Raw genomic sequence first — 68270 nt, 5'->3', positions numbered from 1 at the left:
CTGTTACATACCTTCTGGGAAAGGGTTAGGCTGTACAGACTCCAGGAAACTATGGGCAAATTTATACAAGGGTCTAAGGCCTTGGTCTGACATCTCGACTTGCGGAGTTGTAGTTTCAGTGAAGCTGAGGAAAGGTTGAGCTCCATCGTCTGTGCTGAGGCAGCGCTCGGAGTAGACTTGGATCGGCAGCAGAAATACTATGAGCACCCACAACCGTCCACGGTGCAGGACACCCATGGTTTAACAAGTCCAGTAACTAATAATACCAAAGACAAACTGCAATGAAGGTAACAGCGATGACAATAATAACAATAATTACAAATCACATTGGCATCCCCAGTTTTTATATGGCTATTTCTCCCAAATATAGTAGGCCAAATGTAAATATTTGAATTCCTCAAGGCATTAACTAACCTTTGTTTCAAGAGTTAGCCTACCTGTAAATCATAAGAGTAGTTCTTCCACAGACGTCAGACGAGTTTGAGCTGAGACATTCTGCTGTAGCCTTACCTTCATACTTCAGCATATTTGAATGACATGTTGTGAACCAGTTATGCAAGCTTTTATATAATGCAACCAACAAAGAGCTTACATTGTTGAGATTCACAACATTAAGTGGAAAAACACATCAACCTTTGCAAATATGTTTTACTGTGAAAGTGATTTTTTTTTTTTTTTTTACGCGGACCATTATTGTCACAGACCCAGTGGCGTAACTATCGGGAATGCAGGGAGTGTAGCTGCACTAGGGCCCGTGGCGAAAGGGGGCCCGTCCTCGATCTCATCGTAAAAGTGAGACAACCTGACCGGGCCCCTTGAGGCAACCTGATCGGGCCCCTTGCTCCGCTGTAAAAGCCAAACTTCTGCGTTTTTACGGACACGCACACAGGGAACTCCCTCTCCGTCAAGAAACTCCCTCTCCGTGTCCTCTCCGAACCCCGAGAGCTCTACGTGCACCTCCGGATTTTCCTGACTATCCGCCCGTCAGTCCGTCATTTTACGGATACCCCTTGGCTGTGATTGGTCCGTATTAAGAACCGCTTGCGTCAGGGGCGGGAGCGGGGTTGTGACCAACAAGAGAACAAAATCATTTGACCGCCATTGTTGTAAGTTTTTACAATTCATATTTCAGCTAAACAGTACATGTAAATGAGCATCTGAATTAAAATGTGACGAGAAATGGGCAGTGTAGTTGCTGAGAATGTGCTTATTTTATTGATGAAACGGCTAATTTGTAAATTTGCTCTGACTTTTCGATAACCTAGCAAGCATTGCAGTGCAACGCCATGTACTGTTCTGGTGGTTAATTGCTTTCAGCACGCAGAGCCGTCGGAGTAGTATAAATTCAACCAATCCGTCCGACTCCGTGCATGCGTCTATCCATAACGGAGTCAGAGAAGTATAAATCGGCCTTTTGTGTTGTAGGCCTATTGCAAGCATATCTAGATCCAGAGACTCGCGAGTCAGAGGTGTTCACTTTTTAAACCGTCATTTATCTTCTCATAGAAGGAGCAGTCGTTACCCTTAATTGTACATCATAAGGAGCCTAAATTTCCCTTCGCAACGCTAAACTCAACACTCAATAAGCCTACTCAATAATTTCGCCTGACGATAAGTCGGTAAGGGGTACGTTGGTGAGATCCCGCCAAGTCATTGTTACGCTGCTGCACAGACCCCAAAAAACAACAGGCTAACACAGCTACACATAATTCGGATAATCTGGGATTTCTTTGCATGCATTTTCTCATCGGAGCTTCCTGATTGACTACTGAACCCTCGCACGTGTCTCTTAGATTGCATTTAAAAATATATTTTCTGTCGCAACAGAGAACTTTACATTTATTATAGGCTACTTATTTGAGTACTTCTCAATGTACATTGTATGATGCTACATGAAGGCAAAGACACTAATGTGAACATGCAGCAAACTATTCTGCATCTGAGTTTTACACCGGTGTTAGGACCCTGCAATCAGCGACACAGAATGCTAAATACCAATAGGAGGTCTTAGAAATTAACTGGGCTTGTCTCCAAATTGAGGCGAGGAAGCTCTTGTCTCTGGCCCACTACCTGTTAGGGGGACTGACGAGATCTACAGCAGACTTGTCTCTCTTAACCGCTGGTTGGCTCGCTGTATTAGCCAAGGTAGTCAATGATCTATTATTAGCCTCTGACGCTCTTTGTCTTGGTAGTCAATGATCTATTATTAGCCTCTTTGTCCTGGTTCTTCTCGACCAGGGGTAGGCAACCCTGGTTCTAGAGAGCCACTGTCCTGCATGTTTTAGATGTTTCCCTGCTCCAGCACACCTGATTCAAAGGAATTGGTCGTTATCAAGCTCTGTGGAAGCCGGGTAATGACCATTCATTTGAATCAGGTGTGCTGGTGCAGGGAAACATCTAAAACATGCAGGACAGCGGCTCTCTAGGACCAGGGTTGCCTACCCCTGTTCTAGACCTAAGTGCAGATTTTGACACTGTGGATCATGAGATTCTCCTGGAACATATGGAAAACTATGTTGGGATTTCTGGTACTTCACTTCAGTGGTTTAGATCGTATCTATCTGATAGATAACAATATGTCCACTATGCTGGCTGCTCATCCAGGAGCTCCACTGTAAAACCACCACAGGGTTCAGTTCTAGGCCCTCTATTATTTTCACTCTGTTGCCTTGAGGAAACATAATTAGAAGCTCTGGGGCACATTTTCACTGTTAGATGATATTCAGCTATATATGTCTATAAAGCCTGGAGATTGTCCACATGCTATGGAAAATGTGTTTCTGGGTTGAGAACTTGGTTGACAGCAAATTTCCTTCTTAATTTGGATAAAACCGAGGTTCAAATTTTCGGTCCTAAAAAATACAGAAATAATTGATCCAATCTGGCCTTAGACGTACACTGCGTCAAAGTCTTGCAAAACCAGCTGGTAAAAAATCTAGGAATTACAATGGACCCAGACCTTTCGTTTGAGTACCGTATTAAGCAAATTACTAGAACTGCGTTTTTCCATCTACGTAATATTGCCAAAATACGAAAATTCCTCTCAAAGGATAATGCTGAAAAACAAATACATGCATTTGTTACGTCCCGATTGGACTACGGCAATGTCTTGTTCTGTGGCCTCCCAATTACCTACCAAAAAAATTTACAGCGGGTGCAAAATGCTGCTGCTAGACTATTGACTAGAAAAAGAAAGTTTGATCATATAACCTCTACTCTTATCTCTTTACACTGGCTCCCTATCCAAGCCAGAGCTGATTTCAAAATTCTACTACTAACTGACAAATCTCTGCATGGATTTGCACCACTGTACCTCTCCAGTCTCCTCACCCTATTGCCCCGCAAGGACGCTAAGATCTGAAGATGCCGGCTATCTGGTGGTTCCCAAAATTAAGAAAAAATAGCTGGAGGTCGGGCGTTCTCATATAGAGCACCTCTTCTCTGGAACAAATTACCTGTCTCAATTAAGGAGGCTGATACTGTTTCGACATTTAAAATTAGGTTAAAAAGTTTTTTTTCAATTCTACGATTGTTAAAGGTAAGTATGTGTGTATGTACTTTATTTGTAAACCTTGGGTGCGTGTTTGCCTATGTGTGTATCACATGTAATTTTTTTGTTACATCTAGATGTTACAAATAAAGTAAACCTGTTACTGTATATTGTTACTGTTATAGTTTCTGTAGTTGTATATTGTTACTGTTATAGTAGTCCCCTATTATAGTCCTTATTCATATAAGTCTAACTTATTTTAGAGTTCTTTCCCCTGGAACAGATTTCATGTTCCAACCGAGGGAGGCTGTCGCTGTCTTGGTGTGTGGGGCTGCATCAAATACCCCTTTTTGCTCTGTTAAATTGCTGCACTAGTCCACACTTGACCTGTGGGGATCTCATTCTATTATGACTGTAACTGTTAGCTGCTCTTGGCATTCTCTAATCCCTGCTCTCCTCTCTCTGTCCCCCCCACACATCCCCTGTGGTGTGGGGGGGTTTGAGCTGTCAACATCTGCCTGGTCGTCGGTCTGCCAACGCTGGACCTGGTTGTCAACCGTCTCCATGACGGCCAACAGCGAGTCTTCTGGTCCTGTCCTACATCTATAAAGTTCAACAATGAATTTTGGTGTTTTTCAAAACCCATTGTCACTATGACTATGTTTAGCCTGTGTTCTGCTCCTCTCTCCCACCAACCGTCTCTGGAGGAGGGGATCCCTCTCTGAATTGCTCCTCCCAAGGTTTCTTCAATTTTTGCTCCTGTTGGGAGTTACTCTGGGAGTTTTTCCTTGTCTTCCTTGAGGGTTTAGGTTGGTTGAGGGGTAGTTCTATGGGAGTATGTGAAGCCCTCTGTGACATGCTTGCGTGTAAAAAGGGCTATACAAATACATTTGATTTGTTTGTAGAAAAGAAATTCACAAGGCCCTCCATTTCTGTGCCTATTCTTCTGCCCAATCAAAAAGGTAGTGTCAAATTTAGGTTACCTATGCCTAAGCATACAATGTTTACTTAAATTAAGTAAAGGCTAAATTGTGTATTGTATCATATATTCAGTGTTGCCTGTCCAATCCTTACATGTTTTTTCACCTTATAGATCCATGTGAGGGGCAGGAGCAGGGAGAACAAACTCCCATAAAACAACTATTTCTCAAATTACTTGTGCCTTAGTTTAACTCTTGTTGGTACTACACTTTCCATAGGCAAATATATATTTGCTTATATTTACTACTTGATTGAACTACAAGGTTAAAAACCATGCATATAAATGGTATCAAACATGGCATGTCCCTGCTAGCAGCATACACAATTCATTGTACAAATACAAGCATCTCAATCCAACATATTTATTTATTTGTCGTATTTTCTGCCAACAGCTTTCCAACACCATGTTGGCAATCTCATAATTCTCACATATTGGTCACAAATAATATTGTGACAAATGACAAAAACATAAGTGATGAATACCCCATGTCTTCAACATGGAATCATTGTTTCTGACATGAATAATCAACTCTACTTTAATTGATGGTTGATCAATTATACTCCTTATGAGTGTAAGATATGTCAGGTGACATCATGATATCATGATGCTCCTGAACCACATAGAAGCAGACCTGCAGAGGCTAACAAGGAGGTCCTTTGCACTGACCCCTGCAACCCTATTGACAGTGTTAAGGCTCTATGCCACTGGCAGTTTTCTGGAGGATCTTGGAGATGGACATGGGCTCTCCAAGGCCTCAGTTTCAAGATCTGTGCAGGCTGTCACAACTGCATTACTGCCACATCCCAGACCACATCCAATTCCCTAAAACCAGAGGGGACAAGTCTGCGGTGCAGGACTTAAGCTATCTTCAATGGCTTTTATGATTTTTGTATTAGTAGTAGTTTTCACTCCCTCCTGGCCAGGGACGTGCACAGGAATTTTGAAGGGCAGTTGCTCTACCCCCCTCCCCCTTGTGACTTCCACTCTCGTTGCCCATAGGCGTATCGATTAGAAGTAAATAAGGCTACTTTCTGAAATGTTTCGGGTGGCGATTTTTTAAATCTAGGTCTACATGAAATGCTGTTTAAATTCACTATTATTTATTTATTTTCCTCTGAGGGGCACTTTGACTTGAGGAGGGCAAACGGGCAGTTGCCCGGGCAACCTTAGCCATAGCCTGTGCACGTCCCTGCTCCTGGCCACTTCACCCTGTGTGACTTCCCAGTCAACCCTGTAGAGTCTTTCCATTTCCTTGGCGCCACCATCTCCTAACATCAGGCTCGGCTCTACCACCAGCCTCTTTATCCACCGGGCTTGACGTGCTACTAGCCCTATTATTTTAATAAACATCTTCAATGTTCAATTGTTATTGTGTTGTTGTACTTGTAAAAGCGTTATGTTAATGCATTTTTAGTTACTATTGCACATTTCAACAGCCATATTTCAATTTTATAGTATTTGGAATAAGACTGACATTTTTAAATACCTTCATTGCATGCGCCAAACCCACCAAATCAAATTATTTTGTGTAACCTAAATTTACTTGAGAATATACCGGATTCTTTTTGGGGGATATTTCTTAGTGAACTTGTATGGTTCACAAAGAAATATTCAAGTTCCAGCTTAAGTGGCGTAAAAAGAGGACCAATATAACCTTATTTTCCATCTGAAGTAACTTTCAGCATTAGTCTAATGTAGATTTCATGGTCGGCCTACGTGTGTCTCCACTGAATCTCTGTGCTACGATGCACTTAGCGATCTAAGACCTGTCTGGAGCTCTCATTAATCTACAAGGATTTCCAAGTGCCTCTTTAGCTACAATGGCTTCGGGAAACGGCCTGTACAACTAAGATCCATCGTACGATGGACTCTACACAGGGGCGTTTCTACATGGGGGCCTACAGGGGCCAGTGCCCCTGTAAAAATGTCCCTGGACGCTGTGGCCCCCCTGTGCTGACTGAAGAAAACTTTTTACCCGTTTTTCTTCTTCTAGTAGTCATCATGAACCGAGGAAGGGACATTGCAGACTTTTTTGCCCCATTAAATAACAAAGTTAGAGAAACATATCAAGGTATTGAGAGAGTTGAGGAGCTGGAAGAGGGAGACCCAGAGCATTTTGTATGATTTTAATGTAAAGCAAAATTAAAGTATTTAATGTTTAAATATCCTTTGTTACCATTTTTTTATGTGGCCCTCTTATTAAACACTGGCCCCCCCTTGGCCCCCCCAGTAAAATTAGTCTAGAACCGCCACTCTCTTGCACTCGCTATGATCAATTTTAGGCTTACGATGCTTTCGGGAAACACACCTATTGCATGCTTAGGCTGTAAGGTAACCTATATTTGACATTACCTTGTTCGATGGGCAGAAGAATAGGCACAGAAGAGCCTTGAGAACTTCATCTCTTCAAACAAGAGCTTCCTCTCGTCAATTTGGAGACGAGCCCACTTAATTTCCAAGACTTCCTCTTGGTATCTAGCATCCTGTGTCGCTGATTGCAGGGTCCTGACACCGGTGTAAAACTCATATGCAGCACAGTTTGCACGTTCACCTTATTGTCTTTGCTTCTTTTTGCTTTCTTTCATGTAGCGTCATACAATGTACAATGAAAAGTACTAAAAATAAGTAGCCTATAATACATGTAAAACGTTTTCTGTGGCGACAGAATTTTTTTTTTTGTAGGCCTACCGTAATTTCTCAATTATTTTGGTTAACGTTTTAATTTTAAAGTCTTAAAGTTTCGTCAGAAGAACCACATGTCAGTACAATGTACGGAGTCTTGTTAAGTGGAACTTCAGACACGTACGATGGTTCTCCTTACAAGCATGTTCGGGAAACGCACGTAAGAAATAACACTGGATTGTTATTTTGATTGTAGAGAACCCTCGTAACAGCTACGATCCATTGTCATCGGGAAATGCAGCCCTGGAGTCCCACATTACTGAGTCTCAAATTCTGTCTCAAAGTCTCAAACCTATGGAATGCCGTGTTAGTCAAAATTAAATAAATAGATAAATACACAAATAAATACATGAATATGGTTATGAAATAAACCCTGAAATTAAAAAAATGCCAATAAATATATATAGCATCATATAATTATGTAGCTGAATCCATTTACCTACATCAATAAATAAATACATTTACTTATTTCAAAATGATGTTTTTGTAAAGACAACATTTATTTATTTAATGGGACTTTTATTTCCTTATGCCACATATATATCTCAACGCCGCATTTATTTCTGTGCTATAATCCAACATGCAAGCAAGAGGGGCGTGGTTATCTTCAGACCAAAGCAGCTGCACAAGATTGAAGGCAGACAGGGACACCTTCAAGAGATGATGGAAGACATAAGTAGTGTTAAAGATGGCAGTAGTAGTACGAAATTGATCAGCATGGCTTGTCAGAGGATATCATTTTGGCATCCTTAAAGATTTTGTAGAGGTACTTGGGCGGATTACTGCTCTACAGAACATAGACATTGATCACAAAGTCTTAAATAGTTTGGGACTTATCGAGCACCACCGTGTGCGTGTGCAAGATGTACAGGTAGTATGTTGGATTGGAACTAAATATAGCACAGAAATAAATGTGGTGTTCGGAAATATATGTGGCGTTAGGAAATAAAAGTCTCAAAAAATACATTAATGTGTTATTAGGAAATAAAAGTCCCATTAAATACATTTCAAAAATGTCATTTTGAAATAAGTAAATGCATTTATTTATTGATGTAAGTAAATGGATTCAGCTATGTAATTATATCATGCTATATTTGTATTGTATGTATATATATATATATATATATATATATGTATTGCCATAGTTGTGCTATTTCAAGGTTTATTTCAAAACCATATTTATTTCTGTATTTCTATATTTTTATTTTTATTTTTGACTAACACAGCCTTGCATACAAACCTAAGTGTTCGCCAAAAACACGTTTTCCCTTCCTTTATCATCCATTTGTACTTTTCTTCGTATAGGATATCTACCTAAGAAAGCCAAGCCATGACTGATATTATTTTAAATGATAGGTACCTAAACAGGTCCAGTAGCTATGAAGTTTTGTATAGTTAGTCAAATTATATTTTAATTAATCTGCCTTGGAACAAAAACTTTTCATTGGTCGGTTTGGGCTTCAGTCGCTCTGACCCAGCTTTGACTGGCTGGGTGATGTAGTATTTAGTAAGAACGTAATCTATCGATGCAACGCTAGTATTCCCACAAATAAACTACAAGTACAGTGCTAACGCATGAGTGGCTAGCAAAACTGTGTGGGGCCTGAACGAAAGGGTAGTTTTAAAGGGAAATCAAGGTTGTTGAGGTTCGTGAGGCTGGTGCATCAGGATTAGGGGTACGTAAAAAAGTGATGAAAGTCTTACTTGTTTCAAATAGGTTTCATATAAACGTTTAACTGGCATGTGATGTATCCACAGCTGTCATGCGGCTGGGTGTCAAAGCCAGACAGATGGGTAGCCTTTCCATCTCTTTTGTTCGTTTGCATCAATTGGCTAGCTAACATTAGCTTGTTGAAAGGGGAGACTAACTAGCCTAGCTCTTAACTAGTTAAAACCATTAACGTAGCCCGCCTGTAGCCATACTAAGTATAAACAACTGGTATGCCTAGTTTAGCGTTAGTTAGCTAATAACACATTTACTGCAGCAGTTAAGATGGTCAACAGAGCTAGCTACAGTACCCACGTTGAATGTAGTTCAGCTAGCTAGCTGGATTGCTAGATGCATATGGCTGCGTTTTCATACGGTTTATGATGATCTAACTGGACAAAAGCGTTATCATTACTTTCAGCTAACGTTAGTTAGCTAGAGCTAGCTAAATACCTAACAAGCCAGCGGAACCAACACGGCAGCTGTGTAAACAAGGCTCAGTTTGTGACAGACTGGATTTCAATTTGAATGGAGTCAGTCAGCTAGTCCCCACGACCACTGCTGTTAGCCTAGTCTAGTGTATGCTGTTAAGGGAAAAACGCTAATTAGTAATGTTCATCTGAGTGTTGACTCGGCCGTCTAGGTAGGGAATGACACAAACTAATAGATTGTAGGCTAACTACTGTGGCGTAAAGGCAGTTTGGTTTATGGATCATTACAGTATGTCTAGTTTGTTTAGACTTTACTTTAAATCTATTGAAACCCAATCAGTCAATCAATATTGTGACAGGTATTTAAGTAATGTTTTCCACATTGAAACGTGAAACATTTACATCAAGGGTAGTTTAGCGGTGTATTAAGTGTGACTGAGTTATTTCCACAAAATCACGGTCACTTCTCTATTTCTCACGTTTTCCAGGGAAATAGTCACAACACTTACAAAAGGGGAACATATCCCTGCAATGTTCCCTGGCTAGTTAAACTAGGTAAGCCTTTTGGTTATTTGTCAATTGGCTTTTATAATAATTTCAATTATGTGTGAAACGTTCCTCCAGGACCATGGAGCTATATAAAACAACACAGAACTACATGAGACTACACAGAACTAAATAAGACCCTCACATTTCACATATTTTTTACATAAAGTGCACATGCAAACATGTGCAACAGGACAATAAGCCTCACTGGACAATAACAGCACCTTTTAATTGGAGCTTACTGTGTTCTTTTCATGAAATGGTCAGTCTCTGTTCACTGTAATCCCTTTGACTGAAGGTCAAATGTAACTGCACACTTTGTTAAATGATATGCCTCATGTCGCCTCAGTGCTATTGTGGCATGAAAAGTATCTCAGCCCACATATAGCCTACAGACTGTCAATACTTCGGAACACAACATACTAATGACTTTCTCTCTTTTTCTGTCTCGTGTCCTGTCTCCACCTCACCTCTCCGCCCGGGTTTTCCTCTCTACCCAAGCAGCCAGTTTGCGGTGCTTGCTGCAGCTGAAGCCTTGCGCCACCCTCCCCGTCCTCCTCTCATGCCCCCCCCTTGTGTGTGTCCCTGCCTGGTAGTGTCCCCCACCTAGCCCCCCTGTTGTCTTGCTTCTCCCGCCTGGAGCCCTCCTCTCCCTCATGCTTTGGATAACGCCAGCACACTGCCAGCCCAATGACTGCCTGGATTGTCCTGCCTGTCAGCCTCTCTGCCTTCTCCATCACTGGAATATGGATAGTGTGAGTATGCAAACTGTCATCTAAACAGCATGTCCATTGAGATACTGGGAAAGGATTTCAGGACCTTACAGACTGTTCTGCAGTGGGGTGTTGAGGGACAGAGAATTGACTTGTTCTTTTGAACTTGACAGCTATGCCATGGCTGTTATGAACCATCATGTTTGTCCTGTTGAGAACTGGTAAGGGCTGTCAGATAAAACATTTCATGAGAAATATTCATTGAGTATTTAGTTTGCCGGAAACCAACCACCTATAAATCAACTGGGTTTTTCTGGTATTTCGATTTTTTAGGTGCAAAGTTGATGTATTTTCTGTGTTGTGTGCAGGTCTTACAATGTGACATGCACAGAGGAGATACCTCGACCAGGCTTCCCAAAGACATGCTGCACAATACAGGATATCCCCCTTATCAGGTCACCTTCCACTCCACCTCCCTGTCTCTCTACCTCTGTCTTCACAAACGTCTGTCTACTCATCTGCAACACAGGGAGTGATTGTGCCACAGTGAATTAGCATTTGATGTTGCAGAGCCACTGGAATCGTTAACCCACATGCGGCATGAACTGCTAATGTTAAAATCTGCAAGGGTGGGGGGGTCAAAATGCTATTGTGTGTTACTGTATGCATTGTAAGATGCGACAGCATCTATCATTCATACAATGAGTAGGTGTCTTGACAAATAGTGCAGTTTTAGAAATGCGTCAAGAGATTCTGAGAGCATTAAAAAAACATCGGCATTGTGTTTTTAATGTCATTAACAGGATATCTCTGCCAATGTCAAAACCTGTCGTTGTATTGACTGAAATGCCTGTGGTTTCTTGTTACATTTACATTTAGTCATTTAGCAGACGCTTATCCAGAGCGACTTACAGTAAGTACAGGGACATCCCCCCCGAGGCAAGTAGGGTGAAGTCGGCGGGCAATCGATCCGGCAACCTTCTGATTACTAGCCCTACTCCCTCACCGCTCAGCCATCTGACTCCCATCTGTTGTTTCATTCCTTGATCCTGTGTCTCTCTCTCTCTCTCGTGTTGCCCTGCAGTAAGTGTGGCTCCTTCCCACCAGAGAGCTGCCTGTTCAGCTTGATTGGGAACGTCGGAGCCTTCATGGGTAAGGCCTTCATCATTCCTCACACCGCCCCTCAGTGACGACACTGAGGCGTGGCCTGACAGGGTTTTCCACTGGCTCGTTTGTTCGACAATGAACCGAGACCTTGTGTCGAGTGATTGAGAAAGTTCAGGTGGTGGTGGCACAACCGGTATAGTACGTTTTGGCTTTTCCTTGAGATGTTCCTGTTGGGTCTTCTCATTTCCTGGATTCCAGAGAATCTTAAATTCTGTTTGTATGTAGGATACTGTTATGAAGTAGTGGCGCTTAGCTAGCCACTGGCCAGCAGACAAGGTCCACGAGTGGTAAAGTACCACGAGGGCTTTAAATAGCCTGGGCTTCGGTTTCTTATCAATAATGAATGTGGCCTTTCCTCCACTCCCTTCCTCCTACGACCTTCCTCCTTTTCTGTCTGTCTTATTCATCCCCACATCTTCACCCCTTTTCTCCTATGGTCGTGTTCATTCCATCTCTCTTCTCCCATCCTGTCTCTCTCCCTCCCATTCTCCATCCCCCCTTCCCTCCCTTTCTCCCTATCCTTGTATCTCTCTCTCTCTCTATAGTGGTGATGGTGTGCCTTCTGCGCTATGCCCAGGTGATAGAGCACAGCCACGGCAGCTGGGTCAACACTAGTGCCCTAGTGTCTGGCTGCACCAACGCTGTGGGACTGGTAATGGTGGGAAACTTCCAGGTAACTTTTTGCTTCTTCGGACACCTACTCCTGTATGTGGGTCAGGCCCAAACATGCCCTGAAGCTATGCGTACCCCTGTACAGTAATCGCTACAACTCGCATACTTCTCAAATTCACCCTGGTATTCCCGTCTCCTGTGCCAGCTCCTCCTGAAGCTGTATGTACCGTTTTGCGTGTCTGTCTTCCTGGGCAGGTGGACCATGCCAAGTCCCTCCACTACGTGGGAGCGGGCGTGGCCTTCCCCGCGGGGCTTCTCTTTGTGTGCCTGCAGTGCGTGCTCACCTACCGCGTGGCCGTCACCGCCCTCGACTACTGGATGGCCCACGTGCGTGTGGCGCTGGCCGCCGGGGCGCTGGTCTCCCTCGTCCTCAGTATCCTCACCACGACGACCTGAGGGGGGTTCATGAGAGGGAGACAGGGACAGCCCCCCCTCCCTGAGGTCAAAGTCACTAGGTTATTGTGGCTTCAGTTGTTCTGGAAAGGGGACTGATGTGACATGCGTTGTGTGTGTGTGTGTAGTACAACTAGACTTGTTGAGTGTTGCCTCCTCTGCTGTGAATGCCCAGCCACCCATCTGGGGAGGCGAAATTGCTTTCAGATGGAGTATAGTGATGAGTTGCAGAATTCCTACAGATACAGGAGGAGGAGGGGGGGGTCTGTAAAGGAAGGGTAGACCATAGAAATGAGGGGAGGTGTAGAAACTGGAATAAGGTTCTTGGGGTCTGAGTTAAGTGACATTTTTCAGGATTTAGTTCAAGTCTGTCGCTTATTGAAAATTGTAATGGTTGAACGTCACATGATTGTAGTTATAAAGTCAACATTTTAACTACGGTGCTCAGTGAGGCAATGATTGTCATCATTTTCATGATACTGTAATGGATTTTTCTGAAGGATATTTCTCCTGGCGGTACAAATTCTCTTTAGAAGTTAGCATAATCTGAACCATGTGTTAGTGTTTTTTCTGCCCATCTTGAATCCATAAGGCATGCAAATACTCAAGTCTTTCCATCGATTTCAATAGAAGAGAAATATGTGTCTACAGATCGTTTCTTATTTCTTTCCAGCTGACAGGCTGCTGGTGAAGATGACAACTATTTTAGAGGCCAGCTAATGGTTTCAGCTACTGCTGTTTAAACTAGCTAGATTTATTAGTAGGCTCTGACAAGGCTTAACTTATTCACATTAGTAATACTGGAAGTTGGTATTTGTTCAAACATGCACCCATTAGGGAAGAAATGAGAAAGATGCATGGAGGCAGTGAGAATTTGTACTTGCAGATTTAGGCATGTAAATGATTGGTTGAAAAGGAAAACATAAATACTCAGATTTAGGTTGACTTCCTGAACAGAAACAACTATTTAGTCTGGTCTCTTCAGAGATTGTTGTAATCATGTCGTAAAACTTACGTCGTTATAATTTAGTCTTGAAATAAAAGGTTGTCAGAGAAACAGAGTCAAAGCTGGTGTTGACAAAATGAACACTTGTCTGGGTGGATCATTAATAAGATGAGTTTGTTTGTAGTCAGCCCTTCGGAGATATGGCTGATCCTGTAGTTGGAAGGGAATGAGGCCAGAGAAACAGATGTTTTCTCATTTCAGCCTGGCTGAACAAAGCACATCCGAACGTTACTGATTAAGCGTGCTCACCTCAGATGTGTAAAAACTTCTCATTCTGTCACAATCGACTATGCAGCCCGTAAACGCATGGAGTCTGGTGCTCCTTCACGCTGGGTTCCTTAACTCTGCCTTCTCAGGTGGCATCTTCTTCATCCATGAGAGCTTCGTGCTCCAGCATGCTGCAGCCATCTGTGAGTGGGTCTTCACCGTGGACATTCTGGTCTTCTACGGCACCTTCACCTATGAGTTTGGCACGGTTACCAACGACACTATGATGGCGGGCCTGCAGCAGCTTCACCACCACGGCTCGGGGGTCATGATGGGCCCGGGGTCCATGGCGGGGACCCTAGGCGGGGGTTCCAAAGGCCTCAAGTCCCCTGGAGGCAGCAGCACATCCACCCATCTTAACTGCACCCCGGAGAGCATAGCCATGTTGTAGCTCCTTCCAAGGGGAAACCACCGAGAGCAGCAGCTCTCATTCCAGAGTTACTAAGTAACAGGCGTTGTGGGGGGAGGGGTCCAGATGGCATAGGAAGATACGAGAAGTGGATATCTAAGGTTGACACACTAGGGTTATGTGTCTGTATTGCTATATTGGTTTTTATGTCGTTGCAAGCCGTCCGGTAGTCCACTACAGTCAAGTCTCCTTCCCGTATCGTAGGAACACTTTAACGAAGGCTGAATGTGCAGAAGGGGGAGTATCGGTGCTTCGAATGTTTTTTAAGACTGCTGTTGGCACACATGGCCTTCGGTAATCTTCCATTTACTGAAAATAGGAGATGTTTGTCTCATCACTGAGGCTACGGGAGCCCGCCAGTGTTCTCTAATGCATATGGAAGGACGAACAAGGGTCTCTTGTCAAACCACAAATAATGTTTTGATTTCTGCCACATTTTACACTAACTTTCTCTACTGGGTGCTGGGTGTGGCCCGCCCTCTCATGCCGTTTTGATGCGCCTGTCTGCACGCCACACCACCGAGAGAATACGTTCTTTCAAGCGACTTGGTCTGAGTTGGGTTTTGTGTGTACTCAGCCAATGTTAAAGCATTGTTAATATAAACTATTGAATGTTTGAGAAGTGATACCATAGATAGAAGTATACTGTTATGTATCTGAAAAGGTCTTGTCCGTTCACCTTTTCTTTATCAATCAAGTATGAATGACCTGATTTGGGAAATCCTTGTTAATTTACAAGAAAACTGACGTTTATTTGTGCAAAATCCCTGCCCAAATAACTGCCTTTTGAGGGCAATTGATACGAGTTTGTGTTGAAAGTATAATCTCTGTATTTTAGCCATTACATACATATACTCTTGAGAACATATTATACATTGTAGTTATCTCTGCATTTATTAAGTTGCTTCCTTCAGTGCCATCTGCTGCCACAGGTTACATTTCAGTTTGTGTCGTTTTTGGTTAGTTACAAGTTTTTGTTGGTGCAATAGCTGCCATTTCTTGGGCAGCATACACTCCACAGTGGTGGGAGTTATGCCTGCGCCTTACCAAGGTGTGTTTGAAAAGTGCTTTTTGATGCTGGCGTGGAACACAGGCTTTTGTTTACTAGAACCGTTTAGACAGTATGGGCCTCCCGTAGACGGGGGGTGGGGTCTGTGGTATTGATTCCAGGCTGGTCCATTGGAAGCCTTATTAGAACATCACAGGCAATGTTATCTCGTCAACAGAATCCTACAGTACAGTCTGTCGATATGTGTTTTAGCGAGACACTTGATGTTTGCATCGAGACTAAATTTAAAGAGGATGCAAAGGAGACCTTGTGCCATTAACCTGATGTTCTGAACCTGTTGAAATCTATTTGTTGCAAAGATGTGTGATCTGTAAACAAATGAATGATAAATGAAAAAGTATTTTGCATTGCCAAATATCTAAACAACAGTATGGTTCAAAACACAACAAGCAAGTTACTGACTACCAAATATTCCTAGGTCACAGAATATAACTAAACTGTAGTACCACTTAGAGGTGAATGCTTGTCGTTGTGTGTATGGATTCAGTTGAGCTGCTTGAACGCTGTGCTCCCATTGGCTCTCGTCTGTAAGCTCTTAGATCAGTGACCTTCAGAGGTACCTAATGGCAGAACCATCATCGCAGCTTTACACCATATGATGTCATTGTTGATTCTTTTTATTCTGTTCAACCACTGGATGGTTTATAAGCCACCAAAACATGTTTTGTTTAGTCAGCTACCTCCACGTTTGAATGAATTTTAAGTAGTTCCGTGCAGACGTGGGAATGGAATTTCCGATGACTTTTGCCAAAAAAAGACTGGAATCCACTCGAGAATTTAAACGTTTTCTCTTTCCATACAACAGAAAAGCCCTGAGAGAAAAAGCAATCTGTATTTGGGTTGTTTCACATGCTAAAACCATGTGGGTCAGATAGCTCCATTGAGTTATTTTGGTTTTTGTTGCCATCATAGGTCAGACAATGTTTTCTTTATTTTTTTCTCTCAAAGAACCATATTTAAAAAAAATGTCACGTTACTGTAAGGTAGTATCAAGGTTAGAGACTTCAACCGGCAGCTTCCATGAAAAATGTACACGGGGTTAAGACTACTGTTCTCATGGTCAACAGGCAAAAGATGGCATTTCCAAGTGTTTTTGTTCCAGAATCCTGCACTTATTTCAAATTGTGTAGTTACTGTATGTCTGGATACACGAGAGTGAGAGAATACCCGTTTCTGAGGAGAGCCTGTATGTTGGAAAATGTCTTGAATTATTGAAATACGCAAACAGACAAAATGTCTAGAAAGGTGTTGTGCTAATTTTTAATCTTTGACAAATGTAAAATATGTATTTTACTCAATTTCCTCAAATGGGTATGCCAATGACATACAGTAAAAAAGGCAATGCAGAGAATATTTTTAGTTTTCTTTTATAAATTCCGTATGTAAATATGTATGATTTGTCTATCATTTAGTTATTTTCTTTTGTCAGAGATTTATATTCAAATATGAAATTAAATTGATGAACTATAAGCAAATGAATTGTTCTTTGAACTGAATGTGAATCTTTGACAGGTCAAGGCAGATTGGAATATGAAATGAGCACAGCTGTTTGGAATATGTGATGGCAAAGCAGACTTAAGAATCGCATGAAACACAAACTAGTCCCTTTATACAGGACATCCTAAACCCATCTAAACTGTGCACAACACACCTGTTTTACCTTCCCTTTCCTGGAAAATACAACAGGCTTCATTGCATACCGTTCCTTTTAATGTTTGAAGAAATGGAAAACTGCATTTTTGCTAAATGTCTTAAGCTTTGATACAAACCCCTGGTGTGCGTTTTTACAGTACTCAAAATAACTGCTGCTTTGGTCTCATTTGATAAACAGATCTGACTTTCCTTTAACCACCTTAAAGGATTTATATACCAAAGCAGCTATCAATGCCACAGCTACTTACTGTCTTAGGTAAGGGATGGGGAAAGAAGTCAAGGGTTCACCTACAGCAGTTTCATAATAGTTTTTGGTCATTATATTGCATCATGAGGGGAAGGGGTAACATGCCAATTTAAGGCAAAGACAATCAAGTTCATATCAGCTGAGAGCTCACTTCACTATGATAGTGACCATACATAATTTAAAACGCTATGACAAGAGATGCTTTTCCAATGGACTGCATATAAAGCACATATTTACAGACATAAAAACCGCACACAGCACACACTCTTCATTATTTTCGGCCTATATGTGGCCCTCTGATAGATATGTGACAGACTCATTCTGGTGCATGTCCTCATCATGTGTACATGGCTCCATGTAGATCCTCCAGTCTGTGCTCTCGCTGTTTCCTCCTTTCCTAGAAGACACACGCAAACACTGTTTAGTAGTGGTGGGACGCATGGCACTGACTGATGCTTGTGTCGCACAACCAATACGCACAGTTTCAAAAACGTGTTTTGGAGCTTGTATCAAATTACGGTAACCACGTGATCGATGACGTTCAATGCTTCAAACGTCACAAACTGGCTCGAAGTTTTGGCGCTCTTCTGAACCAGTGCCATAGGGGGAACGAAGCCACCGCTTCTTGTTGAAGACAAATCACACATTGCCAGAGAAGCAGACAGTTATTAGCAAAAGAGCAGATATTATATGGCTACTATTGGAGGGAGGAAGGAAGCAGTCAAGAGTATGGGAACATTGTGATGTTATCCCCCAATAACTTCAACATGATTGTGGTGCGTGACGTGAGCATAAGCAAACATTAACATTTAGTAACACCTCAAACCAACATGACTCCAGGCACCGCTCGAGTTTGTTCCATTTGTCATTATTATTTAGACTAATCTGTATTGTAATAATTATAAATCCGGTCACTTATGAAAATGACGTCATCATATTTAGTGTTTTGTTATTTTGTTGAAATGAAACGTAACATGATAGGACTAAGGTACTCTATAAAGTGCCCCTAAAACAAATGTTAATGATTCGTCAACATTGTCAACAGTAATAATAATTACTAATAATAAAGTCCCCCCAATTCACAACAGGCTTGCATATCACAAATGTTAAGAATAAGAAAAAAAATCTGTGTAATCAAGTTTAATTGATATAAAGAACGTCCACCGCATCATCAAGGATTTTGGTGGTGTATCTGGTTAAAGCAATGTTCGCTAACGTCTTGGTAGCGCAGGCCTAAAGATCTCAAGTTTGCATCCCAGTGCGGGGAACCTTAACATTTACTGTGAGAAAATTACACAATTCTAACAGCCCACAGATGTATCACAATATTTTAATGTGTGATCACTAATCAGATTAATATGAACACATGTAGCCTTAATTAAAAAATGTAATAACGTGGGTAGGCTACCGTCGGAGAAAGGGGCGGGGCAGAGGGGCGTCACATGCCCCCCACTTGATCAGTCTAGGCTGAGATAATTATATTTCAAAGACATGTTTGCTGTAGTAAACCAATATGATAGTGAAACCAAAGTTCTTCTGTGCAGTTTTCAAAAGTAAATACTACCAGGTCCGTTAAATATCTTAAAAAATGAGTGCTACAAAATAGAATAGGCGTATGTCATTGCGCTGTTGGGCCGAAACATTGAACCTCCATATTTTGTCATTGTTTTATCAAATGTATGCTATTGGTCATCCTTATCCTTTGGCTCCTCAAACTGTCAGTCAAACCTCATAACTCAATACCTCCCGCCTCCATTTAGATTGAACTGCGCACAGGTTGGAGAGATCTCTGCTTTATTGTGATGCAAGGGAAAATAAAGAACTGACATTTGTGCAGGGGCGGTTTTAGCTAATTGGAGGCCCTGGGCAAAGAACAATTTTGAGGCCCCCCCATAAGCTGCCCCCCCCCCCCCCCCCCCCCCCCCAACGATGTCAAGAAGAGCAGTGGTAAAATACAAGTTATGAAAAGGGACCGTGTCCGTGTCTGATTGTCCACACGATCATATACAATTAAATCTAAAACAAACTTACAAAGAGCTCAGTTACACTACTAACGTTGAATTAGTAATGTTGTTAGCGCAACTAGCGTTATTTTGCCCGCTAGCCTGTAACATTTCACTGGGTCTTGCAGCAGTTTAATTAACTGAAATTATTATGAAATGTTATGTTCTAGTAGCCATTTGCCTACTTTAGCAAGTCATTGTATTTCCAAGCCCTGGTCGTGTAATTGAGACGACACAGTAAATAATTCCTCTTTCAAGTAATAAGCCCCAGTTCAAGTGTTGAGCATGAAATTAGCTGTACGATCTGTAGAGATCTTGAGACGGTGAAGAAGCCACTTTTTTGTGCTAAAACCGGACTATAAGCCACTTTGAAATATAAGCTGCACTAGCACAAAACTGTAAAAAAAAAAAAAAAGCCACAGTACAAGCCACAGCTTATTTTCCGTAAAATACGGTAGTTGGTGTTGAAGTGTCTGTTTGTCTGCTGCTGCTAGCAATAGCTAACTTGGCCCAGCAGCACTTGAAATATTATCAGAAATGTCTTCGTCTTCCACGGACGCATTCTTTGATTGGAAAAACTGCGTTAGCTTTGGTAATTTCTAGGGCTGTGCCCGACTAAGATTTTCTTTGGTCGACCAAGACTCGACAAAAACGACTGAAAATCGACTAATCGATCTTTGAAACGCTTAAAAAAAAAATGCATACATACATTTTTGCAATCTGACTCGATGGCTGCTGGACATTGCAGATCCAGCTGCTAATAGCCTACTAATAATAAGACTCGTATCAAATGTCCTGTTGTAACCAAATGTCGATGGTATTTAGTATCTATTACAATGTACTACAAATTAAAAATATTGTTTCACATGCAAATCATCAGAGCGTGTCATTCAATTTGGATGTGATTCTTATAATAGGCATATTCATTTTTCAACCCAGGGCGTTAGCATGAGCGAAGTAGGGCTAGACCAACTTACGTTTTTCAGGTGGTAGGCTACATCATATTCAACGTCGAACTATGAAAAATAAACCGTTGTTGGCAGGGTTTACATTCAACGTTTTTCGAGTCACCCGTTACTTTGTAAATGTAAATGTACTTTACAACCCTTGTGTTATCTTTGGGTCATTCTGACCAATCAGTCATTGTGACCCACCGTCGTTTGCGACAACTTTACCGCATACAAAAACAAAGTGAAGCATTTTCTTTTAACCGTTGGGCTGTCTGAGACCCCCAACATTGCGAAGGTGAAAAGAAAATTATTTTTATTTGCTTTTGTATTGGGTAAAATTGGGTAAACACAACGATGGTTCGTTATGAACCTTTGGGTCATGTGACCCAAAGGCAGCACAAGGGTTAATGAAATGCTGCCATACCACAGATTTATTTGCCATTTTTACTAATAACACCGACAAAGCAGGCTATGGCAGAGTTTGTAGTTCTGTACAGTAACACATTTTCTTTTAAATTATATATTTTTAGAGTTTGATTATTTGTCTTAAATAACATAATCTACAATTTCTGTAGAACATTTAGTTAATTCAGCAATGATGACACAAGCGGGAATCAGATCTCACACTGCCATATGGCAGCTCGACTAAAAAAATCTTTGTCAACCAAGAGCATATCGACCAGAAAATCGACTAGTCGACTAAATGGGCACAGCCCTAGTAATTTCTCCCTTGAATTGTCATTCGTTTGCAATGACAAGTGATTCATTTTAATTATAAAAAAACAACGAGGCCCCCCTGGTGGGCGAGGCCCTGAGCAACTGCCGGACAACTGCACCGCCCGTATTCACGTAAGTACAGCGTTTTATTTACTCAAGAAACACTGTCCACAAACGATAACGTTTTTGTATTTGAAGATTTGCGTCAAATCTTCCACCCCCCCCCCGACAGTGATATGTAAATGTCTTGTTTTATCATCACCAAAAACATTGTACTTATTGTGTTCCTACTTGACTTTAGCTCAAGTTTCACATTAAATTTGAGCTATTTTTAATATAGTGTAATATCTAGATTTTTTTGAAGCAATGCATGTTCGTGCAATTTTATTATATTTGTATATACTGGTGTGCCGTGGGATTTTTTTTTAAAGGTTGGGAAAGACTGAATTACATAAACCGTGGCAAAAGACATATGGAGGTGTAAATTGCAAATGTTTATACAACCAAATGTAATTTCTATATCAAGATAATAGGCATATAGACAACATTTTAGCTTTAGAAAATACATTATTTTGTGACTTGACTAAGTAACGTTAACTGAGAAAAATGCATTATTATTTATTCAGGGATCGACAGACAGATACAGGCAATATGACCAATGAAAAATGTCTTCAATTTGAAGGACAAAACGGAGATATAGGAGGCAGAAAGGCATGACGACAGGGATGAGAGGAAGGAGCAGCAGTCCACTGACTTTCCTGCAAATCAAGGAATGTGTATTACATGCAGAGACCAGAGGGAGGTGGAAACTAATACACAGCATACTAGGAGGTTTAACTATATCGAATATATTACCACAATGTAGCCACCATATTCTTTGATATCTAGGAATAACTACTGTGTATTAACCTGGTCATTAATTTTGGTATTAAATATATATATTTTTATTATATATTTACCTGCATTAAGACATTTTGAACGACTGTCTTTTCCTAGGAACTTTACTTTGTGGCCACACCTGGAGAGGATGAGGTCCCATCATCTGCACTTTAGCATTCAGCAAGTAAAGGTATATCTAGTTCATGTTATTGCTAAATCATAAGCAACTAATACTTAAATATAATGTTTGCTTAAACACAAGACCAAGCAAAATATATATTTGCCTAAATAGAGCTGCACAACATTTTTTGGTTGACAATAATAACTAAGTAAAAAAAGTAAAACGATATCTTCAGCTTACTACATTTAACTTAGTGATGCTAGTATTTTTGTAAAACCCTCAAATAAAATCAACATCTACTTAGAATGGTGTAGAATTTACTGGCGTAAATTATCTGCGTTAGATTCGATTCGATACTTCCCGATCCAATCGGGACATCCCCTAAAAAATACAGACAAAAAAAAGTTATAATAAACTCTTATCTAACTTTTTGATTCCATGATGTTCCATGATTGAGTGATCAGACACTTCACCTGGTTGTGACCAGTCAGATCATGAAGATGTGGATGAAGAGGATCCAGCATGTTGTACTCCATATTGCAGTGGCAGTGCATGCAGAAGAGGCTCCACATTGTTCACACACCACACCGTCCCAACCACAAGGATTTTAACCTTTAGTCTTACATGAAGGTTGATAACAAAAGCCTGAACAAACAAATAATGACCAAGTGTATGACTATACTATGAGACACAGATGTAGTTCCAAAAATGTTTAAGAATGTTTAAATGATAAAGAATTGAGCATTAATATAAAATTAACAACCCTGTATCACTAGTTGTTTTTAAAGCTGAATCTCTGTTACCCTCATATATATATCCAAGTGTGGCATATGGGCCAAAACAGCCACAAATTAGGGTATTTCCTTGAAATGCGCAGGGCAACAGGAAGAGGGCCTTCAACGAGAGTTGGTGTTTCACAGCACAAATGGATTGAATATTCACAAAGTGCATATTCTGCATTTGTTTTGCATGTAGACACTTTTCCTTCCATAATTATACTCAAACACCATTCACATCAAAAGGAGGATACTCCTATTGGAAGAAGGCACTGTATAAGGATGGGGTGTAGGTTGCATGAGAAATCTGAAGGTAATGTAAATGCCATGTTTGCCTGGGGTGAACATAAGAACATTCTGAGAAATGTCTGTGCAAGATGCCTTAGACATGCCATATATGCCTTAGCATATGAAAAAGGTAGAAGAAAACCACACCTATAATAAAACTGTTGCTGAAGTGCTGCTTCTTACAGCCATGCAAACAATTTTACAAAGGGGACACATTGAGACAGATGGATCACAAAACAAAGCGTCCACTGCAATGCCCCTTGCCTCAACCTTGTTATTGTTGATGCAGTGCAAGCAGTCCCTGAGGCTGATTGTTTTTTTTTTCATTGCTGCAGAAATTGTATGTGTATATGTCAGGCTCTAATGTTCACCAGAAATGTCTCTCAGTTCAAAAAGACCCAGACCCAGAGAGCTACAGAAACTCAGTGATACCAGGTGGATACCCAGGGATGTAAAAACCTCATGGACAGACTACCAGCTGAACTAGGTGTACTTCATGAGATAGAAGTGGAGAACAGTGCGGAAAGATCTGTGGAGGCACAAGGCCTACTTCCTCAAATAGGCCTCACATTTATTGGAACACTTGCAGTATTTAGAAAGATTCTTGGGGACATCAAGTTGCTCTCTGACATGCTTCGAGTGCCATCACTTGATTTAGCTAGGGCCGTGGACCTGATCCAGGTACTACAGGACCCTTTACAGGGATACAGAGAGGAATCTTATTTTGATGAGCTTTGGCAACACTGTGGACATAGCAAAGCAGTAGAATATTACAGTTGAGGCTGTTGAGAAACGTTTGCAAAGAGGGAGCCTAAGGCCGAATCCCAATACTCTGTGTTACCCCTACCTCTAGACCTTCGTTTTGTGCGTTCTTGTGAGAGTGAGTGGTGTCCCAATACTCCTTTTGAGCGAGGGGCAGGGATAAGACGTAGGGGTATACACCCCTTAAAACCAGGTAAGGTCGGGAGCTTACTTGAAACCTAGGGGTCTGTGAATACTGCGGTACCTGCAACAATGGCAGACAGATCGTCCCGAGTGCCATAAATTGAATATTTTCGGCTTAAATAACTGATAAAAAAAATTATGACAGTCTTCTTTTGTGCTCCACACAATCCTGTACATATGTATCTGCAACCATGTTCTTAATTGAAACATTTTTTTAAATCGCTAGTTTGCTGCGCTAACGTTCCATTGCTGATTTGCACAACAGTCCTGCATTTCTCTAATTAGGCTTGAATGGACTCCATGCATGTCTACAGTTTTAACTAAACTCCATCAGCAGCGAATTTCAAACGTATTTCATTTGATATCAGTGCATAACACTACTTGTTTTGGAGACATCGATATACGTAACCGCAACCAAGTGGTGTCTCATTTCATAGGGCTATGTAGCCCTTACCCCTCAGTTTCGAGACATAAGGGCTAGGGGTAAAACAGAGTATTGGGATTCGGCCTAAGACTTGGGGGATTTCTTGTAGAGTCCACTATAGGACAACGTAGGTGCAAGGAAGCGGACAAAGATACATTTAGGAAGGGTGTATTTTACCCTATTTTGGATCACCTAAATGCAGAGATGAAGAGGTGTTTCAGCAAAACCAACTGAGATATGAGGGCTATACAAGCACTGAACCCCAAAATAGCTTTTTGTCAGAGGAAATGATTTTAGGTTTGGCATGCCTGTATGAATGTGATCTTGAGGATCTCAAACATGAGCTGCATCAGGCATGGAAGGTTGTCCAGAGAAAAGCACAATATGGGAATGGTCCAGTGTTGTTGAGTTTACCACTTTTCTCCAACCTTACATAGAAGTGTTTTATCAGCTTTTCTGCTTGTGTTGAATAGCTGTAGCCTTGCCCGTTAGCAGTGCCAGTTGCGAGCGCAGTTTCTCGTCTCTCTGCGCTTTTCTCTGCGCTTTATAAAAAAATATTTGTGCACCATAAGTGATGAGAGGCTGAGCAACATTGGAGTACTGAGCATTGAGGGAAGAGCAAGATCATTGAACAAGGATGATTTTGTTGGACGCTTTGCCCTCCATCCCAGCAACATGCGTATCCATCTTTTATAATTTTTTGCTGTGGATGTTAAATTTGTAGTGTCAAACTTATTGACTGACAACATAAAAAAAGTTATTGGCACTGATGTCACTTAAACGTTGGTTTCTTACAACTTCTAAACAATGTGTCTGCCATACTGTTCATCTTTAATATAATACAAATATGGCAGACTTTTAAAAACTGCTTGCCATTCAATTCAAAAATACTTAATTGGTCCATGTTTGAATCTGTGTGTGTAATATAAATATGATATGAATAAACACTGCTACAGCTTCTTGCTGAACTAAAAAGCCACTTTCTACTGTTGTCAATGAAGTTACTGTATCTTGTTTACAACTACATACATGCATGATGATTCTTGCTTGCATTGCATTTACCACAGGCCATGTGCTTTTACAACTGTTGAATTATTTCATATTACATTTAAAATTATTTTGAATTCCTTTTCACACAGAATAATATGTTTTGTTATCAATAATATACAGTATTATTACCACCGATGTGGGACTATTTATGCTGGTTCACTGTTTATATGTATTTTAATGGGCCACCTCATTCTGAGTCTGTGCCCCAGCCTGGCCCCCCCATGAAAAATTGTCTAGACCCGCCCCCGGTTGGAGACAACCACTACTCCTCATTCAGCCAGTTTAAACGGCTGCTATATTCTTTAGCTAACCACTAGATGTCACTGTTCATTTTCAATGCGCCGAAAGTTCAGCTCTTTGGGCCAGCACAATCAGTTGTTGTGCCATCAGATGCACGGCTGCCATGAAAGGCACCCGCTCGCAGGAGCATGCGAAAACCACAAAACACAAGTTAAGGATTTCGTCTTGTTCATGTGTTTTAATATTAAACAAAGTTTAATAACACTATTGCAAGTCACTACTTATGACTTCTGTCTAAAAATTGTGTTTAAAATTTTAAATTGATGCATTATTGTTTTGGCATAAATCATTGTTAGGCTGGGTTATTTAAATCAAAAATAATACTTTTGTGGAACAAAGGGTTCCTTTCTATTTGGGGATTACCTACATGAGTGAGTTTGGTGAATGTGTGCATTACACAAGATGGGGCTAATTGTATGTGTAACCACAGTAAGTTTCAGGCATGCAACACTTTTCTAGTCAGAGTTAGCAGGGGGTGCATTTCGTGGCAAGAAGGAATAAAACAACCCTGCCATGAAATGCACCCCCCTCTATTGTCTGTTATGTATATCCCAGCATCAAATGATTCTCACTGTTCACTGAGGGGACTAATATGACATAACAAACAAAAAAATATGTGAAACTGAGAAATGTAGGTACCAAATGTAGGTCTCCCCTCCGTTTGGTTGCAATATAAAGAAGAAATCCTTTACTTTCTGATTAGAGTAGTTTGCGCACGCTCCCACAAAGGGGTGCTTTACATGGCAGCCATGCATCTGATGACAACACCAGAAGAAACCACCAAAACTTCACAAGGCATTGATCGCCCAATCCTACTGTTTAGTAGATGGCTTGGGTCGGCCATGCATCATATCTCCACCGCCTCGATGAATAAGTTACGATATTACGTAGACTTTGATAAGCTGCTTTTTTCTACCTTGTCCTTCTTGTGCTCTTCATATTCTGGGTTGTCAGTTGGTAGCTCGAGGCGGCAGAGTGGACACGAGTTTGTCTGTGGAGATCACAAGCAGCGAATCCTGTTTTTAGCTAACTGTCTGGCATCACATAACAATGGTATATTCACATCAGCCAAATGGATACGGTACATCAATTCATTACCATGTCATCTCATGAAGTAAAAGCATGGCCAAGCTAAGAAAATCTATTAATTTATGTTTGATACACAGTCTTGTTCCGCCATGAAAACCTGATGGGAATACATCAGGAAAGGTCCAAGAGAATGCTAATATTTTGAGGTTTACCTTGCCTAACCAAGGCAGTATGCAGCCTGAGTGGAATAGGTGTTTGCAGGGCATCTCACGCACGGTTTCCTGCTCCTCAAACTCCAGCAGGCACACAGGGCACTTCAGTCCTTTGTCTGGGGAATGGAGATTTAGATGCAAACCCAGTAGTCACACCATACACATGATCGAACAGTTCAATATTGAACCATCCCAGAACTAAAAGAGTCCAAAAGTCCCTTTTGGACTTGATTACCGGCTTGCTCTGGGGAGATGATGACGGCCGGTAGCGTCTGAACAGCTGTTTTGGCAGCTGGGGGAGGAAGACGCTCGTCCCAATCTGATATGTCAAATGTTCCGGAGTCAATGTCCATCAGAGACATTGACTGCATCAGGGACCTTTTCAGAGAAGAACAATTACTTTATGTTTGGTCGATCAGAATCGATGGCATCTATCAAAAATGTATGTCAACTTCAGAATCATGTCTGACTTTGGTTAGACACCCTAACCCTCACCTGGCCAGTTCTAGTAGTGCATTCTGACGATACTGTTCTTCAGGATTCGTTGGTTCACAGTCGTGTTCATCAAAGTACGAAGCCATCCTCACTTGTTATCAGAAATTGGTAAATTTTGAATAGCTGTACCGGCAGAAGAAAATAGCGAGTTGGCTCGCTACTTACTAGTAGCTGCCATACTACTCTAGCTCGCCACATACATATCTAGCTAGCTACTAGTAACTTGCTACGTTGGCTATCGTTAGCTTTCATTTGTTTCAAGAGTTCAGTTAAAGCATTTGTCCCGTGATATCGCTAAATACGACACATATTACATACCTGAAATAGCACACGAATTTATGATTATATTAACAAACCTAAGCTAAAGTATAACAAAAGTTGACTCACCTTATCTGTTTCAACATGACGTTAGCATATAGTTAGCTGGCTAGTTCTCCATCATTCTACCGGGTATGACGATGCCAAATCATACAGACGTCCCATACTTCGGACCAATTACAATTCACGCTGTACAGTGCGTAAACAAGCGGCTATAACGTAAAAGTAATGTTTGTTTTCAGCATTTATTCAGGGGTGCAAACTCGTCACCTTTCGGCGAAATTCGCCGTTATTGATCCAAAATAGGTCATTTGTGTGATTCGTGTAGATCTGCAATACAAATATTTGTATACTGGTCTGCGGTAGCAAGCTGTCATGAATATGTTTTCAAGCTTGTTGTTTGTCAACAATGTCAACATGACAGGCACGCTTTTTATTTCGAGTCTTCGGGTCTGTAACTCCCAGAGCCCCAGACATGACATCCGAAATTCGTGGTCACGAAATGCTAATTCTTTATCCCCAAATTAGCGAATTTGGGGATAACGACCTAGCCTACCTTTATTGCGGGCAGTTCAGTTATGTGTGGGGCACATAGGCTACCCAGCGCAAGCTAAAGGTGCAGTCATGGACAGAGATTACTTGATTGTATTGTATTTTAGGCTCGTGAATGACCGTGGTAAAGTTGGTTTGAAGTTCGATATTTAACAGATATTCGGACGCCCAGTAGGCTATTGGGTTATTTTAACCGGTGTTAGCACCGCTACGACCGCCGCTTGGCCAATGTTTTCGGCTGCCTAAACAACGCATATGTTTAGGGACCATCAACAAATTACAATTTTCAAAAGTCAATAGCTTCTCAACAACATGAACTAATAGTGTCAAAATAATGTTAAACTGTTTAAGATGTATGCATTCATGCTGCAAAGCCTTTATTTTATAAATTCATTAAGTTATTAATAAGTAATTATTTATCCAAAATAAACCTTAAAACTTCAATAGCTTTTTGGTCATGTGACTTATAATCCTCAAATTCATTTCAGTGTTCACTGACTATGCATGTATTATTAACTACTTACTAACCGAGAGTGAGGTCATGCCGGGAAATATCAAACTGAGGCTGGAACGGCAAAGCCGAGGTTTGATATTTCCCGGCATGACCTCACTCTCGGTTAGTAAGTAGTTTATTATATGGCATTTTTTGCATCTTTTCATTTTGTAAACGAAAATAAATGGTACCTCTAAGCTAATTGTAGCTAGCTCTCAAGTCTTCTCAAGCTGTGTTTCATGTGTTGCCTAGCAACTCATTACTTTTGATAGAAAGCGGACAACATGGTTCTGCTAAAATGGCTTTAATTTCAACACAAAATAACGACACAAGTGATTAAAAGGTCTAGTCTTCATCCTAATTTTCGATGACAAATCTTTTCAGCATCATCTGGATAGTAAAACTCAGCAGCTGACTCGTCGCTCATTTTGAAGATGACGTCAGAGGGCAATAAGAAGCCGTATTGACCGCTGAGGAGGGCAATACGCGTCTGGCATGACTACCCATTAGCCAATCAGAAAGCTCGTACCGTCGTTGCCATATAATAAATATATATTTTAAAAAATGTATGAGTATGCCCTGGACCCCCAAGGGGGTTCGGATCCTTGTTACCTTTTTCATCCCTGATGAGTTTGCACCCCTGATTTATTCTGGCATTGTTCAACTGTTAAAGAATTTTGGCAAAATCTTTGTAAGTGTGTTACTGAGAATATTGCGGTTGATTTTCTGTTTGTTTTGGAAAGATGTACTGTTTGGGCTAGCAGACGGTTCAAGGGAAAACATCTGTGTATACACTTGAAACTAGAAGTTTACATACACTGTACAAAAAGACCCATTACACCTTTTTTTCTCACTGTCTGAAGTTAAATCAGACTAAACCTGTCCTGTTTCAGGTCCGTTAGGATTACCAAAATTATTTAACTTGCTAAATGTCACAATAATGAGAAAGAGAATATTTTAGAGAATTTTTCATCCTAAAGGACCTGAAGCAGGAGAAGTTTAGTCTGATTTAACTTCAGACAGTTTGAAAAAAAGTGTAATGTATCTTTTTGTACAGTGTATGTAAACTTCAGGTTTCAACTGTATAAAATTAATCTTGTTATTATTATGTGCAAATATCATATTCACAAATGCAAATTCATGGGGAAAAAACATGCTATATTCCTTTGAATGGAGAGCTCAGACAGTATATTCTTTCAATAAAAAAATTATCTTAAACAAAAGGCAATTAAAACAGTAACAATCTGTACTAATTTAAATATATTTATATAAACTTTAATTCCCCTAGTGTTAATTTAGGTTAATTTAATTTATATTGGTACATGTATACTCTCAACAAAAAAAGTATTTTTTAAATAAAAAGTTTATTTTATTTTATTTACTCTGTGTCTCTTGTAAATGAAATTGTATTTGACATTGTTGAAATTGCTAATAAAAAATAAATAAAAAATATATTTGTTTTCAGTTCAACCCTAGAAGTAAGTAAGACTTTATTTATATGGCACTTTTCATACAAGAATTGCAGCTCAAAGTGCTAGTATGTTGATAATTTAATCATTGGGGTGTTTCAGTTTCATTCTTTTAACTGTAGCTCAAGTATATCTCACATAGTATATGTTTGTGTGGGTGAGCGTGTTTGTGGGAGAAAAAACTGTCATTTTATTTCACTATCATTTATTCTGAAATGTTTGAGTACACAATGTACACAATCAAGTATTCATCTTCTGAACAGCTTATTGCATTGACGTGAATAAATGCACCAAATTGTATTAAACTGGTAAAGTGGCAGTTAATCAAATGTTTTATGCACAAAAACCTTACACCCATGGACTAATCTATTTGTAGGCATAACCTTCTAGGCTAGGCTAATATGAGGAAAGGAACAAGACACCTTATAAAAAAATCCCTATCTAAAAGGACACAAGAATTAAATCACGTTTAGACTCAGCAGCACATTTGACGCTATGGCTAATTTACTTACTGAAAAATAAATACATAGGCTACACTGCATAATGACAGAACCACACTAGCATAACAACTTATCAAGACAAATCAATATTTTCTTATGTCCAATGAGTGAAGTTGTTAACCCAACCACAAAGGCAGAAAAGGATACGTGGTTGTCATGACTGTTCATATATCACCCTTACTATGCATTTAAAGATGTGTGGATGTTGGCATACTTCAAATATTACTAGTTTATCAGAGATATCCATATGAAGCTTTATAATTTCTCATTACAGATCACAGAGAGTTTATGCAATAGCCATATCTGTGGTGCTGGCGGACCTTTTCTGAGTTGTGACCAGCGAATACTGACTAGGGCCAGCAGAAGACGCTACCGTTGAACAAGAGAAAGCAGCCGAGCTAGTGGTGGTACCATGTCAGGATGTGCACAGGAAGCATACAGCTCAGAACACCTCTAAACAAAAAATAGATAACAAACTGTCGTTTGAAATGTTTTTGCCTCAAACAATATCATGCAGGAAATCCTAGAAAAGAAAAGGTTTGTCCAATTGTTGCAATCTGACTTCCATCCATGTAGACCACCTGTGAGTTCCACCTGGGCTTGCTTGACCTGATTTAGCTAGGTGGCTCAGTGGTCGTAGAAGGATGATTGTCTTTGCTTGTGGTGCTGTTTTCTGAGCCTGACAAACAATATGCAATAATCCCAATTACAGCGACAAGAACAATCCCCCCTACCATTGCCATAACCACCTTCATCTTCATGTTCTCCCATCGCTCCTGGTTCTTTACTTTCGTTGTAGTCTTTTCAAAATTCTTACTCTGAAAACATAATTGCAGACGGTTAATGCAAAGTTTGTTAATACAGACCATGTTGTTTATCCCAGTAACCCACTCAAACAGGAAGTCCTTCGTTTACTGTGGACGATCATTCATCTCAACAATAGGAAATGCCTAGATAAAAATATCCCCATAAACTGCAATCAGGATGTAAAATGTGCATTCTTTCCTTTCCAACTCCACCTAGGGTGTATTTATAGATACCAATATGACATTTCCTGGTTATTCCTTGCATTCCTTTGGACCCTGGGCATTACTTCCAGGAGATACTAATAAAGAGCTTCTGTGTCTTCTTACCTTTGCTCCTAAAATATAAAGATGTGCTGTGATTCAATGACTCCTACAGCCATGACAGACAACTTTGAGCAATACTACTGGCTATGGTAGCTTCACATTAGCAGTTTCCATTGGCAACATCTATATCAATTGTGTCAAGTGTATTGTGGCCTTTATTGTGTTAAATAAAGCCCTAGTGTGGCTCTTTAATTTATTTGATTTCATTTCCTGTTTTCCATTCACCTTTGCCAGTAATGAGTCAGCCCTGTTCTCCAACTCCCCCAGCTTCCCAGACCTCTCATCAGCCTTGTTGAGGTTATCAAGCATAATGACCTTCACCTCCTCCACCTTCTCCTGAGTCTTCTGCAGACGGCTCATGCCATTCTCCTAAGAGATGCCACCGGGAAAGTCAAAACAGAAAACATGTTAAAAACTAAAATGTATAAACAAATGTTTTGACATTTGATGATTTCTATGATGCTGCTGTATTAATAACAAACAGTAACACCTGCTGTAATATATAATCTGTGGTTCTGCACACTTGTTCACAACGGGGCACCTTCTCCACAACCAAAGTGTAGCACACACCAGGTGCAGTGTGTCAACACAGCAGCATGTCAACATTAGCTTCAGTGTGCTGAATGTGTAGTGCTCAACAAGGGGTGCTATATCTGAATGATTACAGATGTCATATTACTGATCAACTTGTAATCTATTTCTGGGGAAGGCATTTTAGCACACACATGAAATGAAGACAATTGAGGAACACAACAGCCCACAGAAATATTTATTTAACGCCACAGCACCGGCAACACATTGCAGAAAAAAGACGAAATGTCAACAAGCTATTTTGAAGTGCAATAATAGGTTCTAGTAAGTATGATTTGTGTCCTGACAGGTTCTGTGATCTCTGGCCTCGGTGTCAGATGAGGAAGCCAGCCCTGGAGAACTCAAAGCTGAGATGCTGAGTACCTTAGCCTGACAGGAAACCACGAGGGTGAACTCAACAAGTGCAATCTCACCACTGTTAGTGATCTCACTCTTCATATATGATTAAGTATAGTATAACAGTTATCACTTAAGTTCTTAAGACGCATAGTTTTGTATTTATCATGTCGAGTTTGGAATAGAATAGCACAAATTAGGCCGTAGCCTACTCAGCGGAAATTAGGTTAGACTAGGCCTCTGACAAGGAAACAATTTTGATTTGTCCCACCACTTAAGTCCTAATGCTGAACAATAGTCTGTGTTTAAAATTCAACCAGCAGCGATCATTCATGCTCCCCTCCTTGCCTGCTTCCTTCCTCCCATCTCTCTCACTGTGGCCCAGATAAGTGTGTCTGGCTTTAGAGGGGGAAACAACTCCTTTATTCAGTTGACGTATTATTTCTCTATTCCAAAAAAATGGACAAAAGCTGAGGGCCAATAGCCTTGCCAGATAAAATGTAATAATAATCACTTTTATGGGTATAAAGAAACACTTTTTACAACTGGCACAGTTGTTCCTATTAACATTTTGAGATTTATTTTTGCTATTCTCTCATAATTGAAAAGCACGAGTTGAGTTATTTTATCCAACAATCATTTAAAAAAATTTTTTTACATTTGATATTTATATACACACAAACCGCATACAAAACACAACTAGTTACGGTCTTACTATGTCCCTTAGATATATATATATATATATATATATATATATATATATATATATATATATATATACATTTTACACACACACACACACAAAATACACGTACTTTATTGCACATACTATAGAGGTAACGGGCGATACAGACGATCAAAGATTTAACGGTATTCAAATTTCGTAGTCATGAACATTTTTACTTACCATTTCAAACACGTCACTAACTCTCAAGTTAGTCACCGAATCCAATGCATTTGAACTTTAAGTGTGTCGTTGGGTAACCTTGCTCCTAATTCACTTGCTTTAATCTTGGTTTCACTTCAAATTTGTTCTCTAGGTCGCTGCTCTCAATCTTTCGTTTCCTTCTCCCAACTCACACTTTCGCTCTGGTCTCTGCGGATCCGGTGTCGTGATTTAGGCAGGCCAAGGCCCAAATGAGGTGACGTCGCAACTGATGCCCATACCCCCACACAACTCACAGTAGTTAAACTTTCGGCATGGTGACAAAATACATGCTGCCATTTAGTATTAAGTTCTTAAGTATTAGAAAGGTGTAACATATTCTTAATGTTACTTGCAGTAAGTTACTTGGAGTAAATAAATCTAAAAAATGATTTATATTCTGTATCGCCCTTAGTGTTTTTACACAATCTTTCACATACCGTTATGGTGATGATTGCGATGTGATGTAAATAACATGCCAGGGTTCATTTTGGCCTAATAAATGCATTGAATATAATTTAGCCAATACCATTTTAAAGTAATCCAACGTATTTAGAATACCTTACTCACCTTGAGTAATCTACAAATCACATTTTAGGGTATGGTGCATTCTGTAATCTGTTATGGAATACATTTTAAAAGTAACCCTCCCAACACTGGTCATATGAGAGTTGAGGAAACATCAGACTCCAAATCTAAAACAAAGGTGTCCTTGTCTTTTTGTGTGGTGTTTATGGAGGGCATGTGTCTCAAACATGGCAGTTATACCAGACTGCATTTGAAGGGGTTGGTTATTCTGAATAAGCCTATCTTGGTTACTCAAACGTTTTAGATTATTGCTACAATTTCAACACCCCTTTCAATTGCAACCAGCTTCCCGTCAACATGGTAACCAATCTTTCAGAAAACAGAAGCACTTGCTTGAGAAACAAGGACTGCTATCCTCATAAGTAAACATTTACTTAACTATTAACCCAATTAGCCAGGTTTTGTCAGAGTCCTAACTGTACCATATTCAAAGACAGCTGAGAGCGAGTTGAACTGTGTGACTCTGTGTCGGTTAGGCAGATGCCAGCCATCTTGTGACGAATGCATCAGGCTGATTGCTGCTACAATGGGTCACTTCTGGGAGGCAGCACAAAAAAACACAAAGGACGTGTTCACCAACTCTCCCTCCTTCTACAGTGCAGTGTCCAGAATGTTGTATTCACATCCACATGACTCATATCAAAATGAATATGTCCTGTGACATCCTGTTTGGTGGAAACAGCCCCTAAACCCAGAGTATTAATCTGTTGTCACAGGAAAACAGGTTTGGCCATCAGAGAGAATAGTGTTACTCGAATACAACAACACGTTCTTATTCATGCTTTGTTGAAACCACATGTCAGGGTTGAGTCATGTATACCCATTAATTTTTAAGAGTGTCTGAGGACAATGTATCTCAGATCAACAGTAAAATACTCAAATAGTTTCCCATTTCAGAATGATACCAGCTGTTAACATTTAAAAAAATCCCCTTAAGCCCATTACAACATTTCCCTTATTTCTATATGGTACATTTTCCTCTGATGAGAAAAACAGAAAGAAACAGGAAGGGAAATTCTAAAAGTATCCTAAATACTATTTATTTAATAATTGAACCACCAGCAATAATGAATGAAAAGCAGTCTGCATCTATTATTTAATTGTCTCAAATTTATCAGTTTCAGGCCATTCAAACGATCAAGGCAAAATACAACAGAGCCAAATAAGTAACACATGAGTGCATCACATATAAAGCAATCAAGAAACAAATGAATAACTCATTGCTTGTTCTAAAAACAATCCTTCATTTGTAATGTGATTAAGAACTGTGCTCATCTATATGGCTAAAAAGATTCTAAAGAATATTACTTTACATTATTGATGCAATTGTGGGTAGGGGGGGGGGTTGAGTTTATAGCCGTTATATTTAGTAAATAGGAGTCAACTTCAACTATTGTAAATTATAACTATATACATAACGTATCTCAAAAGATGTTTGTAACAGTGGCAATAGATATTTAATTCCCTAACAAACTGCATTTACTTAATGTACTTACTTAATTACATAGGCAAATATGATTGAAATGGAAATATATGCCATAAAATGGTTTAACATATACTGGTTAATTGATCTGACAGAGATAGCTACTTTCATGACCATTATTTTATTCAATAAGTTGCAAGAGCAAAATGGAACATGGCAACCAGAGGGCGCTGTAAGCTTGTAAAAGATTCTAAAACTAGAAATGTAACCCTTCCAATGTACAGTATTCTGACTGAAGGGCTTGTTCACTCTGCCAAATGTATTAAAAAGCCTACGAGTTCTGTAAACATGGTCTCTAGCAGGGATGATGTGCTTTGGCATTGATTTTGGGAAGGGCATAGCTCAGTGAAAAGGCAGGAGGAAAAGAAGGCTGAAAGGTATCTACACATTTTTAGTCTCCCACATCCTGTCCCCAATACCTGACATTGTTCTAAATGGTAAAATACTTCTCTAATGAAAAGAAAAAATAATTCTCTAATGAAAATAAAAAATAATTAAGTATACGACAAGTGATCATGTCTCACCCATTTTCCTGTTCCTTCATCGTTTGGAGGCTTCGACTGAGTGTCCTTCACAGAAGAGCCTGCATCTCAACATACATACAATACCTCCAATCACATCAACCTTTGAAAACAATATACACGAATTGCTTCAAAATTCTCACAGAGCTCCATGTAAGTAGGCCTACTCAGTGACTCTTGCTTAAGTGTGAAAAAAAAGAAGAAAAAACGCTGTTTAATCACTTCCTCTGCATTCACTGATATAATGAACTGTGAAGCCCAAGCATGCAACCATCAATTAAATTTGATTGGGGTTTCAAAAGGAATGGGCTTGAAATTTGACAATATTTACACTGCACACATATCCATGTTTTGACTCAGAGGCAGGGAAATTATACGAGACTCATGAAAGAGTTTAGTGACTCAGTGAACCAGTGTTTCTGTCATTATCAATGAGAGTTGGTGTATGGGGTAAAATATATAATCATTTTTTGAACTGTACAAGACTAGGGGCAGTTATACATTATTGGGCATAAGGCCAAATGTGCAAATAAGTTATTCACAAATGTAGGTTATTCATAAAACCCAGCACACATCAAAAAGATCAGAATTCATTGTAAAAACACATTTGATTTATAGTGCAACTGTGGACAACAGTACCTACTGAAGTTAGACTGCTGACTTTCTCAACGAGATAGCGTGCGCCAACTCAATTGTGATGGTGCCACTGATTGATATATGTACAGTATTTGTGTATAGGTGAATATCTGTGTATTTTGTTGTTCTGTGTGTGTGTTTGAGAAAGAGAGACTGTGTGTGGTTAGGGCTTGGTGGGAGGGATGGTTGGTGTTACAGGTCCCACAGCGGAGCTGGTGGGGATAACTCCGGTGGCCAGGAGGATGATAACGAGGACGATGATTAGGACGATGACCACTATCAGAACTATCAGCTTCACATTCTTCCACCAGTATTTGCGGGCCACCTTCTGGGACGTCTGCTTGAAGTTTTGTGCCTGCAGAAGAGAAGGACGAAGGAAGGGGTGAAGAGAGACAGAGAGAGAAAGACAGGGAGGGAGAGAAAAATAGAGGAAGGAGAGAGAGAGAATTACCAGACACAATGAACAATGACCATATAGCATAAACAGGTTCCAAACTCCCTGCAATTTATAGTATAAGCAGGCAAAACACTCTCAACCTTCAGTGGCCAACAAGTAAATACAGGATTGAACTCATATCACAAGGATATTGTTTGCCGTCAGAAAGATGAAAAGGCAGCAATTAAGGTTTAGCAGACAACGTTGTGATGAGGATTAGAGACAGAGGTGTGAATGCGGGGAAAGGCATGCTTGCGAGACTGACCCCAGCTTGCAGGTCCTCAGACTTGCCCATGAGGTCATCAAGCTTCTCAGCCCTAGCCAGGATACGGTCCACATTCTGCGTCATGATGTCCTTCACCCCGTCCACCTGAGACTGCAGCGTCTTCACCTTGTCCTCCTGAACCTGCTCCTCTCCCCTCTCCTGCGCACACACACACACAGAGGGAGAGAGAGGGAAAGGGGGGGGTGGGAGGGAGAGAGGGGTAGGAGGCAAAGAGAGAAGGGGACAGAGAGGAATAGAGAGAGAGAGAATTTAGATCAGCCATTTATTTTTTGGTGTCGGTGTTCCCCTGTCTTGAGATTGACAAACCGAACAGGTTCTGCTACCAAGAGTCTTTTGTAATGATGTGAAAAGCACAACACTGTCTGACACCCAATAACTATCTGTGTGGAAGGGAGAAGAAGGCCCGGTCTCACACATTGCTACCTGAAATGCTATAATTTAGTTGATACAGATGCATGCACTGGTGTGTGTGTGTGTGCTGCATCCCCTCCAAGTCCCATGAGCCCCCACTAGCAAAAAAACAAAACACGGCCGTCTCCAGGAAACAGACAACAGCTGCGTCACCAACTGACTCCCTCCCTCCCTTCCCCTGCCATCTCTCTTTCTTCCATTCTTAGTTTCTTCCTCTCTGAACACGAGTCTCCTCCTTCCTTGCCTGCTTCTCTGCTGGCACCAGGCTCTGCTGGGGCCTGCTGAAAAGTACCCTGCTATCAGATGACAACTCACACTGAGAGATAAACAGGACAATAACAAGTTCACGGATGTAAGAGGAACAAACGACATTAGGACTAAATAATATCCGATTAGAATACTTCTAAAAGCAAACTGAGTCCTCAAAGTTATCTACGGTTTACTAATCAGCACTCAATTTTAGCCTACGGGTCTAGCTATAATCTGTGAAAATGCTACATATACACACACAGTTAAGTGTAAAATATTTGCGTTTGAGACATTTTAAATAAGATGTTGTGATGTTTGAATCTGAAGCATGCTGTGTATGCCCAGCCAAAGAGAGGAAATATGTCTCATTTGACTAAAACAATCTTAACTGGTTGAATCACATAGCGTCAAGAATGTCGGCAATTTGCCTGTGTGGACCTATAGCAATTTGACACCCTAGATTGGATCACGGCATAACACTTTCAACATTATGTTCCATACTCCAAAAAAAAGGTATTTAGACATTGATAGTGCAATACGGTTCAAATGTTGGTTATGCATACAAAAACTAAAGAAAGAACCTCTACCATAAACATTTAAACTTTAGAATTGGTCCACTCTATAAGGTCAATAAGGCAATTTGTTGTACTTTATCAGTTGAAAAAGTAGGGCAGAAACAGCTGATGTTACACCTGGCTGTACAGGTTAGTGAGGCCTGGAACTGGCTTTATAGGCGAATGCAGGTGGCTATAATTGAAAAAATAAATTATATAAGTTGGACAGCTACATTGTTCCGCCATTGTTACGACTTCCTGAACGTACATGTTGAGCAAACATCTGAAACGTTCTTCTGAACGAGCTAATAGTTCTCACAATGTTATCATATTTGTCACGACGTCAAAACTTGGCCAAAGTTGCATCTGACTTTGTGAAAAAAAGATAGGTTTATGGACTAACACACATAGCAAAACAAAAGCCAGCACAAGAACGAACAATAAGAGTACGTACCGGATCGAAGTCCATTTTGACAGTAAGCAATCTTTCTCCTTAATGTCACCTGGACTTCTCAACTTCTCCACGGGATAAGCAAGTCTTTAGAACTTCTTTATCGATTACGCGACACTAATGTTCGCTCAGCAGTCGATTACGTTGACGTTAACTTCCTGGTAATTTTCTATCTCGAAGTACATTCCACCGGATTGGCCCTCCCCGTCCACTTCCAACAACCTCCTGGCGAGGGCGTTGGGCCATGCACCTGTCTCAGGTAACCGTTCCTGACTGCTATGAAAGAATGATCTTAAGTTGCTAAATAGCGACATTTGCTAAACATGGTAAATGCCCCGCCTAAGATATTTACCTCCCACTGAGACCTCATGTGGTTGTAGGGCTAGAGGTGTCAACCCAGCGCCATCACAAATCATTTTAGGCCCTGTTTCCCAGACATGGATTAAGCCTAATCCAAGACAAAAAACGTTTACAATGGAGATCTTCATAAAAAAAAGTATCCTACTTTAGGACTAGGTTTAATCCATGTCTGGAAAATGGGCCACTGTTTTATCTGAAGATACAGCAAATTATGTGTTTGTCTGTGGTGATTGACAAGGAACATTTGACAGTTTTAGAAATCTTAGTGCTAAATCAGTCAGTGCATCATTATCATGTTACCTAAACCTGAGAGGAATTAAGCCAAGAAAACACCTGTTCCAGTAACACTCCTTATGTGAAAAAACCAACATCATTTCTACGGGTTAACATCTGTGACTGACTCCACCCTGCCGTTCAGCGCCTGTGGTAATTAAGCCCTGCTGACGCAGTCTCACCGACAGCAGACTGCTAACCCCAACCAACCGGTTACAGATCACATGATACTAGAATTCAGTACGTTGGTAAAGTAAGAATTATTTAACTACAAAATTAACTGGTGCATAATAGACTGGTAGAAAACACATTGACAGCACATTTTATTTTTTAATATGTACACATTCTTTGTGAATTGAGAGTGAAGCATCTACACATACTCAAATGTCACATGGCAGTAAAACACTGAAGAGGCCAAATATAAAAAAAGAAAAAAGGGCGTGTTTGTAACACGACAGCATAGTTTACTATTTAGGAAACACAAAAAGGGCGAAGAGAAGAAGTCTGAAGAGAATCTTCAAATGTTCAGTTCCAGTCATGGCTTTCCCTTTTAGTGGCCCTGCTTGATGACAATATCTGACATGTCATCCACCTTTACCAGTTCCAAATTCTGTGAGGAAAAACAAAGAGATAGGAACACAATCCTAGTGAGGCCATCATCACAAGGCACTTGGTGTAGAACAGTGGCTCTCAAACTTTTTGGGCTTCTCCATCCCCTTTTCCTTGTTTCTGAATCCAAGTACCCCCTATACCCAGATTTATTTTATATACATATGTTTTTTTACCCATATTCTCATGATTTACTGTCATATTTTCAACTTTCTTTCACGTACCACCTGTAGTGCCTCTGCATACCCCCATAGGCGTACCCCATTTGAGAAACAGTGGAAACATTAGAACTCACCTTCTCGTTGGCCAGGTGGAGCAGAGCAACGAAGGCGAGGGGCACAGACAGGTTCTGGGCCATGGTGGAGGGCAGACTAGGTGATTGACACAAGCAGAGACACACAGCCGTGTTAACGCTCCATTATTCATCTGCAGGCATGTCGTGTCCACCATGCCTTTAAGCGAGTAAACGCCTGACGGGTTTACATTTCCTCAGATGACAGCGGGGGCTTTAAAAGATGCATGTCTGTTCGGGGCTCACAAAGAGCTCAACCAGAACATTCTCCCCCACCGCTGTGTTCCATCCCCCCCATACAGAGTAGCGGTCAGTCCAAGAGGAAGGCTCCAAAGAGCCTGATGTTTGTAGCTACCTTTGAAGCAGGGTCTTTGTAGTCTGGCTGAAGACTTTCTCCCCGGTCACTTCTGATGTCTCCGCGTTCTCCACCTCCTGCTGGAAACACAATGACAAAAGTAAGAGACAAAAGACAAAGATAACAAGTGATAGTAGCAAAGACCGAGGGAAGATTTGTTTGGGGTAGGTATAGCTCAGTGGTAGAGCATTTGATTGCAGATCAAGAGGTCACAGGTTTGAATCTCCCCCTGCACGTTGCTTAGGATAAGTGTCCGCTAAATGAATACATCATTATTATTTGCTAGCTGAAGCAGTTACTAACTGGAGAGGGAAATGGGAGCTATTGGAAACAAACCTTGGCATGTGGACTGTCGGTTAGAAGATTCCACATGGTGGTCTTCAGTCGCTTCATGTCCATCTTCTTGGCAGTCTTGGCGTAGTTAATCTCGATCTTGTTCACCTGAGGGGACAGACCAAGTCAGGCTTCTGTCTGCGCGCGCGCACGCACGCACGCACGCGCGCACACACACACACACACACACACACACACACACACAACCCACCCTGTGCGGCTCTGGCACCAGGTGGTCCTCCCCGTAGGTGAAGTCGTGGTCCTGCTCCTGTGAGGAGGGGGGCATGGTGTCCATGGAGGGCTGCATGTCATCTGGACCCCCGTCCTCGTCACTGTCCCCACCCTGGACAGACACACAGGCAAGCCGTGAGACGCAGGGACATGGGGGAGAGGGCGGTTAGGGGGAGAGCAGGTTTAGGGTGGAGAAGACGGTAATGCTGGGAGAGGAGGAAGGGTTCAAGGGATGAGGGGGAAGAGGAAGGTGAGGCTGGGAGGGGAAGAAGAGGAACAGGCTCAAGGGACAGCTCGTGAAGGCGGCTGACCGAGCCTCGGTTGCATTTGACCGAAGCACAGTCAAGTACACACACTGAGGACATGGGAGCTGACCTGCAGGCCAGGGCAGAAATTAGTTGTGTCATTGGCATTGTTGTAGTCGTAGTCCCCGATGCCTTCCCCAAGCTCTCCAGACAGCCTCTTCTGGCCCTCCGGACACAACTGGCAGAGAGAGAGAGAGAGACAGTTAGCCTCCAAAGCTAGGGGGAGCTGTGCTCCTTCAGTGCTGATGTTGCAGAGGAGTCAGGACTCACTGTGCTGGAGGGCTTGAGGCTGAGCTGGGACAGGGTCTCTGGGGGGAACTGGAAGTCTGCTGGGAGAGTGGTCTTTTTGTTGCTGCTGCTCAGGGCTGACTTGGTGTTTGTGGTGGCCGCCTGGGGAGGAGGGATGGAACAGGAGAGATGTGATCATGATGACCGCTCACAGCCACTTCACTTCAACTTTGTATTCCCACAGGAACTGTACATGTAATTCTAACTGTATTTATTCCCACAGGATTTCTTTGGTAGTAACAAAACAAACGAAACAAAAGATTTGTTCAGGTGGCTGGCCCAGCGGTGGGACTAAAGACTGAAAAGGTTTGAGTCGACTGCATAGTTAGTGTGCCGTCGCCATGGCAACCGTTTGGGGAAAAATGTCATTTCCCTAATGTGCAAACAGCATTTGGTGCAGTGCAAATAGCAATTTCCACCAGAGTCATATCTGTATTAGAAAGAGGATAGCATACTCTCGTGGTGCGAAAGTAGGTGTCGAAGTTCACGTCGTCATCGTTGAAGTCAATTTCAAAAGCCTTCTTGGGCTTCCTCTTGCGAGCCTCCTTCTCGGGCACGTGGTCCTCTGAGCAGACCGGATGAGGGGACAGAAAGAAAGCAAACTAGAACGTCAACAACAAGTATACATACTCTAAGATCCAGGGGCAGATCTAGACATCTTCACCTGGGGGGGGGGGGGGGTAGGAGGTAGTTCTAGGGTGGCGTGGAGGGACAATGTGGCCGGATGCCACCATAGATTACTATAACGTCATAGCTTGAATAATGCCAACAATAATAATATCAATATAATTGAATGAAATGTACTATAATCTAAAAGATTATATATTTTAGCACGGGGGAGTTTGGGGTGGCTAGTCTTTTTTGCAGGGGTGGCAGCGGCCACCCCATAGATCTGCCAGTGCTGAGATCATATCAGATGCTGAACATGCACAAACTAGACCCAATGCTCATGCACCACCCGCTACTCACGCTTGTGTTTGGGTTTGAACTGCCAGTAGCCCGGGCCGGCCCAGGTAGCCATGGTCCTGGGGCTGAAGTAGGAGTACTCCCTGGGCTCTGACGACAGCTGCAGGCACATGGTAGCTATGTCTCCTTCTCCGATGGGAATCACGTCCCTGACAATGCCGGTTGTAACAGAAAGGGTTATGAGCACCAGTGAGCTCTTACTTAGCCTGAAGGGCTAAGGAATAAGTTGGATTTCAACGCTTCCTGCATGCTTTTCCAGATAAGCTGCTAACCCAATGCAATAGAATCCAATTACTTTTGCCATGATAAGTGACACACTTTTAAAAGCCCTTGAAAGTAGGTCATCAACTGTAGTGGGACTTTTACTGTAATGAGACAAACACTTTCCCTTATTTCATCACATGGAACTGGATAAATCTGAGAGTCTGACTTGGAACTCTTAACCCATAGCATCTTAACCCAGAGAAACAGCAACCTCAAGATAAAGGTTATCGCTGGTTTCGACAAACGCAAAGTGCCTGTGAACCATCTGGTCTCTTCCTCCAGGCAAGTCTGGCAACAGGGCGAAGCCTCACCGTCCTCGGTGTGGCCCCGCGACCTGGCAGCCATCTTTGTGCTCCTTGGAGCCCTCCCCATAGTCCTCCTGGCCCTCGTAATCTGCATCGACGTCCTCTCCAAAATCCTGACAGTCCTCCTCTGGCTCCGCCTCCGCGTTCACGTCAAACACGTGCTCCCCCCGACTCATCTTCTCGAGCAGCTGGCTCGTCGCCTGCAAACAGGGGCCGCGCGGTCACACAAACAGAGGCACCCCTTGTAATGTTCTCTACGTAATGGGAGTCATTACCATACATCATGGGCCTACGGAAACCTCCTCTCCTGGAGCTGGGCCAATCAGGCACCAGCATTCCACGACTTATGGCTCGTTCACACCAAGGACGAGAACTTGAACTAGAACGGTCACGATATTTGCGCCCACACCAACCTCAGCAATTAACTTCTCCTCAATGTTGTCTGCATTTGAATGGATTCTGCTTGGTTGTCAGTACTTAATCGTTCATCAGCTGAAAAAATGAATAGTTCTGAAAGTGACCCCAACAATATCGTTCCGCTATATAGTTTTATATCTATATATTGTTGTGGTGTGGCTATTCTTTGAAATATACAACGATTTTTAGACCGATATCCTTATCGTTTTATTTCTCGTTATGGTCCTCTGTGTGAACGGACCTTAGCTGTGCTGGTTGTGTGGGTAGCCAACCTGTTCTGGGTCCCAGCTGGTGAAGGAGAAGTCTTCGAGGGATGGGCAGATGGAGTTCTTCTCCTGGGAATGCTGCAGACCACCTGGGGAGCCACAGTCACCGAGACGTCATATAGAGCAACAACGTTATAGTGCAGACAGGTGTGGGGGGAGGGGGGGGGTCGTATTGTCGTCTCCTACCCAGGAAGGGCTGTGCTGCAACACGCTGGCCGGTGGGTGGGGGGGCACGGGGGCGGGACTGCAGCAGGGTCATGTGGGAGGGGAACAGCAGCTCGCAGCGGCTGTCCTCGCTGAACAGCACCGACAGGAACACCCCTGACGTGCTGCTCTCGTCGAAGGAAGAAGCCATTCGCTGGAACATGGGGTCCACCTGACGACAAACGCCACTCTGGATTAGCCAGCTGGCTAGGAACCTTCTCCTGGAGACCCACACGCATCCCAGAGCACGCGGAAAGCCTGTTAGAAACTCAGGATTTGAGCCCTGTCTCACCTCGCATTTCCTCTCAGACTCTGAGCTGTTGATGCTGCTCAGGTTTTGCTCCACGGTCCTTTTAGGAGGCCTCTTTCTCTTCACTGCCTGCTTGGCAGCCAGCTCTCCTGCTGCGGACCCCTCCTCCAACTCTCCTTCGGCCCCTGGTCTTTGCTCTATGCGCGCACACACACACACATCAGAAGCTGAACCAGGACACAGACGTGTAGGAGGACCGGTGTGAATCCTATCCCCAGAGCCTCTTACCTTCCCCAGGCTTGGTCTCGGCTCCCAAGCCTCCCAGCACCTTGTAAGCGTCTGCGTGGACAGCATCAACTCTGACCGCATAAATCTTAGTGCTGGCATCCAGAGTACCAGCTGCTACCTGGTCACACAAACACAGACACAGACATGTTACGAATAAGTGAAAGGACATCACATTTGTAAACAGGGCACACAATTAGCAGCATCCACCAGCCAAACTCTGGTAAAATATACAAGAGGCTGGTAGATTTTCTATACTCACCAGCCAAAATAACTATGGTAATCTAATGAGTGGCTAGTCAATGGAAGGAAACGTACCTTGAAGTTAGTCAGCTCAGAATCCTTCTGTTTGAGGATTTCTGCCATGTAGTCAATCAGATGCAGACCAAAGGCATTCTTGGTTGTTATTTTCTACAAAAAAATCCACGTGGGAATCAGTACAATTATATCTTAACTAATAACAAAACAAAGTGAATATAGGAGTTGGTGTTCAAATAGCTAGCAGAGCTAAAATGACAAATCCGCCCCCAAAGAAAGGATGGCAAACTAACCCTTCGAAATATGAAATTTGAGCGTAGTATGCATTTGCATGCCGTCTTACATTTTCAGTGGAGAGTTTGATGCAGGTGGAGTAGTGCTCAGAAATCTGTGCATTGGACATCTTGGGCACTGCAGCAGGGGTTCCTGTGACACTGAATTTAAACACAGGGTTTACAAATGTCTGAATACGTGTATCACCTGTCAACATGTAGGAAAGGGGATTACTTTGAAGGAGGACATGACAATACCCATACCTATGACAGGCAGAATCATTAAATGAGGTGTCACTCGCAGCTTGCAGATCAATGACGCGGGATCTGCGCCTCTGACGCCGCTCTAACTCATCGTCGTTGCCGGGGAAGGATGCGAGGAGAGGGGCACTGGAGGCAGGGGGTGCGCCCTTTTGCTTCATCGACGGGGAGGCCCATTGACGCACCCGGGAGATGGGTGTAGAGGATGCGCTCATCTTGACTGTGGAGTGAGGGTCGTGGTGTTAGCAAGCAACTTCGCTGTCTTTTGGCTGAGACCAGCAGCTCTATAGCTCCCTATGAGTGGTCCGTTGACGATGTTAATTGAATGCACAACGTTGACATAGCCAGCCTATCCAATCCAAAGAATATACTTAAGCAAGTTCATGATGGTTATCAATTGGAACCTAGTGCTAGTTTGTATACTTGTAAACAAAAGATTCCGCGTGTCAACTGCTGCCTGGGAAGGAAAAAAGGGTACTTACGCACAGTTATTGAAGCGGTATTGTTAATAACTAGTAAGACAATATGTAACAGTTGTGACTAAATCTGAAAAGAAGTATGAAACTAGCCATCTAGCTGATATTGCCTCTAACAAGGTGTTATTATGAACAGCGGATGGCAGACTAGCTAGAGCTAACTAGACTAGCTAACGCGCTAGACTAAACCACACTCAGTCAGCAACGTTTCTGCAGTGCTAGCAACAGTAGTCTAGTTTAACAAGAACGGTCAGAATACCTGTATACTTTTGTTTTAAGATTATTTTACCGTAATTTAATCCAGACAGGTAAGAGAGTACGTTTTATAGTAAACGCACTTGCCCTAATTCAAATATCTTGTTTTCATCAAGTTGGGCTGTTCTTCCTGTTCACCTTTTGAAAAGTAGCGCCGAACGGTTTACGTAGGGAACAATTACGCCATCACGTCGTCGATGTAACCCCACCCCCAGTACAGATACCAGAGCCTACATTCTCTGGAGATCCCTTCGTTGAGGGAAACAATGTTGTTGGAAATAAATCACGCTTCAGCGAGGAAAAATCTTTACAATCTTGGTTTAGTTATGTCTTATTTCGTATGTTTTGCAATTGGCAACCGAGTCGTTCCGGCAATTGTTTTCTATTAACTCTAAAATATACATAACTATCTTCCTCAATATTTTTTGATAAAATTATTGTATTTTATTTTGCTGAGTTTGAAACCAACACCCAATTTCTTTTTTAAACAAGAAAAGTTGACAGGAACGCGATGGCAGGGGAGGTTCTACACGGGGGCCTACAGGGGCCAGTGCCCCTGTAAAAATGTCCCTGGCTCCCCATCTGGCCCCCCTGAGCTGACTGAGAATTTTTTTTTACACATTGTTTTTCTTCTTCTAGTAGTCCTCATGAAACAAGGAATGGACATTGCAGCCTTTTTTTTGCCCCACTAAATAAAAAGTGAGAGAAACAAATAAAGGTATTGACAGAGCTGAGGAGCTGGAAGAGGGAGAGACTTTAATGGAGGATTTTAACGTAAAGTTAAATTAAAGTATTTAATGTTTAAATATAATTTGTTTACGTTTTTTGATGTGCCCCTCTGATTAAACACTGCCTCCCCCCTCCCGCCCCCCCAGTAAAATGTGTCTAGAACCGCCACTGCGCAATGGGCACATATGCCGATCGCCGTAATAGTGCTCAAATTGCTTCTCAAAATTAAGAGTGCTTGTGGAAAACTGTTAAACAGCGGTACCATTTTTAGATTCCACTAGATGGAAGTAGCGCACACAAGTACTGTAGTCCCATAGGCCTATGCGATTTTTTGCATATTTAGTTAGGAATCATTCATAACACAAATAGCCAGAATAAAAAATGGAAGAACCAATTATGATATTCTCTCTCTTTGTTGACTCTGATAGCATATCCCCCTGTTTGGCAAAATTCTGTCTTCCATTTCTTCCATTCCATTCTATTTCCTTTCAATCTCATAGGCCTACCTATTACACCATAGCATGTGCCTATTTAAACATGCCTTTTTTCTTGAGCTTCCATTAAAATAGTTTATTACTTTCACAGTCATTGTTACTTTAGGTGTATGACTGCACCTACACTAATCCCCTCCCCTGTAGTGATGTATAATCTAGCTAATGTATCAGCAGGAGAATTGTTCAGTGAAATATGGTTATGGAATCCATAAAGAAAATACAGACTCACACACGCGCACACACACACACACACACGCACACGCACACGCACGCACACACACACACACACACACACAGTCACATGAGAAAGATGGGCCAGGGGCAACAAACAGAGCCGTTTATCTCCAACAGGACCACTGGCATATTGCAATTCACACTCTTGTTTTGATTTGTGGTGTGGTTCTTTGATAGGGGATAAGAGCCAGTGATTATTACACAAACCATATATCTGTGTCCGCCATCTTTTTGCTCCTGTATTTTGTTTGCCATTGACCACACTGTAAACATCATCAATGTTTACAATGTTAAAACGAGTGAGGATTGTTTGGTGTATGGTCAATGCAAACTGTATAATTATATTGTATTTATACAGTATTTACATAAAGTACATAGCATGTATAATTTTGGGATGGCCAGGCCCCACTTACAAGGACATCCAGAGTACAGAGACAACAGCAACAGTTAAGCTACTAAATCCTTATATGCCCAAAGTACATTTTTCTGTGTCTGATCACAGAACACCATTGATCTATTGGGTACTATCCATTATTCTGTGAGGGGGGTGTTGTTGGCCATGGATGGTTGATAGAGGAAGCCTAATGTCAGTTTACCACTAGATAAACAGTACAGGTACTGTGAGTTAATCTCACACTTGGGTGCAACATTTGGTACCATTAACCATGACACTTGAACTGACGTTGCAAACTGTAATGACCAAATGGAAGAATAAATTAGGTTGAGGAGACCCATCAATGGACCCACATTGGTGTCTTGCCACTAAGAATAACCTTAGGGGGGATTTATAAATACAAATGATTTACAGAACTCTGAAATATTGATTTAATCGGGATTATTGTCCCCTGATCAGGCATAAATCTTGTGACAAAGTCTAAAGCGTATACTCTACCTCCATTTTAGAGACTCGCTCCAGGCTGCAGACATGGGGTTGGCTCAAGGGAGGGCAGTTTTGTCGATTGTGTGTCAGACAGATGACTGCAATCAATGTCCTTGTCTGAAAGGTATCCTCAGTCTATATGATGGCATCAAAGGATAGAAAGCGATTTGGGGGGGCTGCTAGGATTCAGAGGGTTTTGTTAGAAAGTCTGTGGGAGAGAGATGACGAGAGGGAGGTCGCGAAAAGAAAGATACATAAAGGGAGACTTGGTGGAACAGGTGGCTTGTGAGCTGGTGTCTCTGCCACAACAAAAAACAATGCTTTAGTCTCTCTCTCTAGAGAGAGAGCTGAATCCAAACAGGACATGAGATTAGTTTCAAAGTTTTCTCTCGTAGAAATGATCTCCATGAAGCAAAGTTACCTGTGAGGCAGGGTTACTCTCATTTAAAGATAAGCTATGAATGGCCAAAATATAAAAGGATTTTAATTGAGAGAGGCGTTTATTTGATTGGGAGGGTAGCCGTCTCTGTGTGCCTCTCTGCCACGTCCCTCCGGATCCTCACTGCTAATTTGTTAGAGCTGCTTGATGGCGAAGACTGGCTGCGACATTACATTTTGGGAGGGTTCAAATGGAAGAAGGCATCAGAAAAGCAAGGTTACACAGAGGAGATGAAGGACTGAAGAGATGGCAGAAGGAAAGTGACAGAGATAGTGGTAATGTCATATGGAGACATTTAAATTAAATTGACTGAAGGTCTTTGGTTGCTTTTTGACTTTGTGGCCTTTGCTCTATCGTGGCAATATGGTGTACAATCTGTGTGTTCTGTGTCATGCCAGCCACAAGGAAGAAGTCAACCAGGGGGTTGTTTGTCATCCAGGAATGGTGATTCTGAATGACGGGTATAGATTAAACCAACATGGTTACTCATACTGGCTTTCCTAACCAGAATGGTCAGAATTGCTCTGCAATTAGATTAGGCTGTGTATAATACATACAGTGTGGGATCGGTATCTGTCATGAGATTTCATGCTCGGAAGCAACAACAAATGAGTCATGTCTTCCACTACCTTTCTAAACAGAGAAGGGGTTATTCAGACACAAAACACGACTTTTGAAGGGGGTTATACCTGTATTGTACATGTGTATTATCTGTTCCTCACAGAACTCTCTCTTTGAAGGTTGTCTCAATTTATCTAGTGCTCTTTTTTACTCCAATTGTCAAAAGTAGTAGTAGTAGTAATAGTTGATTTATTGAAAAAATCAAAAAGCATACAAAGAACACTTCGGCCTTGCAGTAAAAACTGAATTGCCCCGAAATTTACAATCTTCACCATATACAATATGATATAAATAGTATGTTAAAACCACGTTGAATATTGTCGAGCATTCTACGATTAACAATATAATATTTGACACAGTTAAAAACATCATTGTCAGTCCCTACTACCAGCTTAATTATAAAGTCAGTGAGTATAAAATGAGTATAAAGTGACTATAAAGTTATGAAGTGATTTGACCAATCAACGTGCAATGTACAATTCATGCCGTTTTCTTTTTCTGTGGCACAATGACTTGTTGACTTTCATATGCCATTAATCCCGTAATACAATTCAACAACATGTTAGCAGAAACGTTTGTGAGATTATGTGCAATTCCCTGTGTGTTTCTGGAGAGACATGCACATTACCCAGCTGTGGAGGATCAAAGTCTTTGCAGGAACCGCACAGGAATATGTTGAAGTCCTTTACCTCCAGATGTGTGACTGTGGTTAAGCTGGCGGAAGGGGCATGACCAAACAGATGGAAATCCATTAGGCAGCTCTGTTACAGTTAGGTCTGCTCGCAGTCCCCACACTGCCTCACCTATCAATAGGAGATCCATTTACCAAAGAGTGATGCAAACACAGCCCCTGACTGCACTGACAAAATGTATTGCGATATATTGATCTCTGCCAATGCAGCTTCATGTAAACATATGCTTAAGGAACTACAATTGGACCTTGTTTGAATCTCAATGAATGGTTGTCTATCAAAGTTTTTCTGAATGGGAATTTGACAGTGTCAAAAGGGGCTTCGCTACAATCAAAAGACAAATATTGATAATTAGGCTCTGTTTCTCTCATTATGCCCCCAATAATTAATTGAAGCGCTCAGTGGAGGAAAGGAAATATGAATTCATCTTTACCAGTCTTTGCTATCCGCGGGGTGTAATTGTGTCAATCATTCTTTTCCAGTTCACAATAAGAGACTGGAGGGGGACACAGTCATACTTTACTCTGTCAACTCTTTTTAATATTCTCTCCTCGTTTTTTCCTCTCACAGCCAGCATCTCCTTCCCTTTGCAGCAAGTTTGTTTTTTCCACTGGCATACCAAAGGGGGGCTTCTCTAACGTTCTTTCATTGCAGTGCATATACTGCCTGACTTTCTCTCTTTCTTCATAGCTATAAATCAACCTGACACAATGAGAATCTCCAGCACGCGGGAGAGATGCAGTATGGCACCGGAAACATTTCCAAGCACCGTTCAAAAGTACTTTCAGCTGAATGCACACAATCCAATCAACTGATTTTTCGAATGCAGGGCTGGATGCGAAAAAGGTATTTTCATCAGTGTAGTAGGGTGTCGGAACCTTGCTGTTGAGATCCTGCCTTGAGCTATGCAATGATTGGAGCATGTGGCTAAATCATATGCTTGGCATTGCTACCTTTACATGTCCAATACATGTCGGGTCCAATATGCTTTGTATGCCTGTAAATATCTTATAGTAGCTAGATTCAGACTAAGACACACACACTTGAGAATGATCTTTATTTCTTGTTCTTTTTTGTGCTCTCCCTCCAATATTTGCGCTTTCTCTCTCTCCATCTTTTGACTCGCTGTCTCATAACTCCCTCTCCTTATTTCCACCCTGACTTCTTATCAGCGCTTATATTGCCATGGTCTGGTTATTAATATGTGAATACTGAGGCCCATCCTCTCAACATTTGAGCCGGCTGCTTGTGAAAGCAATCACTCAATCTCTCATCATTTCTCTGCTTGCCGCGGTCGCTCCTGTCCCCCTGCCATGCCCCGGCCTGACTGGATGGTGTCAGCAGAGTTATTCATTCACCCTAGCTGTCAGGAACACTTCCAGAGTTTCCAGATGAAGGCCTATCAGAGCGTCCTTCTGGTTTCTGAATGATGTTGGAGAACACAAGGGTTTCCTTTAAGATCAGGCGTGTATTGTCTACGTTTAATTTGTGTGTTTTTGGGGGGCTTTAAACAAATTTGAGGATGGGATTTTGTCAAGGTGTTGACACATGCAGACCCTGCTCCCTGAGCTTTGTTTTTATGTTTTGGATGTTTTGTTGTTATGTCTATAATTGTTTTGTGTTACGAATTGTGTACACATTTTATGTTATGACTTTAGTAGTGTATGTGTTCTGACTGGCATTCCGTCCAGATGTTGAAGCTACATATACCCATGTTGGTTATTATACTCGAAATCGCCTTCCAAAACAGCAAACTGAAAATATGGACTTTTTGACAGGTCTGTAAACGCCTTTGTAAGCAGAGATGTGTAAAAATGTAGTCCATCTTTGGTTCCTTATATACTACAACAATAACGTGTCAGAAAAACGAAAAAGGAGATGCCATGTTGTCAACATCTCCAAGTCAACTGCTTGTTACTAGGTCCATAAAAACGTTTGCAGACCTCTGCGAACTTTCAGGAGTCTGCAAACGGTTTTGCGGAACTCCTCTGGACCAATAAGAACAGCGCATTGGTCTAATTATAATAATATACAAGAAACAAACATGTAAGCAATGCAATGATGCTGATACACTGACCCACAAACGCTCAGCAAGAAAAGACAGCCATCTGCCACAACCCCAATGTTCACCCATCAAGTCCCAGATCATACCTCTCCTCAAGAGGCAGGGATGTCTCTCAGGACTGACCCTATCTGCCTGCTGTGTCCAGCTAATCGGCCTCATCCCGGCTCTTAATACCTCCCGCTTGCCCACACACCCACACACACACACACCCACACACACACACACATGCACCCTACACACACACACCCACACACACACAAACAAACACATACACACAGACATCCCCACCCTCCACACAAACCCACACACACATCCCCACACACCCACACACACAACCTCCCCCACTCACTCACTCACTCACCCCACCCTTCCCCCTTCAACCTGATCACCCACCAACAGCGCTGATGGCTCCTGGAGGGGGTGACAGGGGGAGTCCATTACCGAAGTAAGTGGGAGGGTCCAGTCGAAGGGGTGAGGGTCATACTCTCAGGCTGCTTGACTGGCAGTAGCTAAGTGGATGATGGCTGGCCAAGGCTGACAGATGCAGATGGATGGCCGGCCTCATGTGAGCTCTGCAGATGGGGGGCTCAGACATTTTTTACACATCTCCATCCCTCCCCTCATCTCTCTCTCTCTCTCTCTCTCTCTCTCTCTCTCTCTCTCTCTCTCTCTCTCTCTCTCTCTCTCTCTCTCTCTCTCTCTCTCTCGCTCGACCCTCGTCCCTATCTGTCCCTGTCTCTTTTGGTCTTTTGCTCTCTCTCTCTTGTTCTCTCTCTCTCTCCCTTTTTCTGTCTCTCTATTACGTTCCAATATTTTTCCATCAGCCTTTGTAGCTTCCATGGCCAGCCGAGCACATAACCACATCAGAATTCAAATCTTGTCATCTCCTGCACCTTGGCAAACATTGTGCATAATGATAAGAGGGGGTTCATGGAATTGCCCATCCTCCTAAAAGCACGGCTGTCTTGTCTCTGAGGATCTGCTGGAAAAAATGCACATCTCTAAGGTCCGGCGTGTTGACTAGAATGAAGAATTGCTCAATCACAGAGCACTTCAGCATCTGCATACTGCTCTCACAATCCTACCCCAACCCCTGCACTCATCTGGAGAGCCACTGACAGTCTCCACCTGCACCACACACAGACACGCACACATTGCCACAAACCCCCTACACCCACCTCGACCAGGTCGAGTGTTGCCGGTCCATGTCTATGTGTTAAGTACCGTTGAAGATGCTGTGCTCTCCATGACTGGCTCCACTCACGACAGCCTCTAGACCTTGGGTCAATTGCCTTGACTTTTCTTAGGGTTATTACAGTGGGCCTTGGGTCAATGCAGTTGTAATTAACTGCCGCCAGCCAACGCAATACTTGAGTGACCTGCGATGATTAGTGTGAGCCCATGTCTCTCTTCAGCCTTCTGTGTGAGAAGGGAATGAAGGGGACTCACAGGTCTAATGGGCATGTTTGAGTTTTATTGGATGAAAACGTTCTCTCCGGCTATATCCACTGCTATCTGTTTTATTCTCCCCCAAAGAAAAATCCCAATAATCCAACTGAGATATTTTGACAGGGCTCTGGAGTCTACAGCACTAACATATCCTGTGGCATGTAACGTTAGAACCATGGATAATGCGATTCTAATCATATCGGTGGAGGGATTTATCACACTCTTTGCTCTCCTCACTTTCCTTCTGTGATTAAAAGTTTGCACCACCTTCTGAAATAAATGAGCATTCATGTGTGATTTTTGGAAGCGGGGGATTGGTGGTGGTGGTGGGGCGGGGAGGGGAGGGGGGGGGGGGGGTGTACAGGGGGCTGTCTCCACCGAGGCACATACCACCAGGTAGCCAGTCAGAGGACTGTTTGGGTAATGGGATTGGAAGGATCTGGCAGCCAACATAACAGATCACAACTCACGGCCCTTTATGCGGGCGTCCTCCCTAATTTGTCTTCCATAAATATATTATAGCAACAATGTCTCTGGGAGGAGAGTGCTGTGTGCTGTGTCAAAGCTGTGTGGGGAGAGCTAGCATGGCTTTGTCCACAGTAGCAAGGAGGGAAGGCTAGTTCAGCATGTCTGAACCGAGACATGTGACCTGACATCTGCACTGCTGCTCTACAGGACCTCCACCCTCCACCCTTCCACTCTCTCTGTCTCGCTCTCATTGTTTCTCTCTCTCTCTCTTTCTCTCTCTCTCTATAGCTCACACCATCTCTATGACCCTCTCACACTTACAAACACACACACGCACACAAATCCATATGTTGTTTCGGATGCACCTGCAAAACACCCCGCCGCCCTCCCCTCTTTTGAAATATTCATACAGCCCCATCACAGTGTAATTGGCTGCGTGTGAGTGATGTTGATGCCTTAGCCTTCCTGGTCTCTGTCCCCTCCTCGCCTCCGTCAACCCGGGCGACCTGTCATTACGCAGCGGCCGAAAGAGCGGGGCCAATTAATCCGCACGCTCTCTGACGGATAATGACTGGGACTCCTGTGACATCCGCAGTCACTGAGGCCACCAAACCTCACAGCTCCACCAGAGTGAACGCAATAGCCAGGCAGTCAGATGGCTCGGTGGTGAGGGAGTCGGGCTAGTAATCAGGTGGTTGCCGGATCGATTCCCTGCCGTGCAAAATGACGTTGTGTCCTTGGGCAAGGCACTTCGCCCTACTTGCCTCGGGGGGAATGTCCCTGTACTTACTGTAAGTCGCTCTGGATAAGAGCGTCTGCTAAATGACTAAATGTAATGTAAATAACCCCGTAACTCAGGTCATCACTGCTTCAGTGGGGCGACATGGGAGATAACACCTGCCACGCTGTCACGGAAGTGTTAGCTACCGTATGTGTCTCTCTAGACAGTGTGTGAGCATCTTGTTTTGGAATCTGCGACGGAGCAGCTGGTAAGAGACCAGGACTGGGGTGATGTGACCCGGGAAGCTGCACAGCTTGATGGTAATCCCACTGGGACAGGTTTATTTGGGGATGCTGTGTCATTTTACATTTGGACTCGGCTGCAGGGAAGCACACAGCAGCGGCACAGCTGTGCTGTGCTGTGGAAGAGAGAAACTGTGTAACTGGTGTTCGTCGATGGGACCTACACACACACACACACACACAGTGTGCAAACACACTTGTGCATAGGTGTGCACACAAACTCACTTACACTCACAGCACTGGTTATGCTATACCTCTGACGACAGGAGCTACTTCTGAACCCAGCCTGTACTTCAGTCTTTCTCAGTTGAAGAGGACAGCTCTGCTCTGATAAACTGCATGACCTGTCATCCAGTTCCCCTCAGTAGTCTGACTGGAGAACAAGCTTGTCTCAAACCTCGAAAATGACTTTGAGTAGCAAGCAGACTGGGTGATAATAAACATCATAGAGAGTGCTGGGTCCTGGCTGGCTACCTATCTCTTGACAAGGATGAATGTGGATGTGGATAATTGACTACAATGATTCCTAATTAGAGGTGGATTACCAAGAGGAAATAGCTTCCAGGCGGTTTGAGAAAAGGCTAACGAGAATTCCCTGGGTTACTGGGAAGCTTTTAACAAGGGTTGTCTCACACGCTGTCTCTGTATAGGTCTGTGGTCCTTACTCATATAACACACCCACCAAGTCCATCACCTGGTCATCACATCTCAGCTCACATTTGTATTTCAAGGCCAGACTTGCTCAATGCTAATATCGATGTTGACTGGTAATTGAGCGGATTTCAAAAAACGAGTTCAGAGCAGTAATGAGCTGGCTGTTCTACTGCATTAATGTATGCTAGAGACGAGGTATGTCAAAAACAACCGTTGTTACCTGGGTTGGAGATGAAAGACAAATACATTACAAAGTGACGTTGTACATTTCGGTGACAAAACGATGTCTCATTGAGACAAATCAGTCTCTGTGAAGACTGGATGATGTTTTTTTTATCTCATATCTCAGATGCACTTCTTCAGATAGTATCGATTTAGATGCTGACCACTGTGTGTCTTATCAGGATATTTCTCTGGCTCATTTTGAGTCTGCAGGAGAGCCCCGGCAGCAGGCAGAAAAACCAGACACAGACACTGTCCAGGTTTTACTAAATAGTTTCGAGAAGATGCATAGTGTTCTGACATGCTGTGAGAATGTTCAGAGGTGGCTAAGCTTATGAGTTCATGTACAAAGCTAAACAAAGTTTGTCATGCAGTGCTGTGCTCAGTGTGCTGTTTTGGGGACTGGACTGCTTTCCCCCTCTCCCTCTCTCTGTATGTCTCTCTGTTTTGTTTTTGTTTTGTTATTGATCTGTGATCTCAGCTTGGGCTACAGGCTCAATGGGCAGAGCTGATCACATGACCTCATTACTGTTCATTGTTATCACCAGTTTCTAATCTATTTGAATCCTCTCAGCTCCTCTGTTTGTTACCAGATTGTTTTGCTAATCTCCTGTGTCAGTCCCTCTGTCTTGTCAGTCCTGTCTTCCCTTGTATCGTTAGTTTTCAATCCCACACCTGTTTTTTTTTGTTTTGCCTGCCGATTTCAGTCCGTTTGCCAGATTCAGCCCAAAGTGACTTAGTGTTATTTTACCCCAGCATGGAATTATTGTTTTGGTAATTTACTGAATAACTCATTGTTTGACATCTACTGCTTGCAATTCCTAACTCAGCCGAGTTGCTCTGCTGTACTGGAATGTGTAGTATCAGTATATATATTCTTTGCAAACATGGCTTAGAGTTGCTGAGAAATGCAAACATATTAAAATTTAAATGGAGAAAATTGTTTTGGAAATCCTTGGTGGGAAACTACTGAAGAGACTGTTAGTAATGCAAATTTTACGAATCTGGCAATTTTAGCTTGAATTTGAAAGGATTCAAACCAAAATATACCACCCCTTCGCTTCAAAGCCACTCCTCCAAAATACATGAACGTGCTGCCTGACTTCTGCTGGGAGGTCAGACAAGTAGCATGCATGCATTCGGTCTGAATGCCATTCAATCATAAATAATTTTTTTGTTGTTGGGATTTTGCTGTCAAACCGTTTGTCAAACTGATTTATTAGTTGCTATCAGGATGTGACGTTTTTCAGCAAATATGACGGAAAGTAAATTTCAACAACGTTACCGACCCAGCCTTTTAGATCTTCATGTTTTAAAATTCCACTCAACAGAGACAAAGGAATCCCTTATGTTCACTTTCCAGGTCATTGTCTCTCATAAACTATTTTAACTGAGAGATAGAGAAATATATAAAGATGGGGAGAGAGAGAGAAATACATGAAGATGGGGAGAGAGAGAAAGACAGAGAGAGAAAGAGAGAGAGGGAGAGAGAAGGCAAATTAAACAGTGAGAATCATGATGGAGTTAAATATAGACGTGATTAATTCCTTTTAACTCCAATGACAATGTAATTGGAGCTCTTTGAAAGCACTTTCACTTCTCCTCAAAGCATAATGCAAATTAGCCTTATACCTTTTACCTCCATAGCTGACAGGACCCTGCTCACAGTGTAGACGAGTCAGTCAGAAAAGCCCAAATTTCAGTTATATTATACAGTCCATTATGAGTGGATAAAAAAGGGTAGACATGGAAGGAAGTGACAGGTCTAAACAAGCAGGCAGCCACAAGATAAAATACAAACATTTTACGTGTTTCCAAAGACATGTGATTTCTCCTCTTATACTCTTCGCCTGTGGCTGTGGTCAACATACCTTACATTTATTTACATTTATTCATTTAACAGACACTTTTATCCAAAGCGACTTCCAAGAGAGAGCTTTACAAAGTGCATAGGTCACTGATAATAACAACAAGATAACCCCAAAGCATTGCGGGTAGTCAAAAACAAGAAGTACACATTGCGAACAACCAAAAAATAAGTGCTAAAGGGAGGAAACCATAAGAGCATGTAGTTAAACAAGTTACAATTAAACAACATGAATCTCTAAGTGCAAGGGTACCTCTAGGAAAGCAATACAAATGGGATTAACTAAAATAGAAAAACAGATTAAATCAGCTACCACTAACAAACAAGAGCAACAGTCTAAGCAAGAGTCATTGTGATCCTTGAGGAAACCAGCGTTGGGTTCAGCAAACCATTCCTTAGCACCGTTGTACTCCCGGAACAAGTGCGGGACAACCACCTTGGATTTCATTAGATAAGAAAAGAGGGAGGAGAAGGAAAGAAAGAAGCTGTTCATCGTCTCTTGCATACCTTCCACCTACCTAATGACTGTAACTGTAATAACTAAGGAATAATATCCTTAGAACCCTCAAAACGCACCAAATCTATCGACCATTGCACATTCTTGTCTGCCACTGGACACGTGAACTTTATGCTGGACGTTTATTTTCTTGCGGAAACAATTAACAACCAGAATGACTTCTCAGTCCTAAACAGATTGTGCAGGAGAGGCACAAAACACGGTCACCCACACAAAGAAGACAGACAAAGAAGACATGGGAGGAAAAAGTCTGTTACATATTATTCACTCATTCTCTCCTGGTGGGTTTTGAAGGGGGAAAGAGGTGCTGCAGCATGTTGAGGACCCTTAACATACATTGTGGTGTGGAAGGTGTTCATGGTGAGATGTTTGGCTTCGGGTTCCGCAGTGGGGGTTGATTCCGACGCCAACCCGGAATGTCGCCCTGATATTTACATGTGACTCCTACACTGGACATGCACTACCTTCATTGGACAGTAGGCTCACACCCAGCTAGTGGCAACCCCCTCTGACCCCCTCACCTGTTTTTTTTCTCTCTCTCTCTCTCTCTCTCTCTCTCTCTCTCTCTCTCTCTCTCTCTCTCTCTCTCTCTCTCCCCCACTTCTGTCTACCTGTCTTTGTCGAACACTGTTTTTCTCTCTCATTCTCTGTCTAGCTCATTCTCTCTTTGTCATTCTCTCTCTCTGTCTATCAGTCTCCCTGTCTCTTTCTCTGTCTTTCTCAGTCACTCTCTCACCTCTGTCTCTCTCGTCTCCCGAGGCACCGAGCTCCAGAGAGGAAGGACAGCTCCTACAGAGACTGAAACAGTCACACTGTACCCATGAAGTTTGTACTTCTTGATTGTCCCTATGGCAGGATGCAGAGTAACATACTCTCATTACAGACGTGTGGACAGTGTAATGAGGTTGCCAGATTGGGCTGTACACCGCCTAATAAGTGGAAGCCTATGCTCATCAGTGCAGGCTGGTTATCAAATGCAAGATGGAAACACAATCATCTCCTTGCAAATTGGTTTTATTAATCCTGGCAATGTGTTTCACAGTGGAACATAGGCAGACATCTTGTTGAATAAAAAGTGACAACTGTTGCCATGGCTGTTCGCTTAGAAACACTTAGGTGATCATTCTGCCTAACACCTCCATTAATTAGATGTGTTAGTTTGACTAGTTTTTAGTTACATACCATGCATGTCAGTCATGGTAACTAAATGATATGTCTGAATTTTAATATCGTTTTCCTCTGCAAGGGCTGTTTCAATGATATGCCTGACAAGCCCAATATTAGAAGAACACTGACAGACACATGGGCACCAATTTATCTGTCACATACTGGGTGAAAAACTGGGGTTCAAACTGTCATATTTTTTGTTGAGGATTTAAGTGTCAGTTAGTTTTACAAATCTTCTTTTGAAATATGTTGATGATTAGGGCATTTCTGCTTTAATGGGACAGATACAGTGAAGAGTGACAGGAAATTTAGGGAGAGAGAGAGGGGAGGACATGCAAGAAAAGGTCCAGGCTGGATTTGAACCAACGTTATCCTACATGGTACACGCACCAGTGAGCCACAGGGAGCTATGAGGGGGTCTGTTACTGGGAACTATGACAGGTCTGTTACTAGGAACTATGGCAGGTCGGTCACTCGGAACCATGGGAGTCTGAGGAAAACAGAGAGGAGACATACTGTGAGAGAGGAGAGGCAAAATGGGGATATCTTGACAGGTATGTTGGAGGACGAGGAGGTGCTGTGAACTTAGGAGAGAGGAGAGACAGACAAAGAGTGGGGGAAGCAACAAAAAAAAAGACAATGTAGCCCCAGAGACAAAAGCATCACAATTTATTATTCTGCAGGCTCTGTCAACAAGAAGCAATTGAATGTGTCGTGTTGAGCGTGTACGCTGCAGGCAGAACACATCACCGCCGTAATTATTTAATCAGGACTGCTGCAGAACCGCTGGGAGAGAAACGCGTAGGGAGGGCTGGGAACTGGGGTGAGGGTTCAGGGTAGGTGGGTGGGTTTGGGGTGGGGGTATGGGGGGGTAGGAGTTGGTAGTGGGGTGGGGAGGGGGGACAAGACACATTCTGCAACAAATAACATCTTTAAATTATAACTCCACAGGACAGCATCTATGACTCTGGCATCTGTTCTTGCCTCCCCACAGCAAAGCTTTGGGGGAAAGTTCAGTAACTGTCACCCTAAACGAGTCACTGTTCCCTGCCTCAGTGCCCCCTGGCCCCTGCTACTAACTGCCTGCTTCCTTCCATCCACAATAATAGTGTTTCCTTCTTGCTGATATTTATTGTGTGTCTAGAATGCAGGTATAATGGAGGTATTGAAATGATGGTTTGCAATGACAAAATTCACTGCCTATTTTATTTAGTTTGTTATCCTTATTTTTTATTGATTTTAAACAAACAACGTTCTTTCAACATATGGATTAAAGTACATAAAAAAGGTATGCTTCATGCCAGGTCTGGACTGGGACTGAAAAACGGCCCAGGACTTTGAAACGCAGACCGGCCCATGACCATGTATTATTATTATATATTAAATTATTTAGCATTATGCCGTGGCTTTCATTATACGTACAGTTCAAGGACGCAAGTTTGATATCAGACTTGGTAGGGACATAAATAGTTTGCAAGCGCACACCAATATGTTTCGCAATAACTTGAGCACAAATACAGTTTTTTCAGCTTCATGTAGCACATTGGTCAACGAAAGTTTTGTTTAGTTGTGCTTTATAAATAAAGATTGATTGAATAGACTCATGTTGTTATTATGTTTGAGTCAAAATAAGATGATCGGTTGGCCAATTATTGAGAAATTCTCTTAAGTTTTGTGATGTTTTCTTAGCCTACTTCAATTCTAATTTGCTTTCAGAGACTTATGTGTGCGCGCTGCAGTGGCTATTATAGCAAGCACAGAAGAACATGCATCAGTTTGTGTCTTTGGTTAAACTGCGTTGATTTTTCAAGCATTGATTAGGAAACTGTGTTACTTTTCCTGGGATTATCAATCTAAATGAACGTGCCCTAGTAAAAAGGGTCTAGCAATGCCCCTGGCCACAACTGAATTTCAGAAATTCTATTATGCTGTTGTAGTGTAGGCTAGTTAAAAACTATGACAATATGAGAGTTAAGTCACATACTGACATACTTCATATTTTACAATAAATGTTACTAACTATCTGATGTGCTGTGTACTGATACAGTTAAAATTTTGAGTAATACAAAAAAAACTAAAACAATATGTGACTTTGGAGGGGGGCCAGCAATTGTACCTTGGCAGTGTCACTGGTCTCAAGGATCCTGCAAAAGGCGACCATGCGACTGGGACCTGGGACTGAGACATGGGCCCAATCCCAATGTCCACCCTCACAGACTCATGGACTTTGAGATGCGTTCTCACTGAGTCTGTGAGGGCTTAGGGCTGTCAAATTGTCAAGTTTTGGCAAATCTATCATAGCCATTTTGAGGGCTTTATGCACCCTTTTCGCAAGTTCTGCATTTTTGCAGACTTTGCCAAGGGAAATTGCCTACAATTCACAGTGTTGTGACGTGAAACACCAGGGTTACCAGTGGAAGCCTGGAAGAAGAAAAATCCTGGCAAATCCGCCTCATAAGACAAGAAAGAAGAATGGTAAACAAACCAGCATGTAAGGTGCAATCAACCCAGACATAAACATGGTTAGAAATACAAGTTGACATTTAAGTTTAAACACAAAGCTCATTGATGGTTAATTTAGCCAGAACTTTGTGTAGTCCTTTGATGATACATTCCAAATATGCTTTCATCAGATTTTATCCAACAACCCGACTATCTTCTCGATAATTCAACAAAGTGCTGTCTCATTCCTATTAATAGCATTTTGAGTACTTGCAGTCTCTTGCATTCAATCACTTACCATGTGACGTCAAGTAAGTCTGTGAAGGTTTAGGGTTTAAGGTTGGACATTGGGATTAGGACTCTTCTCTGACATTCTCCTACCCACCAGTCCATACAACACCAGGAGGTCCCACTGAAATCTCATTATTGTGCTTCCCTGTGGTGGGCAGAACCATGCCCATCATACCCTGGGCACACACGCACACGGCCAGCTGTCTCTTTGCCTAGGATAGGGTGTCTCAGGGTGTCAGGTACACGGAGGTTCGGCACGGTTTGACACTCCAGTGCTGATAGCACATTAGTAAGATGCCTTGAGAGGAACTAGAGGGCCTGAAGGAATTCTAAATAACAGGGATGCTAGCAATGTGACACGCTTGACTTTCACTCAAACTTAAAAGCAGGACCGACACTTCAGTTACCATTGAAAGGATTTTTATTCACTGGTGTTACAATATAGTTTTCACAATCTGAGGTGAAGCGCAATAACATAGGACAGAGATGAACGGGTGAAGAGTTCAGGTCAAGGACCTCTACTGAGGTCTACCATTGTAAACAAATGGAAAGACACACAGGTATGTGACACCCATGGTGAGGTTGTATGAAAATGTATGATAATGAGCTGTGATTGTGTGCAGTCTAACAGAGAGCTGCCGGCCGCAGTGGCATAGCGAAGTAGTCTCCTCCAAAGCCTCGCTAGAGACGCTTCCAAAGATCCCCTTCTGCTATCCACCACCTGTCTCTGCCTCTCACAGCAACTCCAATCAGGGCTTTCTAACCCGAGCTACTTCACTCACACGCTCTGGTTGGAGAGCGACGCTGAGAGGATATAGACGCAATGCCTTTTAATGTGCCGTCGAGCTGCCTTTTTTGCCTGTCACCGTTCGATTCTCTCCGCTTCCGTTCCTCCTCACGGCCGCCTTTTCCTCTGAGTGGCGTAGCCTCCTTTGGAGGGGGTTTGGATGTGAGAACGAGGGACTCAGGATGCACTGACATGAGCTGCTCATCCACAGGGCTTTTCTGGGAGAAAGGTGTCGATTGCTGTCACAGTCTCAGTAGCTCATTCGCTAATCCCCTCTTGCTATTTACCTCTCTCTTTATCAATCACCGCCCTACCCCCTCTCCTTCAATTTATTCATGCTGTCATTATTAGTTTGTGTCTCCTCTCACTTTCCTTTCTGATCTTATCGCTGCTTGTCCACTCATGCGTCCATCACCACAGCAGCGTGTGGACAGATGTGACGCACCAAAGGTTTTTGAGCAATGAAGCCACCTTCCATTTATAGACTGTCTCTGTCTGTAAGACCTCACTACTTCTCCACCGCTCAGGTGTTACTAATACCGTCCAAGGGCCTCATTTGTAAAAACTCTCCAGAGGATTAATGTCAAAAGTTCGCATCTGGATGAAACACAAAGTGCTAATGCACAAAAAGATTTGGATTTGCAAATGGCACACGTACATCCCACTTCGGTCTTCCTTTGCAAATTACAATCAACTCGAAATTTGGCACACATGGGCAAGCATCGTGTCCCACCCTTTTAACGTGCAGTTAAAAGCCCCAAAATTAATATTCATCATTGACTGCATAACCACAATGACGGTCCAACAGAAACCGTCCGGTGTGGTAATTAATTGTATGACAATTGACAATGACTGGACTATGATAACAATCTATGTGCATTCCTTTCTCGCTGACTGAGGCACCAAAAACATATTTTAAACGTAATTTGTCCTTTTCACCTTTGTTAAGCACCCTGGGCAGTGTGGTCTGGGCCGGGCAGTAGTCTCCAACCCTGTTCCTCAGGGCCAACTGTCCTGCGTGTTTTAGATGTTTCCCTGACCCAACACACCAGATTCAAATGCAGGGAAACATCTAAAACATGAATGGACCTATTCATTTGAATCAGGTGTGTGGGAGCTGGGAAACATCTAAAACATGCAGGGCAGTGGGCCCTGAGGGACAGGTTTGGAGACCACTGGTGTAGGGGATTTGGGGAAACATAACATGAAATTAACCAGAACGATGCGTGACGAACCACTGTGAATGGATGACAAGACAGCGAATGAAAATGATACGTGTTTATCCTGTACAATATATGGCTGGAGAAAAGGGGGGCGATCGGTACCAAATGAAAGAAACAAACAGTAGTGCAGTATGTATACCCATGGGAGGTTCTCACCTATAACCTAGACCTCTTCTCCTGGAAATGAACTGTAACAAAAATAATGAATCATAAAAAACTGGTGTCAAAACAGATGGAAGGCAAACGTGTAGCAACAGCACAGTGATTGACAAACAACAGGGTGAACTCGGGAGTGGTGCAACTGCAGGGTTTCCCAATGTGGCGGACCATCTTCTGATTGGACGAGGGAGACATAATGATAGGATAATGATTCAAAGATTTCAAAGCGTTTCTCGAGTTTCATCCTTCTGCCAATGGAGTCGCAGTTTCTTCAGTTAATGTGTGTATGCATGGGTCAAGGTGTTTGTGGAGGACTGCACATACTCCCATCAAGTTTGTTTTTCATAAATCCCAAACTTTTCTTAGAAAGCATTGTATGCCTTTGGTCTGTATGCAACGTTTAGGCCCCTGGTCTTTCAACTCTCTCACTGGGGCCGGCCAGGTTAACCTGATTTGCCAGATGGTGTGTAACACATAACATGAGAAGGTCTCTTTGGAAAAGGGCAGGCACTAAAAGAACACTTGGCAGGTGATTGGATGAACCAGGTGGGCTGTCAGATGGCTGAGCGGTGAGGGAGTCGGGCTAGTAATCAGAAGGTTGCCGGATCGATTCCCCACTGTGCCAAATGACGTTGTGTCCTTGGGCAAGGCACTTCACCCTACTTGCCTCGGGGGGAATGTCCCTGTACTTAAAGGAAGTCGCTCTGGATAAGAGCGTCTGCTAAATGACTAAATGTAAATGTAAATGTAACCATCTATCTATCCCCATTTATCACAAGCTAGTAGCCAGTAGTTCTTCATAGGATGCTGATTGGTCCAAAACACTGTGGTTTGGACACATAATTGGAGCTTGGGAAGATGGATTCTTGCGTGGTCTAGTAATCCAGCTGTCTCACAAGATTAGTGCCAGGTGTTTAGTAATCCAGCTGTCTCACAAGATTACAGCCAGGTGTTTTAACTTTCTCAGGTGTTTTAACTCTCTCCCGATGGGGCTGATCCAGGCTGGCAAACCAACATTTTGCGGACAGCTCGGTGACATCTGACATGCTAACAGAACTAGCGATCTAACAGATGCACAAAGCTCATCCACCAGCTCATCCACCGACAGCACAGGCTGACAGAGGCCACGGCACCGCTAACAGACTTATTTTACTATTCACTCTCTCTCATTCCATGACAAACAAGATGCAGTCCAACTTGAACTACAGTACACTAGAGCAGTGGTTCTCAATCCTGGTCCTCGGGACCCCCAGCCCTGCATGTTTGAGATATTTCCCTGCTCCAACACACCTGATTCAAATGAATGGGTTGTTATCAGGCTCATTTATTTCAATCAGGTGTGTTGGAGCAGACAACCATGAAGAAAAACATTAATGGTTCTCAGTTGCCCCTGCCCGGAAGCGGGTCACCGGGGCCCCCCCCTGGAACCAGGCCCGGAGGTGGGGCTCGATGGCGAGCGCCTGGTGGCTGGGCCTTTTCCCATGGGGCCCGGTCGGGCACAGCCCGAAGAGACAACGTGGGACCCTCTTCCAGTGGGCTCACCATCCGCAGGAGGGGTCATGGGGGTCGGGTGCAGTGTGAGACGGGCGGCGGCCGAAGGCGGGGGCCTTGGCTGTCCGATCCTTGGCTGCAGAAGCTAGCTTTAGGGACGTGGAATGTCACCTCGCTGGCGGGAAAGGAGCCTGAGCTGGTGCGCGAGGTAGAGAGTTTCCGGCTAGATATAGTCGGCCTCGCCTCGACGCACAACATAGGCTCCGGAGAGGGGCTGGACTCTCTTCCATTGTGGAGTTGCCCTTGTTGAGAGGCGTCGAGCTGGGGTGGGAATACTTGTTTCCCCTCGGTTCGGCGCCTGTACATTGGGGCTCCCCGGTGGACGAGAGGGTAGCCTCCCTCCGCCTTCGGGTGGGGGGACGGGTCCTCACTGTCGTTTGTGCTTATGCACCAAATGGCAGCTCAGAGTACCCACCCTTTTTAGAGTCTCTGGAGGGGGTGCTGGAAAGCGCTCCTCCCGGGGATTCCCTTGTCCTCCTGGGGGACTTCAATGCTCATGTGGGCAATGACAGTGAAACCTGGAGGGGCGTGATTGGGAGGAACGGCCCCCCCGATCTGAACCCGAGTGGTGTTTTGTTGTTGGACTTCTGTGCTAGACACGGCTTGTCCATAACGAACACCATGTTCAAGCATAAGGGTGTTCATATGTGCACCTGGCACCAGGACACCCGAGGTCTCAGTTCGATGATCGACTTTGTAGTTGTGTCGTCGGACTTGGGGCCGCATGTCTTGGACACTCGGGTGAAGAGAGGGGCGGAGCTGTCAACTGATCACCACCTGGTGGTGAGTTGGCTTCGATGGTGGGGGAAGACGCCGGTCAGGCCTGGCAGGCCCAAACGTAATGTGAGGGTCTGCTGGGAACGGCTGGCGGAACAGAGTTTGGTCCGCATTGCCGGTAGTAAGTCGAACTTGTTTCCGGTGAGGGTTGGACTCCGCCAGGGCTGCCCTATGTCACCGATTCTATTCATTACCTATATGGACAGAATTTCTAGGCGTAGCCAGGGTGTTGAGGGGGTCCGGTTTGGTGACCACAGGATCGGGTCGCTGCTTTTTGCAGATGATGTGGTCCTGTCGGCTTCATCGGGCCGCGACCTTCAGCTCTCACTGGAGCGGTTCGCAACCGAATGTGAAGCGGCTGGGATGCGAATCAGCACCTCCAAATCTGAGGCCATGGTAATCGACCGGAAAAGGGTGGAGTGCCATCTCCGGGTCGGGGAG

General features: G+C 42.7%; 5 protein-coding genes across 26 annotated transcripts; 1 reads left to right on the top strand and 4 right to left on the bottom strand.

The window, feature by feature from the left end:
- Nucleotides 1-8630: 8630 nt before the first annotated feature.
- On the top strand, nucleotides 8631-16196 carry tmem150aa (transmembrane protein 150Aa). Of its 3 annotated transcripts, none has more exons than XM_084694394.1 (9): nucleotides 8631-8830; nucleotides 9782-9848; nucleotides 10344-10594; nucleotides 10726-10773; nucleotides 10921-11007; nucleotides 11637-11704; nucleotides 12265-12392; nucleotides 12587-12764; nucleotides 14147-16196. In XM_084694394.1, the coding sequence occupies exons 3-9, from the start codon at nucleotides 10530-10532 to the stop codon at nucleotides 14446-14448; spliced, it is 876 nt and encodes a 291-aa protein (XP_084550520.1). In that variant the 5' UTR covers nucleotides 8631-8830; nucleotides 9782-9848; nucleotides 10344-10529; the 3' UTR covers nucleotides 14449-16196. The 3 variants fall into 3 exon arrangements, with proteins under 3 accessions (XP_084550520.1, XP_084550519.1, XP_084550518.1); XM_084694393.1 differs by having other exon boundaries at nucleotides 10341-10594; XM_084694392.1 differs by lacking the exon at nucleotides 9782-9848.
- A 575-nt stretch (nucleotides 16197-16771) lies between these two features.
- On the bottom strand, nucleotides 16772-28348 carry rnf181 (ring finger protein 181). Of its 16 annotated transcripts, XR_014750992.1 has the most exons (9): nucleotides 28012-28329; nucleotides 27625-27715; nucleotides 27365-27507; nucleotides 27130-27245; nucleotides 26805-26879; nucleotides 22579-22750; nucleotides 22427-22486; nucleotides 22065-22152; nucleotides 21708-21863 (listed from the first exon to the last, which is right to left on the bottom strand). XR_014750992.1 is itself a non-coding variant. In XM_084694396.1 (7 exons), exons 2-6 carry the CDS (start codon nucleotides 27708-27710, stop codon nucleotides 17985-17987), a joined length of 495 nt encoding a protein of 164 aa, XP_084550522.1. In that variant the 5' UTR covers nucleotides 27711-27715; nucleotides 28012-28348; the 3' UTR covers nucleotides 16772-17832; nucleotides 17954-17984. The 16 variants fall into 16 exon arrangements, 5 of the variants coding, with proteins under 5 accessions (XP_084550522.1, XP_084550521.1, XP_084550523.1 ...); XR_014750991.1 differs by having other exon boundaries at nucleotides 22406-22750; nucleotides 27625-27747; nucleotides 28012-28346; XR_014750997.1 differs by lacking the exon at nucleotides 22579-22750 and having other exon boundaries at nucleotides 28012-28338.
- A 2296-nt stretch (nucleotides 28349-30644) lies between these two features.
- Nucleotides 30645-34129, bottom strand: vamp5 (vesicle-associated membrane protein 5). Of its 2 annotated transcripts, XM_084694301.1 has the most exons (4): nucleotides 33921-34129; nucleotides 32312-32455; nucleotides 31691-31774; nucleotides 30645-31409 (listed from the first exon to the last, which is right to left on the bottom strand). In XM_084694301.1, exons 1-4 carry the CDS (start codon nucleotides 33921-33923, stop codon nucleotides 31326-31328), a joined length of 315 nt encoding a protein of 104 aa, XP_084550427.1. In that variant the 5' UTR covers nucleotides 33924-34129; the 3' UTR covers nucleotides 30645-31325. The 2 variants fall into 2 exon arrangements, with proteins under 2 accessions (XP_084550427.1, XP_084550426.1); XM_084694300.1 differs by having other exon boundaries at nucleotides 30645-31774.
- A 1479-nt stretch (nucleotides 34130-35608) lies between these two features.
- vamp8 (vesicle-associated membrane protein 8 (endobrevin)) lies at nucleotides 35609-39754 on the bottom strand. The gene is made up of 3 exons (XM_084695351.1): nucleotides 39557-39754; nucleotides 37868-38026; nucleotides 35609-37521 (listed from the first exon to the last, which is right to left on the bottom strand). Exons 1-3 carry the CDS (start codon nucleotides 39569-39571, stop codon nucleotides 37330-37332), a joined length of 366 nt encoding a protein of 121 aa, XP_084551477.1. The 5' UTR covers nucleotides 39572-39754; the 3' UTR covers nucleotides 35609-37329.
- A 742-nt stretch (nucleotides 39755-40496) lies between these two features.
- ncaph (non-SMC condensin I complex, subunit H) lies at nucleotides 40497-47265 on the bottom strand. 4 transcript variants are annotated; one of them, XM_084695346.1, is made up of 18 exons: nucleotides 47113-47265; nucleotides 46351-46567; nucleotides 46158-46248; nucleotides 45875-45967; nucleotides 45560-45677; nucleotides 45314-45468; nucleotides 45004-45193; nucleotides 44824-44906; nucleotides 44141-44334; nucleotides 43569-43714; nucleotides 43055-43164; nucleotides 42582-42701; nucleotides 42382-42489; nucleotides 41987-42118; nucleotides 41779-41883; nucleotides 41443-41522; nucleotides 41091-41166; nucleotides 40497-40796 (listed from the first exon to the last, which is right to left on the bottom strand). In XM_084695346.1, the coding sequence occupies exons 2-18, from the start codon at nucleotides 46560-46562 to the stop codon at nucleotides 40737-40739; spliced, it is 2073 nt and encodes a 690-aa protein (XP_084551472.1). In that variant the 5' UTR covers nucleotides 46563-46567; nucleotides 47113-47265; the 3' UTR covers nucleotides 40497-40736. The 4 variants fall into 4 exon arrangements, with proteins under 4 accessions (XP_084551472.1, XP_084551475.1, XP_084551474.1 ...); XM_084695349.1 differs by having other exon boundaries at nucleotides 41443-41519; XM_084695348.1 differs by having other exon boundaries at nucleotides 47166-47238.
- Nucleotides 47266-68270: the final 21005 nt, after the last annotated feature.

The sequence above is a fragment of the Hypomesus nipponensis genome, chromosome 28 (genome assembly GCF_054491055.1).
Source record: "Hypomesus nipponensis isolate SF chromosome 28, ASM5449105v1, whole genome shotgun sequence".
NCBI classification, from domain to species: Eukaryota; Metazoa; Chordata; class Actinopteri; order Osmeriformes; family Osmeridae; genus Hypomesus; species Hypomesus nipponensis.
This window is presented reverse-complemented; position numbering and strand designations above follow the sequence as displayed.

Coding starts and splice junctions, on each gene's coding strand:
- tmem150aa (XM_084694392.1), top strand. CDS start 10,530: ATGACTGCCTGGATTGTCCTGCCTGTCAGCCTCTCTGCCTTCTCCATC. Junction 11,008..11,636: donor CAGGATATCCCCCTTATCAG/GTCACCTTCCAC, acceptor GTTGCCCTGCAG/TAAGTGTGGCTCCTTCCCAC. Junction 11,705..12,264: donor GAACGTCGGAGCCTTCATGG/GTAAGGCCTTCA, acceptor CTCTCTCTATAG/TGGTGATGGTGTGCCTTCTG.
- rnf181 (XM_084694396.1), bottom strand. CDS start 27,710: ATGGCTTCGTACTTTGATGAACACGACTGTGAACCAACGAATCCTGAA. Junction 27,508..27,624: donor GCACTACTAGAACTGGCCAG/GTGAGGGTTAGG, acceptor TTCTCTGAAAAG/GTCCCTGATGCAGTCAATGT. Junction 27,246..27,364: donor CATCTCCCCAGAGCAAGCCG/GTAATCAAGTCC, acceptor TCCATTCCCCAG/ACAAAGGACTGAAGTGCCCT.
- vamp5 (XM_084694300.1), bottom strand. Junction 31,775..32,311: donor CTGACTCATTACTGGCAAAG/GTGAATGGAAAA, acceptor TTATGTTTTCAG/AGTAAGAATTTTGAAAAGAC.
- vamp8 (XM_084695351.1), bottom strand. Junction 37,522..37,867: donor CTGAGGACCTGCAAGCTGGG/GTCAGTCTCGCA, acceptor TCTCTTCTGCAG/GCACAAAACTTCAAGCAGAC.
- ncaph (XM_084695346.1), bottom strand. CDS start 46,562: ATGAGCGCATCCTCTACACCCATCTCCCGGGTGCGTCAATGGGCCTCC. Junction 45,469..45,559: donor CGAGACCAAGCCTGGGGAAG/GTAAGAGGCTCT, acceptor GTGCGCGCATAG/AGCAAAGACCAGGGGCCGAA. Junction 42,119..42,381: donor ATTTCTGCCCTGGCCTGCAG/GTCAGCTCCCAT, acceptor GTGTCTGTCCAG/GGTGGGGACAGTGACGAGGA.